Genomic DNA, 72089 nt, shown 5'->3' with positions numbered 1-72089 from the left:
TTAGGGGGGGGTCCTTTGTGCCTGGGATGTGGGAGGGCTTTTGTGTCACTGTTAGCAGTATTGACCACCGAAGGTGGTGTAACTGACAAACCCCCAGCCGCTTGGGACATGAGTTCTGGGGAAAACAAAAGATCTATAAGAAGGTCGTTGGTTATAGCTATCGGTGAGGGAGAGTTTTGTAGGAGTAATGGGATACCATTACTGTTAGTGGGAGAGACTTCATTGCCAACATTTACACAATCAGTAGAGGGTAGTGGAGACAGGGCCTGTTGTATGGGGCCCAATGAAGAGCGCTTGTTCTTTATTAATTCAATCGAACGACGTCTATTGGCCAGTCGTCCAGATAGGGTAATATTTGTCTCTATCGCCACTGAGCTCTTTTTAAAGTACTTATCCAGGGTCGCCTGTTTTTCACTACCACCCTCCATGCTAGGATTTGATTGAACAGGAGAGATCATTTCATCCACCTGATACACAAAATGCACTAACACAAACACAATGTATTTATAAATTGGTCACAATAGTCATTACCTGTGAGCGAATTTAACAACGAGGTGTAAGAAAAAGCCTTCTAAACATACAACACCGGGAGGGCTTAGATCGACTTTTGGGCACCCCAGTAACAGTTCCCAACACACACGAGAAAAAGGGGGGGGACCCGGGCCGGGCTCTTCTGGCCTCTGAGGACCTCAGAGGACCCGCCCTTTGCCCAGGCTTTGCCCCGGGCCGCGACCCAGCAGAGAATTGACCTACGCCAGGATTCTGTGACAGAAGGGATCTGTGTACAACTATGTTAGCCAGATTGCCCAATAGTCTGGTTCGGCATTTAGTACTGCGCTAGGAATTCTATTAGGTCCCGGCGCTCCACCTGATCGATAATGCTTTAAGGCAAATTTGTTGCTTTGTATGTTGATAAACCGGCCATATTCTACCTGCTCTCAGCTGTAATCAGTCATGGTTTCTTGCTTAGTGTCAGAAGTTTAAACGTTTGTATATTGATGAATAGTGCTGGTATCAAAAGACATTTTAAGAACACGCTGTTCCCATTCAACTGAGCTCACTCCATTTTCAATCTGTGGGTTATGGCAGTTATCCAATTTGTTAATGAAATTCTTGCTTTGCTCTTTTAGTTTGGATATTTAGAATACAATTTACCATTGATTTTCAGAGTATTTGAGTTTTTCCTCCTACAATATCTTCCTCTGTTCAGTTTGCAGTCTCTCTATTTGTAGGCCAATGGAAATATTTTGGTCCTTTTAATGGCAACTGGTATTTAATTTAGCGTAAACCATCTTTTCCTGTGTCCTCGAGTGTTGAAGATGATATGTGGATTTGAGTTATTATGGGACATTCTGTCCTGATGAGATTAAATCACTTTTGACCATATTGACAGTATGTGAGGCCCTGTAGTATTTTGAAGCAAATCCGTTAATTTCTGGTTTTCTAGGCTATGTTGCCATGATCTGAGCTTCTCAATGTTCAGTGCATTCTATTTTATTCTCTTAAGACTGCATAGAGCTTGTTATTTCCCTATTTATGGTAAATCTTCAGTGCAAGTTATTGGTAGACTCACTTTGATGTTTGCAGGATGGTCATCACTATTGAATCTTTCTATGATTGAGAAACCAGTGCACATGAAAAAGAGGAGAGCGGAGCTGGCTGTTGTCTGGGTTAAACAACCCTATCCCCCTCGATTTGAGAGGTTCCTTTCTATTATTTGCCTTTTTTCCTACCCGTCACAGCCAGGAAAAACCTGGAGGGGAGGGACACGAAAAAATTATATAATTCCCACGAACCCCCATTTCCCCTCCCCCCCCGAACCCTTATCCTGGGAGTTAGATTCTGCAAAACAAATGTAATCAAAACCAATGGCAGCAGTCCACCAAGCGTTTTTGTACATTGAAAGAACCACCATGACAGCATATAGAGATGACCACTGGCCCAGTAGTTATCTCTACAAAAGGGTCTGATTTAGAGTTTGGAGGATGGGTTACTCCCTAACAAATGTGACAGGTGTGCTGTCTACCTTATTACATGTGCATTACATCCTATGACACTTGTGATAAGACAGATAACACACTAGGGGCCATATTACCAAGATGTGCGTTAAAAAACGCACATCGCACATTTCCCTATCGCCGGATTTTATCGCCGTGTTAGCGCGTCATTATCAACGCGCAACATGTAGGCGATATTAAATCCGGCGATAGCCGGCGATAGGGAACATTATCACATGAAAACAAGCGTTGTTGTCACGCGCTAATGTGTGCCTTGATAATATGGGGGGGTGGATTCAGCTTTATGATCCACACCCCCATGTTATAAAGGCCTAACACCTGATCAGAGCAGGCATTGGGAGACCTGCGATAAACGAGTTTATCGCAGGTCTCCTTCTCCCAACGCCTGCCTTGGTAATAGGGTGTTACCAACTCCAACCACATTTTACATGTGGTTGGACGTGGGAACGCCTACTTTGCATGTCATTAGCGATGTTTCTCGCTGACATGCAAAGTGGGCTTGAGGCAGGCGTTAGCATGCCCTTGTTAATAGGGCGCTACAAGTATCGTCGCTTTCTCGGCACAATTCGCCGAAAAAGCGGCGATACTTCACCTTGGTAATATGGCCCTTGGTGTGGCTTTGAATGGCTTCTAAGAGCGAGAGTAAGGTATCGAAGCAAAAATCGCTGTGTTTACTCTGCGCAAGAGATGCGTTTCATGGGCGTTGCAGTGGGTGTTTCCATGCAACTCCTATGGTTGTTGACACATTCCTAGATTTACAAAGACTTGTAAACCTGGGAATGCGCCAAAAACATATGCCTCCCCGGAGGACGTGTAATGAGAAGAAATATGTTTATTTCTCCGTGTTTGTTCCTCTTTGTAAGTGGGCAGCATTCTGCAGCACACTTAGGAAGAGGAAAATGCCTCTCAGGATTGTTTTAGTGCATGAAAATGCCCCTTCCTCCACAAACACAATCCTGCCTACAACACAGGCACCCTAGTACAAGGGTGCCAGCGTTGGCGCTAGGCTACCAAAATGGCGCCAGCGCAGACGGGAATGGACAAGAATGCACCTTATTGGATAAATATGGCATATTCCTGTCCTCTCTTTTCCTGTGACACCGGCAGCACAGCAAGGAGACTTGCTGCGTTGCCCTGTGCACCAAAATTCGTAAATATGTCCCAGACTGTTGGAAAGTACATTGCGGTAAACCAGCGCTATTTTTCAGTGTATACCAAGCACGCAGCCGTCTGCTTAGAAGGCAGTGCAAGAATGTGAAATCTTTCAAAATATCCGAAAAGCCCTCCACCACTCTGTCGGTGATTCATGGCCAAATTTAATCTTTGGAGCAACATTCTTATTTGGAGAGAAGCATTCTTGGCCTGTTTAATCGAAATAAAGCTGATTTATATTTTAATTTACACGTTTTTTCGTTACACCTCGAACCATGAAACCTGTTTTTTTCTGTTTTTCCAGGGTGAGCCAGAATTTCCATGACTGTGGTACGGCTGCATTAGGAAAGCATTAGCCATCTCAGATATCAGAGGCGGCGACGTTGTCTTCTTGGAAGCCATTAATTCCATCGAGTATTTCAAAACCTTTCACATCCAAAGGGCAACCAGCTTCAGGTGTGTTTATGCGCTCTTGTCGACGAGATGTTGGATGGAATCAGGGATGTAAGGTGTTCTGAAACCAGCCTTTACTCATAAAATGCCCCTCCCTTTTCTCAATGGACCGTGTATTATGCACCATTGTATTATGGATGTCTCCTTTCATCCTGTAAAATAATGTTTGGTTGGGTATTCCCAGCTGTTTAACAGGTCCCCAAGTCATGTCGAGGATGTGTGAAGATGGAAACTTCAGGAAGTTTTTATCAAGTCTTCACAAGCTTTGCAACCTTTGTTCAAGAAATAAAATCCCTCTAAGGTAGGTTATGCTGTAAAAAAAAAAACTCAGCCAAGGCAGACCTTTAGTGAGAGAAAGAGAATTGGCTTCCAGTCTTGTTTTGCGAGAAAATCCTTCTGCATGGAACATTTTACAAAATTTACAAAATGTTGCAAATTTTACAAAGAGCCAAGGTTGCAAAGTTGATAAATTCGAAAGCCTTTGCAGGCAACATTTAACTTTTACCTACTTTTACTTAGGAGAGTGACATACAGGTCTTCTATATTTAGCCCAGCCCAAAAGAGGTTCTATGGATTTGGGGAATTGATTTCTACCTTGCTCAGTGCATTAGTTCAAAAGAACGTGAAACCTCACCCACCAACCTAGGTGGCATGCTTCACCAGTGGGTCGCACCTCATCCGGACTCCACTGCTGGTAGTACAAATGGGATTTGTCATCCTGGAGCCCTTTCAAAGGGACATGTTTATTTTTTCTGCACACATTTAACTATGAGATCCACTAGAAAGTGAAAATGACCTATAGGTCATCTAGGCTAGCTTTATTCTGATTCCCTAAGGTTATAGAAAAAGAAAAACGTCTAGACTTGTAGAGGATAGTCAATGATTCTTTATTCTTCTAATCAACATGTTTCAGCCTCTGTTAATATAGTCCAGATATCCTAAGAAAATCTCTGCAAAGAAACTCCAGGACGATGGAGCCCATCCGTACTACTAACAGCGTAGAGGTAATGGCCAGAGGGGATTGAAAATTACCATGGAGTAAGATGGACTTGCCCTCATGGCTCCAGTTAGCCAAACCCAAACGCCCACAACTGCAGCAATATCCAACAACTAATACCCTACACTGTATAGTTGCCCAATAAAATAAGATAATAAAATAAGATATGATCATACATCAAAATTTAGGGAAAGTACTCTCAGATGACTAACTATTTGTTAAAACAGGAATTGCAGGGGCGAATGGACACCACCAGCCCTATACAGCAATGTTTATATCATCATGGAATGCCATCTTTCAGTGCTGACAGATTCATTGACAAAGGACATAGCAATAAACCGGTATAAACTCCAGCAGCTCTGCCTTAGCCCAAACCTCCGCAGCGCTGGGACATCTTAGGGTAGCCATCGCGCTATATAAATTATCTTTTCATTTCATTCATTTCATTTCATTTCATTTCAGTTGCATTTTCAGGCGATGGTTCATTTGGGCTGTCAATAGCCTACAAGAGTGACTTGCTACACAGTGGCAGACAGGCTAGAAAGCAGGGCTGAGGTGCATGTCGTCCAATATCTGACTGTTGCTCTGGTTGTGTCTGAGCTAAACCTGGGGATGAGACTGAGGGGCACAGAACAAGGATAAGGGAATCTCCCTCACTTGCGGTGGGTTGTTTAGGAGGATGGTCCTTCTTGTGCAGGGTGTTGTACTTGCCAGTTTCCTCATAAGACTTTCCTTCCCCGTATATATGGCATGGTTACCAGCGGTAACTTTTCTTGATGATCTCTCATGCTTAATTGTATAGTCCTCAAAGTTACCCTTCGATTTTCTAGACTTGATTGTCCACTGATATAAATAATCCTCCTTTTCAAGTACAATTACTCCCCACAGTGGCTCCAAATGAATCTTCCCTTATTGAACTGTTGTTCTCTTGTGTGCCTCTTCACCGTATGCTCCCTAGTTGCTTCCGCAAGGTAAGTATGCATGTAGATTTAAATTAGATGAAAAAGGTGTGTGTTGAGGAGTGGGTTCTCTATAAGGGTTGAAGCCATAGAAGAGCACCTAGTAACCCTATACCTATTTTCTCCACACACCTTTTTTAAATCTTCCATCATCAATCTCGCATGTTACGTACGTCCTTTTCATCAGTCTTTTCTCAGTCCTTTTGCATGTACTTCATCCCGTCACCTGCCCTCTCTCTCACAAACACACACACTCACACTTTCCTCCTGTACACCTTTTCTTTTAGCGTGGAGTGATCTGCCGCTGCACATCAGAGCCTCATCCTCACTTCTTAAATTCTGCAGGAAGCTGAAGACCTGGCTTTTGTAGTCCTAGGTTTGGCTAGACTCACACCTGCTCAGCACCAGGATACCCCTCCGGGTGAAAGTGCACTCCTCATATCTGCATAACATAACTGGTGGATAGACAGGGTCCAGGAGGCATGCAACTCTGGAGCTGGCAGGAAGGAGAACAGGAGAACAGGAGGTGGGAGACATGCAGCACTGGGCTCCCAGGCTGGCAGACAAGGGTCTTAGGACATTTGGTGCAGAGGCTGGGGCAGAAGGCAGGCAGAACAGTCTTATAGGTGGATTACAAGTGAGAGGAAAGTAGTAACCGGTAAAGATAGGGGTGTAAATAAAGAATATGAAAGCAGCCATGCCGACAACTGGAGTGGGATTATTACTGCAGTGGGACAGGTATGAGCACAGTGATAGGTTTGAGGGTTAAGGACAAAAAAAGGGTGGGCAGGACAAAAAAAGGGTGGGCAAAAAGCCAATGATGGGAGATGTTAAGGGACAGCTGGGTGCTATGATAAAATGTTGAAGAGAAAAAAAAAGCATAAGAAGATAGAAGCATGTGGTAGGGGAGGTTCTGGTGATCACCCCCTTACAAGTTGCAGACATGAAAGAGTTAGCTGAAGGCATGAACTAAATATGAGCATGAGGGGTACAAGTCACAATAAAGACAGACTGATACAGCAGTCAGAGAACAGGGAAGTTCAGAAAGTACCAGCACAAGAGAAAAGACTAAAAGAGCCACAACCGTGGCACTGCTGAAGAAGGGTGAATGGTTTAATACTGAAAAAACCCTGCAGCACTAGACTGCAAACATCAAGTGACCTACCGCAATCAGAATAGGTTGATGATATTAGAACTGATGAATAAATAAATCATAAAAGCAACTAAGCTGTCAGAAACAAATAAGGCGATCCCAGCTGATAAAGGTTGCCTGGCTAGTCTGTAGATGACAATAAGGGTAAGTAAGGTTCATACAGCAACATTTTTTAAAGGATATACCCACCTTACCTGTAATCTGCAAAAAATGGTGGCACAGCAAACGGATGTGTGCAGTGCAAGTGTACTCTGGATGCATCCCTATTCACTATAAACATTGACCTATGCAAACCATAACAGTTAAAACCTTTATATCTGCATTACCAAAACTGACCTGACCAAGCTATGGCTTCAAGCTAGGAAATATATAGGAGTGGAGGTAGAATTATATGCCATCATTGTCAAAATCATGACACTCGATTTTGTTCATGTTGATGTAAAAGTGAAAACCTTGTAAATGCATGGCATTGTCAATGTAGTTAACCCGATGGTGACCACTCCTAGCTTCAACGTAAGGGCACGGACAATAGAAGTGACAAGGTTGCATATCATAGCATTATAGATGGGTACTACACAATGGTCACTGCAATGTGATCAGTCATCTGAAAACTCCCTTCAACAAAGTACCTAATGCCATATTAGCAACAAACTGCAATAAATATCGCAGAGCGTGCTTAGCGCAATTTTTTTTACCACCAGCTATCGCTGGAATATATCGCCACATTAACGCTGTATTAGCAACAATTAGCGCTATGGCGATATATATTCCAGCGATAGCGGGAAGGAAGGGCCAACATCACGACAAAACCAGCGATGTTGCATGGGGAAGGAGGAAAATCTTGCTGATACAACCCTGTGGTCATATCAGCATAATCCACCTCCCCATGACAGGTATGGTTAAGTCAGGAAAATAGCAGGTGTTAAAAAAACGACGATGACCCTGGTTAGCGTGACTTTTCACATCGCTAACCGGGGCCAGGGCCTCCTTGCTAAGAGGCGATAGGCCTGTTAGCGGCTGTTTACCAGGTCTGTTGTTCGGGAATGCCTACTTTGCATGTCATTAGTGATAAATATCGCTGAGATGCAAAGTGGCATCCACACCGTCGCTTTCGCCAGAAAGCTGTCGCTAACTGATGTTAGCGACAGCTTGCTGATAGGGCGATAGAATTATCGCCGATTTAGAAAGAAAAAGGTCCCGCTAAAGCGGTGATATTGCCCTTGCTAATATGCCCCCAGGTTTGTAAAGGTCTTGCATGAATGCCGAGTGTAACATAAATCATCCAATGCTCCGTATATGGGACTCTGGTGTTTGTGCTTCATTTCCTTTTGTTAGAGTAGAGCAGAGAGGTATAGCTGTAGGTGTATGTGTATTCATGCTAATGAGATAATATTGGCCTTGATCACTGTCCAAATGCCTCAACTTTAAAACTGTGTTCAATTACCTAAATTTAGTGCAGGACATAAGCAAAGTTGGAAAGGTTTGGAGAAATAAAAACATTTGTCCAAGCTAAACTCAGTTTTAAAGAGGCATTATTTTTTGGTGCAAGGACCTGTCCACAAAGTGTTAGTAGATAGGGCTTAGTGTCAAAAACCATGGACGATTGTTTGGAAACATTAATGTACCACCTACGGCAACCATGCCCCTTTGAAGCAAAGCAAAACAAAGCAATGCTAGCACCACTTGTGTTACTTTAAGGCTATTGCCCTGGAGAGTAAATCCCAAATCCACATTCTGTGTAAGTTTGCATCATGTTTGTGAAGCAAACTCAGCACAAACTCTTAGTAACTCTGCCCACAGAGTTTTTGAGAGATCTCATTTCCAAGTCTGTTCCATTTCCACCTACCCATTCTCTTTCACTCCCTTCATCAACAAACATTACTTTGAGCACACACTACTGTTTTTTCCCTTCCTCCCCTTAACAGCTCTCATCCCATTTCTTTTATACTATCCATTAAATAAGTTCCTTTCTATACAGTACTCATTTTTTTTGTAGCTAGGTTTGCACTATGTAAGTCACACACATACATATATTCATTGAAATCAATTTACCTCTGTGAGCCTTTTTGAATATGTGTTATTTGGCGTTGGGGGCGTGGCTTGGCCGAGGGTCATGGCGGACGTGTGAGCTGTGAATTCCACACCAGTCTGTCTTTTTTCCTCGGGGATAGCAAACCCGAGGCTGTGACACAAGACTTTGGTGGTCCCTGGGGGGTCCTGTGAGCTGCGGGGTGCCTTGTGGCGAAGTTTGGAGCTAGACGGAGTGGGAGATTGGCAAGCGATCCCACCGGCCACAAAAGTGCATAGATGCAGCCGGTGTCATGGCGGCCATGTGTGCCCCTGCTGCCCGGGTCGAGCAAGCGCTGGGGCCCCCATGACCTGGTATGAGGGGATTGCGGTGTGGAGGAGGACTTCTGGTGCCCGAGGTGAGAGAAGTACCAGGGGAGGTTGAGGCCCACTTGTCGAGAGACCGGGCAGCTGTAGTGCCATCGGTGGAGATCGGGGGACCATATACAGCACAGCCGGGTTGCGGAGTACGGCAGAGAGACTGGGTCATCGCCCGTGTTGGGAGCTTCTTGGCTGGTCCTGAGGTGTGCGACTCTAAGCTCCCAGGCGGCGACACCTGGTGCATCGTGGAAGGTGCATCAGCGCGCCTACCAGGCCGCACATTGGTGAACAGGCCTACACTGGAGGCTCACAGACATTCCCCTGAGGTATGTGGGGGGATTCTGTGATCTGCGGATCGGCACTGGAACGGACCTGCGCTGCAGGGGCTGCGGCTTCATCCTGCTGGTATTTGGCAGGCACGGCACCTTTGGATGTGGCGGACTGCAATGGGGAGCCTGTGTGGGACTGCTTTGCGGCTGCATGGATGTATATGGGCACAATACTGGCTCAGCTGGCGGCGATCCCCGGCTGTGGGACCCGAACTTGGAGGCTGCAGATCTGCCGGGGAGGCCTGGAGCGTGGGCCCCCACGGTTGAGCCATAGAGAGATCTTTTTGTGCCTGTAGTGGGTCCTGGCAATGGGGGTGACATAGAGGGGCACAACTGGTGGGTTCACAGGAGTGGGTGTAGCGGTGGCCCCCCGGTGCCCCATCTGCAACCTCGCCCTCTGCTGGAGCCTTGCATGCAGGGTGGGGAAACCTAGAAGGGAACAGCACTGCCACTGTGGGGTGGACTGGGGGAAAAGTTGGTGAAGTACCTGGATGGTCGGTGGGTGCTATCTGGTGACCCCTGAACTATTTGACATTCTGGACTGCAGCGCCTGTTCATTTACCAGCGCGTGCACAAGCTAACTATTCAGTGGTGGGCCAGTCACACAAGTGGGCCCCCCGCCGGAGTGTGATTGGACAGCTTAGACTTAGTAGGGCCGAGACCACTTGAGCGGCCAACTCCTTGTTTTATGAGCCCGATGGGTGAGTGATGGACTGGGCCCGAGACATGCGACACAAACCTTAGATAGCTTGGTGGTCTGGGATTGGTATACTCATGCAACGAGGTCTCGTCAGTGGCTCCTGGGAGAGGGGCAGTAGAGGGAATCAACCAGGTGGGCTGAGGTGGAAGCTTCCCTGCGGAGGGCAGCCCTTGCTGTCCCAGATGTCCATAATTGTTGACGGTGGGTAGCCCTGATCCTGCCTAGGGAGCTATTGCCATCATGAGCAAGCCTAGAGGTCGCCAGACTGGTGCTTTCCCAGTGATGGAGGACGGTGCACAGGAGCAGTTACAATCTGGCCCAGATGAGCCAGTTCAGCAACAACTCAATAAAATGTTAGAGGCCATAGCGGATATGAAAGCAACTCTCCACCAGGATATCAGTACTGTTGCGGTGGGACTTGGCTTGCTGAGGGAAGAACATAAAAAGTTAGCAGAGAGGGTCAAAGAGACTGAGTCCAATGTAGCAGAGCTGACACCGGCCCAAAAGGCTATGGAGTAGCAAATGGGGGCTCTTACGGACAGAGTGGACCAGCTGGAGTGTAGAGCAGAAGATGCCGAAGGGCGCAACAGGAACAACATCCGTGTCCTGGGCCTTCCAGAAGAGTGGGAAGGTAGAGACATGGTGTCCTTCTTGGAGAACTGGCTTCGGCCTGTACCGTCCCCGGAGGGACTTTCCTCCTTCTACACACTAGAGAGGGCCCATAGAGTGCCGGCCAGGTCTCTTACCCCTGGGAGATCCTCGCATCCAGTGGACGCCCGTCTGCTTCATTTCAGCTACAGAGATCTTCTTCTGAAAAAGGCGCGAGCAGATGGCCCCTTTGCTGTGGATAATAGTAAGGTTTCTCTCTTCCCAGACTATACACTGGAGGTGCAGAGGAAAGGGGCATCCAACTTAGAGGTCAAGAGGGTATTGAGAGATGAGGGGCTGCAATACTCTCTGATGTTCCCGGCCTGACTCAGTATCCTACTAGAGGGAACCACTCATTATTTTGATTGAAGACCTACAAAGGCGAGAATCCTGGGGCTGGGGGCTCTGGAGGAGCTGGATGGAGGCCTATGGAACTCGGAAAGCATCAGAGACAGCGCCCCATAGGTGGTCCTCAAAGAAACCGACCCCATCACAAACTGAAAAGGAGAAGGCTTAGGCGCTGCAGGCAATGGCGGAACTAATGCGGACTCAGAACTCGGCTCCGGAGGTAGTGGCCAGTTGCACCAGAGAGACAGATGGCATAGAAACAGACACTTCCCACAGTGGCAGCGTGAAGTTGCCCGTGGTGATGCCTAACGCCACGGACGATATCATTTGAAGTGACTGGTAAGCTTGGGTGGCTGGGCTACTCCGAGGTCCGCTCTCTGAAAGTTGCTTATTTCTGGCCCCGTGCTGCCTTTACATATGAGGGGCTGGTGCACTCTCTTTGGTAAGAGCGTTCCCCATATCTTTCTTTTGTCTTTTCATGCCTTGCCAACCCCCTTTGAGCTCCGAACTGGGTTAAGGCCTCACTTGGTACACACTGTTTCACAGGATGTTTGGGCGGCTGACCGTTGTTGGACTGCCCTGGGGTCGGGGAGTTGACCACCTTATGAGTCTTTTGATTATTGTTTTTATGACCTGGTATGTTTGCAGAGGGGTGGGACATTATGTGCAAAGTGAAGGTGTGGGGGTGGGCCTGCTTTCAGGAATGTTACATGGTATGATTCGACAGATATGGCAGGGACTCAGAGTGTCATACAGTTCCTAACATGGAACGTTAGGGGAATGGAGTCCATGGCAAAACGTCACAACATTTATTCATACTTGCGGTGTAGGGACATTCGTATAGCGTATTTGCAGGAAATGCACTTAAACAGTGAAGAAGCTGGGAAACTGAAACGTCGCTGGAGGGGCCAGGTCTTTGCAACCACTTATTCATCCTTTGCCAAGGGGGTGTTGATCTGGGTGAAGCCAGGGGGTTCTTTTGCAGTTGACTGATTGTGGCTAGATGAGGGGGGTTTATATGCTCTAGTTGTGGGGAGCCTGGCGGGGCGCGCTGGTTCCCGTGGTAATATTTATGCTCCCAACCAGGACTAGTATGGCCTTCTGGATTCATTCTCGGCTGTAATAGTGTGTGGCCTGCGGGGCGATCTGGTCCTTGGGGGAGACTTCAATTGTGTTGTGGATGTAGTGGAAGATCGGTCACACACCCCCTCATGGGATCCCTGACGTGTCAAACTACTTTTGGGGTTCCGCGCTTGGATAGCACATTGGGGAGTCGAAGACATATGGAGACTGCAACAAGATAGCTTCAGGGAATTCACCTTCTTTTCCCCGGTACACCAGGTCCATATGTGTCTTGATATGTTCCTGTGTTCCCCTGCCTTTACTAGCACCATAGTACATACAGAGTACCTGGTCCATTCATTATCCGATCATAGCCCGTTAATAATGACTTATCAACCCTTGGCACGGCATCCCCCAGTCCCCATCTGGAGGCTTAATCCGGCAATGCTGGATGATGACCCGTTTTGTACTTCGCTATATACACTTTTAGACACATTTTCCTATTAATGCCAATTGTGCTTCCTCGGTTCAGGTGGAATGGTGGTGGTGCGGGGCCACTGCCTGGGACAGGCGTCTAGTGTTTACAGGGAACTTCGTGGGGAAATACTTGATCTAGAAGGGAGCATCCACAGATTAGATAACATCCAGGGTATGGGAATCGTGGCTCATGTGGTGTTACAGGAGGCGCGAGCAAAGTATAATGAGGCCCTTGGGCGTTTGTGTTGTTATAACTATAATGAGTATCTTCATAAAGTACAGAGAGAGGAAGGGAATGCGGGCCGTCTTTTTGCTAGGATATTTAAGCTCAACTGGGAGGCTCCCCCATCACTCAAATTGGATTGGATACCGGTGAGGTATTGTATAGTCCGGAGGCCATTAACGATTCCTTTTGAACATTAAATGAACACCTATATGCGGCCCGACTGTGGCTACTTGTTCAGCGGTGAGGGAGGTTTTGGAACCGCTGCCACTCCGGGTGTTGGAAGATGAGAATCAGGAGGACCCTATCACCCTCAAAGAAATTAAGGCCGCCATCCATGTGTTGGCTCCTTGTAAGACGCTGGGGACGGATGGTCTCCCAGCTGAGTTTTACCACCGTTTCTTGGGCCTACTCCCACCACATTTGATCTGGTTATACGCCGATGCCTATGAGGCTGGGTTATTGCCGGGCACAACTCGGAGCGCTTTAGTAATTCCCCTCCCAAAAACTAAGTCGCCAAGGGCGGGGGTTAGGGATTACAGGCCCCTATCCATGCTTAATTTGGATTTCAAGATCCTGAGTAAGGTGCTGGCTGGTAGGTTGGTCCCGCACATGAAGGCATTAATACACCCAGAACAGAATTGGTTCATCCCCACCCGTAACACCCCATACAATCTTCGTAGGCTTTACTCCATTCTTTATCACGCTGAGACTCGGCTTTGTCTCCAGGCCGTGGTGCTCTGCGTCGACCAGGAGAAGGCCTTTGATACGGTGGGGTGGGGATACCTGGTTGAGGTGATGCCGCGTATGAGGTTGGGGGACGAATGGGTTCGTTGGGTGCAGCTATTATATGCGACGCCCACTGCCAGGGTCCGAACAGGTAGAATAATATCCAGAGAGTACGGGGTGTTTAGGGGGACTTGGCAGGGGTGCCCTATTTCCTCCCTGCTCTTCGCCTTGGTGATTGAACCCCTTGCTGATCGACTCCGTTGGGGCAGCGATGGGATTAGACTGGACTCTGGGGGGCGGACACATCATGTCTCCTTCTATGCGGACGACCTTTTGTTGTTCCTGTCGGACACTGTAGTAGGCACACAGATGACATTGCAAATATTGGACGAAACTACAGGTTTATCGGGTCTGTTTCCGGTGGCGGGTCCCCTCCCTAGACCAGCCGCTTTGATGGCTGATATCGTATGGTCCCAGAATATGTTCAAGTACCTGGGTATACATATTTTTCATTTGCATGGTGATTTGAAAGAAGGGAACCTTGATAGAGCGATGCACACGTTACGTGCATGTGTTCAATTTTGGCACCTGCTGCAATTGCCGATAATGTCCCGGGTCTCCTTAACTAAAATGGTCATGCTCCCACGCTTGTTGTACTTCTTTATCAATCTTCCGGTCCTTATGCCTAGCGGTTGGTTTCGCCCATTGAATGCTCTGTTGCGGGATCTGGTGTGGGGCGATGGACTCCCCAGGGTATTCCTTACAACGTTACAGCGTCCTGTTGCTGAGGGCGGGTTAGGAGTGCCGAATTTCAAAAATTATATGTTGGCGGGCAAACTGCAGTGGTTGGCGCAATGCGTAGAGGAAGTGAATGCAGATGGTACGTTATTGTCGCTCCCAGAATCTCGCCCTTGACTCATAATGGCAAAATTACTGGCTGATACCAAGAACGCCTCTGTTTCTTGTTCCAGCGGATAGCTTTTCAAACCTGGCAGAGATGCCAGAGTAAGAGACGACAGGTCGCTAGCTACACACCTCTATTACCTCTTGTGTGTTTGCCACATGGCAACCGCCAATCTGTTTTCAAAGCTGAGCAGCTGGCCACCTGGTTGGATGCAGGGCTGGATACTATTGTTGACTGTTTTTTAGACAAATCACTAATCTCATCTGACAATCTTATGGAGGATTGCGGTCTGCACCCAGATCAATTCCTACATTATGAGGCCCTGACTCGTACTTTCACGCAGTTATGGAGAGCTGGTAGAAACAAACCGGAGACACGCCTGGTGCTCCATGCCTTGTACACGCTTGGGACAGCGGGTCATTTAGTGAAGTGGTTTTATGTGGCCCTTCAGGAGGCCTTGGTTCAGCTGTGTGCTAAATGGGATGAGATTGGTGGTAGTGTTTTCACTCAAGTGGAATGGCGGAGGGTCCCACACTACCCCAAGAAAATCTCCCGCATTTCACAGCTTAAATATATACAGTTTAACTACACATATGGCGTACATGACTCCACATTGTCTCAATGTGACGTATGGAGGGAGGTCCATTCCTGTCCCCGATGTTCCCATCCGGATGCGGACTTCGGCCATATGGTTTGGTATTGTGGAGCTCTGAGGCCTTTCTGGGAGGGGTTGCTTGGTAAACTAGCAGCAGTATTAGGCAGAGATTTCTGTCTTACAATACAGACATGCATTTTGGGTCTTTTTCCCAGCCCGTCGAAGCACAAGGTAAGGAATAGGCTTACAGACCTGGCGTTGGGATTCGCAAAACGCTGCATTGCCATGGAATGGAAATCTAATAGGGGACCGCAAATTGAGACGTGGCATAGAGATGTCATTGTGTGGGCTGGGGCGGAAGGTAGAGCACTCAGCTGGGAGGAATCTAAAGGTATGAGGAAGCTCCCTATTGCCATACAGTGGAGAGAAGTACTGGCAACATGGGAGAATTCTGAGGGGCAGGGGACGGGTGAGACGGGTTCAGACTCAGGACCCGGGCAACATCCAGAGGGGTTTTAGAGTGCACCTCCTATTGCCCCTTTGGCGAGTTCGGGTAATGGGTATCTCCTTTTGACACAATTCACACGAATAGCATATGGGGGATTATTTGCTGGCTGCTAGTGGCTAACACAAGACTGCTTTATCTGCAAGCTGTGGACTTCCTCCCCGTGCTGTATTGCTTGCCTACTCCTGTGCCACTTCATTATATAGTACACACTCCACACGCTTGTACGGATGCCTTCGATATATTTCCCCCGTCTGCACAAGGCCCTCTTTTTCTTTTGATTCTTCCTTTCTTTTCTTCTTTATGTTTAAACTGGGTTAATTGGTTTCTTGTTTGTACATTTTGTTGGAAATGGTATTAAACAATTGAAGTAGCGTAATGTATATCGTCAAACAGAATTTCTTCTTTGAACACTATTATGGATGCTGAAAGATGTATTACAGTATTGTATTGTTGCTGCCATTGGATTATTCATATGAAAGATTACTAGCTTCCATGTCTGAACAATGATATAAAAAATGCAAAATGCCAATAAAGATACTTTAAAAAAAAGTGTCATTTGGAGCAGTGATGCTGACAGGGTGGAGTGGGGATTAGGGGGTTGGCCAGTGTCTTGGCACCAAATAATGGGCAGAAAAAATTATTGACCTCAGAATGGGGAATAACAGGCAGATCTGATAATGCAAAGTGCTTTTCTGCATGTGTTTCCCGAATCCAGGTCCAAATATAAGCCCTTACTGCTTCTATTTACCACCTTCTCTAAGCAGGTGGAAAAATTGCAGTGAGGGAGTGCTGTGCGTCATCGCCCTGAGGTGGAGCCTGGGGGGAAATGGGAGGGCTCAACAGGGCAAGGCAATGCTGGGGTAGTAGCATTATCTTCTTTTCCTATAATGCTGGAAGTGGTGGAAGGGACCAGACAATGTCTCTGCTGCGAGAGACCCTGAGTGGAGTGATCCAAATTTTACTGGACGTGCATTGCAACTAATGAAACGGGTTTTGGTGTTCCCGATCTGGGATTACCGCATCTGGACACACCAGTCCACTTGTAGTTGGCTGGAGCAGAGTTACTGGCTCTGGCGAAGTCACCGGGCCCTATGTTGGCAATTGTATTTCTTTTTCTATTTCAATTTAACTGAAACCTAAAAAGACACTAAATGCAAATGTGTTAAAGCTCAATTGTTGCTATTTACACTATTTCTCCAAATAGGGTCCTAACTCAGGAGATCTGACTCTAGCATTTCATTCTCCATAGCTGACAAGCTCAAGACTACTAGTGGCTGTTGGCCCGAATGCAGTCATGACTCCATCAGACTGTAGACGACGAAGTGCAAAAATGGAATAAAAAAATAAGGCAGCAGCCCTTCTAAATCTATGCACCCAGGATCTGGAACAACATCCCTAAATCCATCAGACCACACTGACTCCTGCTCCAATTTAGGAAAGAGCTGAGGACACACCTCCGTAAAGAAGATTACATCCTGAAGAAATAATCAACAAGCTCCACTCCCAGATGCCATCTTCCCTCCAATCTCTCAATGAATGTGTCCTTGTCTTAGATCCTCTCTAGTGCTTGGCTGCCTTTAGGTAGATTCATACCATACAAATAAGTGGATGCATACATTAAACATAATTAAACTAAATATTAGTATCACCTATCATCAACGGCGCTAAAATATGTCACATTAGAACATTGGATTGTTGAGCGCTCCATTGAAGACGCCTGGAGCAGCAACAATCCAATGTTTTTTCATTTGACACTTGTTTCTGTGAACAAAGGCCCTTCGGAACCAGAAGGGATTTAAACCCAGCAGACTCTTTGAAGCCTTTGTTTTACTAATTAGGACATTCTGCCCTCTAGGGTCCTTGTTAAAAGACCCCGTCTTCGGCTCGGGCCTTTAACGCTGGAGCGGGCCTTTAACGGCCGGTATAGCCCGCTACAGCGGGCTTTAAGGCTGTAATAGCAAGCACAATATACAAAATAAAACATTCTTATTATAAGTATTATTTATTATCATTGTTATTATTTTCATTCCTTTCAATATTACTAGGATAACTTAACATTGAATAGGTTAACGGTTAAGGCCTAATTAAAAAAGAGTTCACAACCTGCTAAAGTAGTGGACATACAAAAATGGGATTTTGAATTCTGAGATGATAAATCATAATATTGCACATATGTGGGTTGCAAACAGGAAGGACGTCCTCCTCTGCAATGTTGCCACATGGTGAATTGCAGTCCTAAAAGCATTTTTGGCATAACAGAACATGAAGAGTTAATGAGAAGAATGCAAAAACTTACAGGAAAGTTACACAATCTAGGTGTGTAAACATATCTATAATTTATATCACTGCATTCCAGGGCATCTGCTTGCTCTCCAACGAGCAACTCCAGGCAGAGGGAATATATGACTTGGACAAATTATTGAGATGAAAATTCAAAATTTAAAAAAACGTAATTTGTGAATTCAGCATGAACATGAAAGGTCTGTGTTCGACCTCATGGTCACAGGTTCAAATGCCAGTGGGTCCACTAAGCCTTCCATCCATCTGAGGTCGATAAAATGGGTATCATTGAGTTGGGTAACAATAAACATCTGCTATTCAGCGCCAAGATACCCTGTTTGGGGTGAAAATGCGCTTTACAAATACACGTTATGTTATGAGCAATGTGCATGATGGGCTAATTTTTCTTAGTTATACTGGTGTTCACATTGTGGGCAATGCAATTTGTCTTACTGCAAACAGCAGGACAGTGTCTGTGTGGGGCATCAATTAAATCAAGGGTTACCCTTTAATATTTTAATTTAAGAATTACCCCTTATAAAGCAGTGAAACATATTTTGAAAAGGTGAACAAGCCAGAGAATTCCTGGGGAGAGACAAGCTAGTGGTTTGAATCCAAGATCCGGTGTACGAGCAGAGGTATCAAATCAATAGTCACAATTAAGTTATGCTAAATATGTAATTTAAAATATGTCAAGACTATGTATGTTATTAGCAATTGAATTAAACCCACAATGCTGCTTAATGAAGGCTTTATGTTTCGTTTCCACCTCTCAAATATTCTAATACATGTAACAAAACAAACCACTCATTGAATTTCAATTTGATTTCTAGACCTACTGTAGCTGGCATCTGCGCACAGGCAGAGACTAGGGGTAAACAAGTATCCTCATCCCCCATACCTATCCACATCCTGTAGCACATCACCCATTCACCTACTTCTCAGCTGCCACCCTGAGGCAAAGACAATATCTTTCACATGCACATGTGAGTGAATGCACACACACACACATGGAGGCCCCCCTCCGAACTCATTAAGGAGATCTCCAGGCAGAGTACTGTGGTGGGGGGGGGGGCCTGGAACTGAGGACCTCCCGGACAGCGGGAGATGCAGGGGCCTGTGTTATGCCACGCACACACACACACATAGCATCCTACTATCCAACCACCACCAGCATTGCTAGTGCACTGCCTTAAGGATCACAATAACCACTGATGTTCTTCATCATCTGCTTTCCAAAATGTATGCTGATCATAAACTTTTTGCATGCATTCAGGGATGGTTTTAATGCCGGTGGCGCCCAGTGCAATAACCACTGCTGTTATCCTCCCCAACACCCTCCGTCTTCACAGATTTTCCACCACCAACCTCCAACATCCCCAATCCCCACATATATTTAATTTGCCCCATAGCACCGCTTATACCAGTGTAGGGTGTCAGAGTACCACATTTAACACACTACATAAAGAGGATGAATCACACGTGCAAAACAATGCACAGGAAATGCTACACAAAACAAAGAGTTCCACAAGGTGTAGGAGCCACATGCCTTCCGTACTGGTAAAGAGTACATTTGAAGAGTGGTTGGTCTGGAGAAACTCAAGTTAAGGATCTAAAATGTAACACAGCAGCTGTGGTTGGCCCCATCACCACCCAATTAAACTCCCGCACAGCAACTTCAGATTAGTGAAATATCAGGGGGGAAAATAACATTCCAACATATACCTTGCATTTTGCATGCAGCACCCTCATAACAGCTCACTGTGCTACACTATCATTTCAATGTAGCTATAATTGCAAGAGCAAAAGTATTGCACTGACAAAATCAGTAATTTACTCAGCCATCTATATAAAACGAGAACTCTGTGATCTGCCCGGTACACGTGCCTTGCAGCTGGCATATTAACCCTCTGCACTACGTCATAATGAATCAAAAATACCACTAGACAAATCTCTGATTATCCTCCAGCAGGTTACATTAATCACCAGAGCTATCTTGACATTTTTTATGGTTGCCTGAAAATTGCTGGACTCATAGGGAACTCTACAGCAGGTGCTTTAAACCCATTATATATTTCAAAACACACCTTCCTTATTGTGAGAAATTGGGGTGTTGGTGGAGGGGGGCTAAACCCAAAACATGCAACAGCCACAATCCTTGTCAGGGTGAACCACAAAAAGTCACTAAACTGACCTGTGCTTAACCTTCTGGTAGCTTGGTACAAAAGGAGAGAGGCTTAACTGATGTGTAAAGTATTTATGCAGGACACAAACAGCAATAAAGTGAAATTACAACACAAGAAAAATCCTAAACCATTTAGAAAAATAGAATACATATTAATAGATAAAGTGTTAGAAGAACAACAAATATCTCATCAGTAAAATCACAAACGCCCCAGGCTGTTATCGTCTCATTTGAGACAGGGTGAAAGTCACAATTTCAGGATGATCATGATGGAGAACAGGCTGGATAAAGGAACCAGATTAGTCCCACCGAAAAAAGCTACCATTTAATGTCCAGCACAAAGAGTTTCGCTCGTAGTGGAGACGTCCACGAGAAGCAGGGAGAGCCTCACGGATTGTCATTGCTGGAGCATGTAGAGCAGGCTAGGCATTTTAGAAGTTCGTCGCAGTAGCACAGCGATCCTGTTAGTCATCGCAGATGGTCGTTGCTGGAGATTCACATTGGCAATCACTGCGGGCTGTTGATGCTGCCGTGCAAAGTGCAGATCTTGTGTTACCAGTCAAAGTGCCAGCTTCAGCATAGCTTCCAGTTGCCAATCTGCGCAGGCGTGATCGGAAAGAGCCCAGAACTTCAGGATCTCTCCTTTTCTTGAGGGAGTAGCTCAATTGTTGCCACACCAAGGGTCTAGGGCCCGAGTGGCCCTCTCTTGGGGATCAGGAAGTCACTCCAGCAGAGGCCAGCAGGGCTCGGGCAGGTCCTCTTGGGCAGTTGCAGGGAGTACTCTCTTGCTGTGTTCCTGTTTCTCAGAACAGAAAATGTCAGCTTTCTAAAAGTGCCATTTTCAGAGTTGTGACTTAAACTCTGACTTTACCATCAAAGAGGGGTTTACATTACAATTCGTCAGACACCAAAGATGATGTTTCCACTTGCATCCAAACCAAACTTATCACTCATTACAACTAATAAAGTAATCCAACGTTATCCAATGAGAGAAGTTTTGTAATGGCCAAAAGCTAATTTGATAGTTTTACACTATCAGGACAAGTAAAACTTAAAAGTACATGTCCAACTTTGTAATAACAACATACCCTGCCCTATGGGCTGCTTAGGGCCTAACTGAGGGTGATTTATATGTATTAAAATGAAAGGTTTAGGCCTTATGAAAGTTGTATTTTGCCAGGCCGAAATGGCAGTTTTAAACGGCACACACAGACAAAGGCTATTTAAGTGGTGGCGCAATCAGTGCTGCAGGTCCCCTATTAGCATTTAATTTACCCATAGTACCACTTTACTAAGCACTTACAAGCAAATTAAATGTGCCAATTAGCTGTTGACCAATTGTACCATGTTATAGGGAGAGAGCACAAGCAGGTTAGCACTGGTTAGCATTGGTAACGTGCACAGAATCCTAAGGCTAACCTAAACAAATTCAGCAAAACAGGCGGAGTGAAGGCATATGGTTTGGAGGAAGACCTTCCTAAGGCTGACAAGTCTATCACTTATAATGAGCCTCTAATTATCTTTCAAGTGTGTTGTTGTCAGTAATTCTTAACAAAGTCAAGATGGGTCAAGTACAACTGGATTTGTGCATTTTGTAAGAGAAATGTGAGGATCTCAATCAAACGATGCTCTAGTTTGTGGGTATGAAATGTAGTTCACCAAGACAAACCATTTTTGTTCCAACTTAGGGATTACAGTTAGGTTTTATGAAACAATGTCATGACCAGTAGTGGCCCGTCCCCTTCCAAAGGGGGGGTGGCTGGAGGAGGGATCTGGGGATGACTTACCTGATCGCCGCCGCCTCACTCAGCATCACACTTTTCCGTCTTCTGGGCACAGGCTCCGAGAATGCACTGCAGCCAATCCTGACACTGCATGAAAGCAAGCGTCAGGATTGGCCTGAGTGCGCGGACTTGCGCACCAAGGCAGACTGGGAGCCTTTGTCTGCTTTCTCCAGCTCCAGCAACGTAGCTGAGGCTGGAGAAAGCTTCACCACGCATGAGGGTTTGGCTGGCCTGAAACGGCTGGCCAAACCCTCATGCACACAGAGAAGGGAGCGCATCACCACTTCCACACCACAGTGTAATCCCCCTGGTCCTGCCCCCAAGACTTTTTAGAGCCCTGGGGGATTAAAACCTGTTTTATTATTGTTTTATTTGCAGGTGGGGGCATGGGGGTGGCATTCTTTCGCCCTAATGGAGGGGCTGCCCCTAGTTAAGACTCTGCCATTTCTGGTCAAAGAGGAATTACACTACTTTGTTTCTCAAAGCTTAAACTTTTCTAAAGTCATACTGAAAAGGTGTATGCAGATGAATTAAGAACAAATTCTGTGGTTTATTTGTGCCAGAAGAGAATGCTTTTCTGCCTCCTTATTTTCTTCCTATCCCAACACTGCCAATTAAACGTTGACCACATTTTTTAGCTCCATTTGTGATAACCCATCTGATCAATCCTGTGGATTTTGTTGAAGTTGTCTTGGATAATTTTGTCTTGCATTCATCCCACCTGAAGCCATATGTTCCTGATCCTCTTGTCAGTGTCTGTGTCGTCCTCTGCCAGTTACAATACAAAGGCAACCAGGATATAAATTTTACTTGGGAGATTATCCCTCTAGTGAACATTCTTGGGAAGCTATAACAGTATACACAGGCCATCCTGTTTTAGATTTAAACCTATAATAACTTATAAATCCCCACTGAATGAGAAACAACCCTCAAATATATAAACGCTGGTAGTTACTTGCAGAATCACAAATGAAATGCCGTTCAAAGGATGGAAAGTGAGTGAGAATGAGTCATTTTAACTTCTTTCAGGAGGGATCAAGACAATGCAACTTTGTTATATAAAGTAGCAACAAGAAAGACTGGTGTAAGATTATTCTGCTTGAGTTTTGTTGTTTGGGATGTCACAAAAATATTGTTTCTTCTTCCTTTTGTTTCCTCAAATTGTGTGAGTTTCACTTGAAGTTGCAGAGTTTACCAATGTGTTTTAGGTCTGATCTAATTATCTTATATGCTGTAAAGAATTCAGGAATAATAAATCATATATGGTCATTTGGCAGTATTTAATTATTTTAATGATTAGTGAAATGACTGTCTCATAAGAATGTTTGCCAAAATGTACTATCATATAAACCCACAGACACAGAAAGGTTAAAACCCATTGATACATCAGACCCCTTTTCTAGCAACTCAGTATTTATAGCAAGTCACCTGCCAAATACCCCTGGCTTGAAATATTATATGCAAGGTATAGCAATAGGTACCTGTGAGTAGAGTGCTTCCACCTTCCACATGCGAGAGTGGTGAAAACATGACACATACCAACAAAATTCATAGCTGCAAGGTGTCCCCTTGTTATGTATGACACCTTCAGCTAATTCTGACCTTTTACCCAACTGCACAGCAACATTTAAAGTCCCATAATACAATGTAATGATTTTTAAAACATCAGAACTTAAAGTGAGACGTCTGCAATGGGTATACTTAACAGCTATGAATGTCCACACAAATGCAGCAGCACCATAATGTAGTCATGCTAAGAGTGCAGAAAAGCAGTGGAAAGCATGCTTTAAGCAGTAAGTGTCAGGTGCCTTGGAATGCAGGGCTTCAAATTAATCTGGTGTGATTCAACATTCTAAATGTTTCACAAGGTACCCAAGCCCTCATCAGTAGCAGACTGGACTACGGCAACTCACTCTACGCCGGGATCAACAAGAACCTCACCTGCAAACTCCAGAACATCCAGAACACTGCAGCCAGAGTAGTTCTCAACCTACCACCCCACTGCCACATCACCCAACACCTGCAAACTCTACATTGCCTCCCTGTCGAGAAAATAATCACCTTCAAACTTCTCACCCATGCCACAAAGCCCTCCACAACACCAGCCCTGCCTACATGAACCACCGCCTCTTGTTCCACAGATCCCAAAGATCCCCCCGTTCAGCCAGGTTCTCCCTTGCCACGGTATCATGAATCAAGAAGATCAGAACAGGAGGTTGTTCCTGCTCCTTCCTCCCAGCAAAGGCATTGAACATCCTCCCTCTCCAACTTCGCCAGACTCCTACCCTCTCCAAGTTCCTGAAAGTCCTCAAGACTTGGCTCTTCGACAAATCACAGTGAACACCTGGCACTGCACGTGCCCCGACGACACCCTAGGAATGCCAGGAGCTGCGCCCAACCCCTTCCTCCAGCACCTTGAGAACTCTTTTGGGTGAGTAGCTGCACTTAACAAACCTATGATTGATTAATTGATTGATGCTATTGGCAGGGCTGACTACATGTCAGTCCCACCCACCATCCAAATTACTGGGTCTACCTGTTATACACCCTCCTGGAATTACTGCTACTGGGGTACCCTGTAATTTGGATGGTGGGTAGGAATTACATGTATTATAAGATTTTGGAGAATTTCATGCAGGAATGAAAATCAGGAGCGGTTGCTCCAGGGAAGCAGCAGTGGGGCGGGGAGGGGGAAAGAGGGGAAGGAGGGGGGATTAAAAAAAATAAAAACCCACTTACCTGTTGGCCGGTTGCCACCGCACCTCCTGCGTCCTCTTCCTGGCTTCTTCTCTGCAAAGGAAGTAGGAAGCATCCGGCTCCCAACCTCCCGTTAGCCAATAACAATGCTGGAGCGTTGTGATTGGTCGGGGCGCCGTGGTTTGGCGCTTAGCCAGGGAATTGGAGCTGGGCATGTTCTCAATGCATGCAGTAATGCAGCCTGCATAGAGAATATGCAAAGTGCCCAGGAATGTTTGGCCAGACCCACAAGGCTTGTTAAACATTCATGAGCACTTACATAGTGACGACCACTCCTCCCCTGCCCTGCCCTGCCCCACCCCACATGCTGAGATGCAGCGGCAGGAAAAATAAAATGATAATAGCAGAGCTATTATCATTTTATTTTTCCTTTTTTTTCACTGCAAAAAGCAGTGGGGCGACGCACCTCTGCCTTAGCAGAGGAGCCACCACTGATCTAAATTACCATGTTCATTCCTGTATGTATTCCCTGGCATTTCACTCAGAGCCTTCGCTTGCTTGCAGTATGTGAAGTTTCTGGGCAAAATTAGCGCAATGTGGGTATTCTCACTTAACTCATAATTCCAATGGGGTTGGCAAAATAAATTATTGGCTACTCGGAATGAGAACCGTATGTGTTTATGTTAAAACATATTTCATTCATTCATTCACCAATGGGGTACGAATGTTGGTGATTCAGTCAACACTCCCTTAATTGATACCATGTCTAGGCTTAAATTATGACTGTCATAATATATACTTATAAATGCTTTGCCTTGTGAGTGGACAGTTTAATTTGTAACTTAAATGGTTTAATTGTAACTTATATTTTAGTTATATCTCCAGTGAGAAGGATTGTTCCGAGAAGCATTATAATGTCCAAATGAAATAACAAATACTACTAAATAAATAAGATTTTGCAAGCAATCTGCATCCTTTTCCCTAGATGTTACAAGAGTATTTAAGTAGTGTGTGCATAAAGCTACATTTTGATCAAAGATGGTGGCGAACTGATCTGAATTATGAGACAGTTTTACCAATTATTATGAGGTTTTAGCAGGCTTTTTCATGATGTACTGGTTCAAGACTAGACATGCAAAGAATGTAATGAGGTGGAAACTATGAAGATAATGAGCATGCACTTTCTATATATATATTTACAGGACATTGGAAATGTAATTAAAGTTATTGCAGTCTATGCTTGTTGTATTCATCTATAAGGAATGCAATTGAGTTATCATATTTGATTCACTGGAAAATGGACAAGTCTGAAATACGCATAAGTTATGATATACCTGGAGGAGGAAAATAATGTAGGCTTCGCAATGTAAATAAAATGTCAACAAACATCGACTGGCATACCTAAGGCCATCTCAGGTTCATTTAACTTCCTAGAGAGAATGTGATAGTATCCTATGTTAACACCTGATTACATAACTTTATCTGCCAGCTATACAACAAACAACCGCCCATGCTGGTCTGAGCACAATAAAGTGCTAAAGGATAATAGCTATCTCACTACTTTTAGATAATTGTTTTAGCTTCAGTGTACATCCGGTGATGGCTCAGACCTTAAGTACGTGGGCCTGCTCCTGGCTTTGCCATACAAGCCTAAAGAATTAGAGATAGGGGAACATTGTGAGGGGAAATGCCCCTTTTCCGAGAAACCATTTTGAAACAACATGTAAGTAGAGGATTTACAAAGTCATCATTTTTGTTAAAGTTATACAAGGTACCAGAGGAGAGGCCCGTTAGTAAGGGGTCATGCTGCAGTGCTGAATTACGACTGCTGACAGAACAAGGTAACTTGGCATAATTAAAGCTTTCTAGACCTATACAGCCATAATTGTTAGATGACTTACAACATTTAGATGCAATAAGTAGAAAACGAACTAAAAAGATAGGGATGTAAGGTGAAATATGATTGAGGTTGATATAACATTCGCCCTGATTTGCATATTATCTCTTGAGTTGTTGACAATTACTGTTATCATTATGATATTCTGATGATTTGTAGAGAAATACTGCATAATAAATCATCATACAACTGTACAATACTACACATTCTGCGAGGATACTGATGTAGGGGTACAAGGTTGGGGATCTGTTTTGTCATCCTCTGCAAATAAAAGATTCTCATAGGTTTGCCTGCCCCCCAATGCTTCACTGTTTACCAGAGCATAAGTCCCAGAGAGGATATGAGAGAGACACCTGTCTGAAAATAATTTTCTGAAATGGGCACAAATCTTTTTGGGGTTAATGAGATCTAATAGGTGTGACTCCAATAATATTGGGGTGAACACAACAGCATATCAGTCCATCAGGTTACAAAGACTTTAATAATGGCACAGTCTACAAACAGTAATGGTATCCTAGAGAGTTTAAATGCTCATTCAAAAATCTCTTGGTCTCCTAGCAGCGTCCCTGTTTTTAGAAATTGCACAGGCTCAGATTTCAATCAGCGAAACTACCCTATGGTACACAGATCTTCCGGAGTTGAGCTTCAGAGAACAAAGTGAACCCCAAGGTTAAAAATATATGCTTATGCATCTGACAGAAAAGAAACACAGATATTACAGGCACAGGCCTTAAAGAAAACCACTATTGTTCATGTTGTAGATGCATTATGGACTTACCAGGAGGCAGTTCCAATGTTAAACAAATCTTATATACCTGAGAATATGACAGTAGAGCTATCCTTCAAGTTTCACAAAGCCTACAATCTCAGGATACCTCAGCAGATGTATACATTAGGTTATAGAATCTTTAAAGGCTCATACATCTGAATTGAAGTATCTGTCAGGCACACCAACATAGTATGCAAGGTCCGAGTAGGAGAGAATTCATCATGGGTACCAATCTAGGCAGATGAATATAGACATTATGTACATTAATTGTGCCTTACACATAGCGATTCAATACATTTATATTTTGAATACTGGCTACACATATTTGATATTGAATGCAGATTTAAGGAATGTTCTACACTTACAAAATGGAGGCCAAAATGGTGTGTCTGGGGTATTTCTCCTAAACTGAGATGGCATCGACATAGAATCACATCCCAAATGAGAACAAACATGAACTAGAATGTGGCAGCGATCTTTAAACCCAAAATCTATCAAGGCGCTAAGGGGCATATTTACAAAACACAACACAACATTTGGCAGCACCACACTCCAACATTTTTAAATGCAGGACAGCGCCATATTCACAAGAATATGGTGCACCCCTGTGTTTCCAGTAGCCCTGGTGCAAAAAGGCTGCCTAGCGTCAGCGCAGGCTCCTTGCATCCATGTTGCAAGGGTACCTGCACAGCCCGGGATGATTATGTGCAGGAAGGGACACCTTCCTGTATATAAAAAATCAATAATGGTGATTTGCTCTTCCTACACATGGAAAGGGCAAAATACGAAGAGAAATGAATATTTCTCTTTGTATCACCATTCTAACACCTGGTATTCCATGGCGTTATTTTTTTGGAGCTGCCTCAGCCTTATAAAACTGGGTCAGTGTAAAAAACGCAATGGGTGTTGTGGTGGAATGCCAACAGCAACACCCATTGCACACCCCTTTGTTACAGAGGACTGCAGCGAAAAGGGTATATTTACAAGGTGGTGTTAAGCCACACTAAGTGGCTTAGTGCCATTTAGTTAATATGGAAAATGGCGCTACTCCGGTGGCGATAGGGCTTGTAAATATGCCCCTTAGTCTCAAAATTCCTGCTTTTCAATGGACATTTTAAGTCTGCTTGTGTATTTCTCAATTTGAAGACTGAATTATGCTACCATGCCCTTTACAAAATTCTGTTTGCTTCTTCAGCAGAATTTTTTCCACTGACTTTTTGTTGCTGGAGTGCCACCATCTGTGCTTGTATAGACTTGGAAATGTTTCCTTATTGATTCTATTAAACCAAAGTTAGGTTTTTTGGTTGCAAAGTCTTCAAAAGACTTTGAACCACATTCTTGATTTGGTGTTGCATACTGCAATTAACATTATTCCAGGGAACTGAGGAGTTATGTTCTGCATGCATACCAGGCCCGGACTGGCCATAGCGGGCACCGGGCAATCCCCCGGTGCGCCGCAAGGGTGGGGGCCGGTTTTGAGCCCCTGGAGGCGGATTTTGTTACATGGCCGTTTGTGCAAAAAAATCGGCCCTGCAACAAAATCGGCCGAAAACTGGCCCCGGCAAAAAGCTCGGCGGCACCTCCAACCCCCCCCCCCCGAGTGGGGAGGGGAGGGGGGGGCCGGCCGAGCACTTTGCCATGGCCGGTTTTGGTTCCCAGTCCGGCCCTGATGCATACAACATCAAACCACAGAAGAATTAGACCTTATACTGACATTTCCTATTGTATATTGCAGGCGAACCATTTGTGTTCCTAAGCACATGTAGCCACAGAGTGTATCCCAACTCTAAAAGGTATAGCCTACACAGTGTTTAAGATTGATTAGTTTAAAAGACTATGAAGTACATTTTATTTGTTTGTTTTCTTCAGGACTAGAGCACATGAAATTAATCCATACTTGGTCCATGAGTATCTTTCCATATCCCCATTTCTCCTGTGTTCTTGTGTTCTTGGGAGTGGCTTCTTAGCCTCCTCAGATTACAAGGTGGGTGCGAATGATCAACATCAAAGTCCAGACATTCCTGCAGTGGAACTGTTTGCCTGACACTTTCTGACCCACGTTATAGAGATATTACAGGCTCGAGTTACTGATAGTAGTGCTTTCCCTGCAATCACACAATTTACAGGTGTTGTAGCTGGTCACCTAACAGAAACACAATCCCATTGGTCATGCAGAACATAAAGGTCGAGACCAAACACAGTATGCTATCTTTGAATTTAGGTTAAAATCTGTTTATTCGTTAACAAACTAATACCACCTACATCTGAAGGTCGGTGGTTGTGTCAGAAGAACAAAGCCCTCCATAGCCTGGGAACACTCCCCCTCCTCCCCAAGTGAATCCCCGCACACCACCGTCCTGTCACAGACAAAATGATCATCTAAACTGCGAGATTAAATATCGTATTGATGCATGGTGTGTGTCTTTCCTAAGCCATTTCTCATGATAAAGTGTTGCTCCATGTCATGCAGCAGGGGAGTCTACGTCTGTGAGGCTAAGTACTTGTAAGTACATGGGGTATGTATGTTCCCGTATTCTTGCTTAAGGAAAGTGATACATAGGCCCCAGGTTTTCTCAATGATAATTTCCTTAACCCTTTGCATTGCTGTATTCCTTCCATCCCCAGTATATACCAAAAGCGGTGGAGCCATGCATTATATCCGGGAGCAGTATCTTTGCCCCACAGGGCTAGGATAGGCGGGTTTGCTGCCGCTAGAGCCATGTCCTTCCTGCGGTCTGAACGTAAGACAAATGTTGACATATTGGGTAGGCCCAGGACAGTGTAGGCTGGAAGTTTTTGTATGTCTGTGTGGAATATGTCATTAATGCTACGTAGACGGCTGTCCATTAGCTCTGCTGTTTGGGACAGTGCCAGAGGAGATGAACAAGGTTTCCCCTTCAACACTCAGAAAGTCTGTTCGGAGCGCAAGAGCCCAGGTACATATGTGGCAGGTGTATAGTACCAGTAATGTGTGATTTTGTTCACGGCATCCCTACCAGCGTTAGAGGTTACTGTGGTGTGTGTACAGTGGACTATCTCCTCCCAATCCTTATCTGTAATTGCACGTCTTACCAGAATTTTTGCACTGTTGAGCGCATTGGGGAAAAAGTTCTCTGGAGCATCTTACATATGTCTGAGACCATGCATTTATCATTATATTTGGTAATAAGTAATTTGTCACATTTTGTCAACGGGCATGATTCAAAGTTTCGTACTGTGAGTTGAGACACCCAGTGGCAGACTTATGCATACATCATGTGTTCTTTTTCTGGTAGGCGATAGTCCCGCCTTAGTTGCCCCAAGGACTGTAACTCCTCGTGGTCATAGAAGTCTTCTTCTATACATTTACAGTTCGCATGTTGCCAGGCTGTCAAGTTCTCATTGTCTCTAGCTTGTGGGAACTCAGAGTTGCCTATTATTGGTGTCACTAGGGATGGTGAGGATGTCAGACATAGCGGGAGCACAATGCTGTCCCAGGAAGGTAATGTAGCCTGCCTGGCCAGATAGCTATATACCCCTCATAGCCTATGTTTCTTTGGTAGCCAAGGGCTTTTCCACATATGGAGGCCTGCGACCAATTGGTCCATGAAGCCCCAAGGTTTTTCAGAAGATGTACGGTGCCAATCTACAAAGTACTGTTGTTGGACAGTTGTATAGTAGTGCCTATGCCAACATACTCCTAACCCCCCCCCTCCGAAGGGGCACATTGCTTTGTTTAGTCTGTGTGACTTTTACCTCTTCCTTACAAAATTCTCTTTCAGGAATTGTAAGGCTGGAAGCATGCCCAAGGTGGTCTGAGAGGGAAGATTTGTGTGATATATAATATTTGTGGGCGTAGGGTCATCTTTACAGCTGCTATACGACCCAGCTACAAGATCTGCCAACTCTTAAGCCAATTATGGGCTTTGCAGAGTATTTATGTATAGTTCCGTTCAGCTGTGCCTTCTACCGTTGTGCATAGTTTAACCTCTAGGTATGTGATATGGTGTTGTGCCCAAGAGAAAGGGGATTGTGCTTGGATGATGGCTTGCTAGACCCTAGGGACACCAGGGCCAGAATCTACACTTTGTGCGTGTGTGAGCCAAATTCCTCTGGCTTTCAGAGCAGGGTTGGAAAGGTGTCCAATCGAATTGTCAGTGTCAAAAGCACATTGCCCCCACAAAGTGCAATTTTATGTTCTATCCTGCCAAACATCACTCCCGTAGTGTGGGGGTTCCTGCGTAATACCTACGCCAGGGCTTCCATATATAGAGCAAACAGGCAGGGAGAGAAGGGGTATCCCTGACGTGTTCCCCACTGTATGAGGATAGGGCCAGAGGTTGTGCTATTCACTCGTATCCTCGCTGCAGGTTTCTGGTACCAGCTAAATACCCATTTCTGGAATTTGGGTTCTACTCCACTCTTATCAAGGACTGCTCAGATGTAGGGCCATTGAACTCTATCAAATGCCTTCTCTGCATCTATAGATAGTAAGAAGAATGGGATTTGAGCTTGTACAATTTTGTCCATAATGAGAAGTATGTGTTTTGTTTTATCACGGCACTACTTCTCCGAAATTAATTCTGTTTGGTTCATGCCCACTAGATCTTGCATATAAGGAGCTAAGCGTTGAGCTAGGATGCTTGTAAAGATCTATGCAAACATGTTTAGGAGAGAGATGGGATGGTAGGGTGTGCAGGCCTTGGCTCTTTACCTGGCTTGAGTATGACACTAATTACTGTTGCTTGCATCGAGGGAGTAAGTGCTGCAGTGTCAGTGAAAGAGTTAGGGAGATTTGTCAGTATGTGGCCTAAGTGTGGGCAGAAAGTCTTATAGAAGAGCGAGGTAAGTCCATCGGTCCAGGTGCTTTCCTGATTCATAAGTAAGATAGCTTGTTATGACTTACTGCACTGTTATATCTTTTTCTTGAATGTTGCAGTGTATAATGCGGGAAAGGATTGAATCTAGATAGCACTGGGTTGCACCAGTGAGTGACAAGTCTAGAGTGTATAATGTAGAGTACTAAAGTCGAAACGTCTCGCTATCCCTTCCATGGTGCATGCAGAGTCTCCTGTAGGGGTAGCGATTGATGCTATGTTGTCTCTGTACGGTTTATCCTGAGTTTGCATGCCAGTATTTTGCCTGCCTTGTTCACCCCAGTTCAATATCTATGTTCCGTGTGAAGCAGAGCATATTCCATAGACTCCCAGTCTATTGCTTTCAGCTGTTGTCTGGCTGTTGCGAGTTGACACAATACTTTAAGGGAGCCTGAGTGTTTGTGTTGGTTTTCGCGGTCACTCACCCTCCACTCAAACTCCCAGCGCTTCACCATCCTTTCTGCATCAATTTTAACCACGGTAGCTATAAGTTCCCCCTCTCGCGACCACCTTAAGAGCATCCCAGAGTGTGGCCACTTGGGACACTAACCCTGGTTCTCTGTCAGGTAATTGGTAAAACAGTTGCGTATGGACTCTACCACTTCTTGTCTTTTAAGGAGATCATCTTTGAATCGCCAATGTTTCTGTTTGGGGAGCATTGGTATCTCAGAGTGTAGGAATACATGAAAATGGTCTGAGAGGGATATAACTTCAATGTCAACCAGATCTACCTTTGTTGTGAGATGGGATGTGCCCAGGTAATACTTCAGTCTGGTGTACATCTTATGTGACACTGAGGCCCGGTACGCTTGGCTAAGGAGTGGTTTATTGTGTTGTGAGTGGTGCCCCCATTCGCTTTGCTCTGTGGTGCGGGCTTGATCACCTTTAAGCGCCAGGCGGGGGAACGGGGCCCTTGGAGGAAAGGCCGGGCACAGAACTCAGGAGTAACGTTTGTTATCTTGGCCACCCCCTAAACTTGAATGTAAAGAGATCTTACAGGCTCATGTTTTCGCCAGCATGGCATCCCACAGATTTCAGAGATCTAACAAAAGAAGGCACCTTACACAATAGTTAATTTTATTATTTATATAGTGCACTTGAACCTCATCAATATTAAGGCACTTTACTGAGATACTACATATTCTGACTTAAGATAGGCGAATTATCCTTCAGGTCACAAAGATCAGAATTATCCATCAGTTTACAAAGAAGTAGCGGTTCTGATTTGGCCAACCAAGTGGTCCCTTTATATTCCACATATTGCTCAGTAACAGGAATCATATAGCAAAGCTGACGATCAGGTTACACAGATTGTGCAGGCTGGGGTCTCTTACTGCAGACCAGCTCTCAGATTAAACAGATCTTAAAGCTTCAGACAATTGACAAATCCAATCCATAAAATACACAGGCATTTCTGTCTCGTTCCTGGCATTCAACATATCACTTGGATAAGATAGACTATTACGTCTTTACAGGGTAGTGGCGGGCACACTAACTTGTGGTGGTGGAGTCCTATATCTTTCTAGTGGTTAATTGAGGGTATTTTTCTACATAAGATGAGAAATCTTTACAAGTCATCAACTTTAATAATGATTTCCAATGTTTTTCTCATGTTCGCTGGATATCTAGGAAGACAGCTGAGGTACAGCTCTCATTGCATGCTTACACTGCTCCTCATTTGGCTGACTGAGGACAGTGCAAGCACCTGCCAAGAACTCAACCATTCCTCTCTCTTCTGGTGGGTAACAGAGGAAGATGAGCAGGACACGTGGAAACTGTCAATCACAACAGTTTGTCTCTGCTGATACACAAATCCTGCTATTACCGGACTCAGTATGGAGCTAGAGGAGGAGCAGGTTACTGGGGAACACCTTACAGGCAAGTCAAGACCCAGTGGGTAATAAACTGCATGTGTGTGTGTATGCATGTTTACATGTATGCTTGTGAGAATATGAGTATGTAAAAAGATATGACAGCGTGCACGTTTGTACTCGAGGGTCCATCCTCTACCAGGCCTATTCTTGCTATCCCTCACATAATAGAGGCCATTCCTTAGCAATGCTGGACTTTCTTGGTGACATTTTGTATATCCTTGACATCACAGAGGCACATAGTCATATGCTAAATGTTGGACCTGGCCCTTTATACAAGATCTCCCCCAGATATGTCTCTTCTTGGCTGAACCCATTTTTGTTGGCATTAGGTCTGTGCACTTTGTCCCTGTTAACCAGTGGTAAAGTGCGTGTGCTCTGTCCTTAAATCATAGTCCAATTGGCTTACACCTGATTGGTGCACTCAATCTACCTTTAAGCCACCAGCATGTGTAGTATATCGAGGTCCTGTAAAGAAAGTGCTACTAGTGAGCATGCAGCACTCATTATGCCACCTACTAAAGTAGCCTTTTAAAACACATCTCAGGCCAGCCACTGCAGCCTGTAGTGCAATTTTAAACTGCCATTTCGACCTGGCAAAATAAACCTTTTGCCAGGCCTATACCTTCCTTTTTATTAATAATTATAAATCACTAATAAGGTAGGCCATAAAGGATACTAGGGCAGGGTCTTTTAGTATTTTTAAAGGTATTGGGAGGGAATATATGTTGGCACTTTGTATTTTCTAGACTGCTCGCTCTTGAGATTACACAGAAGGTTGAGTTAGTGCTCTAGTCTCTAGAAGACAGATTATATACAAGACTCCATTTTAAAATATAAAAAGAGAACAGGAGAGCAGCGTGCAGCACATTCTGAATTCTTTTACTAAGTGGGTCACGAAGGCTCATTTCACATATGCATCTGCCCTACAAATTCATGATTTTTTTTTTTTTACATAGTGTGTTTTTTTAGTGTCTTTCAACATGTTTAACTACTTTGAGATGGAGTATTGGCACTTTGAAGACCGCCTAGTCTCTGGTATAGAGACAGAGCATGTGTAACGGCTCCATTTTAAAATATGAAAAGAGGATAGGAGCACAGCTACGCAGGATATTCTGAATCATTTTACTCTGTTGGCTACAAAAGCTAATTTGATGAATGAATTTGCCTTTTTTACATTTTACGTTATTATAGAATATGGGGCTTATTTACCAAACCCATGCACCGCTGGTAAGTCACTTTTTCCCATTTTAAAAGTAGTGCTCCGGTGTCACAAGGGGCTTCTAAGTAAGCCCTTATGTTTTTTAATATTTTTTGGAAGGGGGTATTTGTTGCTACTATGCACTTTCTTGAGTTAGGGCTCTATTATTTGCTATACAGTCAAAGCATGTGTAAGTGTGCAATGTTACAAAAGTCATGGGAGCGTGTCCGTACACAGCGGGCAAGCAGTTGAGGTGTGAAAGGCAATCTCACTCAGTGACCAATGCCAGCAATGCCACCCGTTTACACCCAGACCAGGTCTAGATTTCCTACACTAAGCAAGAGTTGATTGCTCTGAACCATGGCACTGGGAAAGGGATACAAGGATCCTATTTTAATTGTGTCCTAATGAGTGTAAGATCCTTCCCTACCCAAGCACTGTCTAGAGGTTTATAATGCGATTAGTGATTATGGATTCGATTTTTGACTGTTTCGGAAAATTGGCTTCAAGATGCTGCAAAACCTGATATGGTTTTAACCATCCCACTTGGATTCAAAATTAATAGGGCGGATAGAACCACTGGAAGTGGCGAATGAGTATTGGTAATGTTTATAAAGAGGCTTAAGTTTCGCACTATATCGTGGGAGGAGTTTGGTGCAACCAACATTCTGGGGATTAATACTTTATTATCCTTCCTACTTCAGTGAGGCGTTTCTTGAATTCATATTTAATCATGCCATAGAAAATTTGAATTTACTGGTAACAGGGCACTTTAACCTATCGGCACTGCCCATTGCAGGAGGAAGAAAGATACCTTAGGAAAATGGTTGTGCCTCCAGATTGGGCCAACTGGTTCATTGTGGTACGTATGAGAAGAGACATGAATTGGACTGGATTTTATCATCACATACGAATATTCAGGATAACACATTGTTCCTGATAGAATTATTCAATTGGTATTTTGTTTCTTTAGAAATTGATTCATCAATGAAAATAAAAATGTATATAAAAAAAGAAATTGATTCATCAAGCCCAATCTATGGAAGGTGCTTCTCTCAAACCAAGGATTTCATGAGACTGGCACAAAGTCAAGCAAGATACTTTACCCCAGGCTTAAGAGAAGACAGTCTGCTTTCACTTTGGCAGGAGGCAAAATAGAAGATATGGATCCTGTTGGAAAATGTTGGATTGGTTCCACCTTAGACTTAATAGCCCCTGGTGAACATCCTAAACGTCAACAAACTAGAGTTGGCACTTTGGAGAAAGTGTGCAAAAAGTTTGAAAGAAAATTGTGAAAGAATGATGCTGGTATGAACAGAGAGAAGTATGCACTGTATCCTAAATTGTATAGAAAACAGGCTACATCAGCCAAATAAAACATTTTTCTCTTCCCATGTTTTAAGGGCTGAAAATTCCAAGGAAATATTTAGAATTGTTCACCAACTTATAGGCCTCACCTGTCTATCCTTGGATATTTTGGACCCCTTGAAAGGAGTAATCCTCTTACGAAAAAATGAATAGGATGAGCAGAATGTGTAATTAAGCCATCAGTTGAGATATTGGCTGGGCACAAACAAGTAGGAATAAGCATTTGACCTAACCCTGTGTTGTTTGAGGAGTTTGGCGACCTTTCAACTGAATTGGCCAGAGAGCTATTATCATCTGGTAAATCTGGCTCTCCGTTGGAGCCTTTTTCTGCAAAAACTCTTTAGATGGTTTTGTATAAATTGATCTCTGCCCTTGCTTCGCTGCGTAATATAAGGACAGCATTTTTACTTCAGAGCTGGAAATTCACCAAAGTAATACCCACCATGAAAAGGCACACAGAAGACCCAGAAATCCTGGCAAATGTTTGCCCTGTCTAATTATTGCTGGCTCTGGTGAAAATTCTTGAAAGAAGATTGTAAATTAAAATATGATTCATTTTTATAGTCTCCCAGTTGGTACTGGGCTTTCACAATTAGGAATTCGACCCAGACACAGCACAGAATTTGTGCTGGTTGACATAGAGGAGGAACTGATTTGGTCTTTGGGTGCGGGGGCTTTGCCACTTTGAATTTTCTGAGCCTGTATGCAGCCTTCGACACATCTAGCACAATATTCTATTAAATAGATTGGGGAAGATTGGCATTGGAGACCTTGCTCTGCAATCCATAGCTTCCTATCTTTTGAATCATCACTAGAAAGTAAAAATGGACATGCACTGTCTGAAGAATTCCCAAATAAATCTGGAGTGTCACAGGGCTCATCTTTGTTCCCTGCACGTTTTAATATTTATGTAACTCTGCTGGCAAACTCATAAATTCCTTTGGATTCACCTTATAATGTATGATGATGCTACCCAGCTGGTTATTTGACTGGGCCAGAATTGTGCTACTTTCAAAATGTGCGTGCAGGAGACAGCCAAATTGATGAGGACACAAACTCAACACAGACAAGATGGAGGTGATGGACTTGGGACCAGAGAAACAGACTCGGCCAGACACATGGTGGCCCTCAAATGTAGGCCCTACTCCAATCCAAAAATAGTGAAAATAGACCTGGAGATTTACCAGGACAATACATTTTAACTTCAAAATCAAATAAATAACTTAATCTCCACCTGTATGTTTCATCTTGGGCAGACAACAAAAACAAACCCTTTTCCTCCCATGGAAGGGAGGAAGTTGGCAGCACGGGCTATTATTTAATCTCTATTCTGGAGTAAATAAAATGGAGATTAAGTGGTTGTAATAATCCTAAATTTGGCTGGTCAAGATGCCAAAACAGCTGCACGTCTTGTTCTACTGGAAGACACTCCAGGCCTCATTTATGAGGTTTTGCCTTAGGGCCGCACAGCAGGCCTTCCCTACGACAAAAGAAAAGGGCAGGAATGCGCTGTATCTATGAAATACGGCGCATTCCTGTCCTTTTCTCTTGCGCCAACGCAGGCACCTTTGCACCATGGTGCAAGGGTGCCCATGTTGCGGGTATGATTAGTTTTGTACAGGAAGGGAAACCTTTCTGTACAAAAATAATAACAAGAGGCGTTTTCCTATTTCTATGTGTGCTGCAAAATGCAGCACACATAGAAAAAGGAAAAACAAGGAGAAATAAAGATATTTCTCCTCGTTGCGCCTCCCTTAGGCGTAAGCTCTTGGCACTGCCTCAAATTTACAATTTCTCGTAAATCTGGGGCAGTGTCAAAAGGCCATTGCACGCCCCTTTAATGCAGAGCACTGCATTAAAGGGACTGATATTTATCAGACATCATTAAGCCAAAAAAAGTGGTATAGTGCTGCCTGATAAATATCACGCAGGGTTCTACACCACTGAACATCACAAAAAGTGATGTTCCGGAGGCGCAAGGAGTGTCATAAATGAGGCCCTTCATTCTCTCCCAGTGGACAAAACAATGTAGTTTATGGTTCTATTCTTGGTTTATCAGACAACTGAGAAAACAAGCCTTTTGTATCTCTAAATAGAGAGCTCAGGAATATTTTGGCTTGCTCTCGTTGGTCAGCATCAGACAATATCTTAAGAATACCTTGCTAAAAACTGATTCGTTATGGAGGCAACTCTTTCAGGTATCTTGTATGGATAGTGTCATATTTCACCTTCAAAAATTCTTTAAAAAACACTGTGTTTAAATGACCCAATAAGAAGTGAGTACGACAGAATGCTTTAGTGCCATACACCCTTTTCGGGCAACCGTTATAAAACATTTCAACATACTTGAAATTATTGGTGCTATTCGGGCAAACCCTGGCACAGAGGTGGCCAAACAAGATTTCCATGTCCAGTGGCTCTCAGCACAGCTGCAGACAGGATACCATGGGATGAACGAAAAGTAGTGCAAAAAGAAGAAGAAAAACGAGCTGGAACAACATCTTCCAATTCATAAGGATCACTCAAATTCTGCTTTAAATTAGGAAGAGCTGAATGCATACCTGTTTAAGAACACCACAACATGATAAAGTAACAGTCCACTTGAGCTCACACAACCTAGCTACATCTCCAATTACTCACTCACTGCACTTCTGCCTTGTTCCCAGCACAGCGCTCCACTGCCTTTTTGCTAAATCTGCGCTGTGCAAATATCATATACATATCCACATCCATAGGAAGATAGTGGTGGAACTGCCTGCCATAGGCTGGACATCCCTGATGTAAGAAATTGGAGTATGTTTGAGGGGGGTGGAAACCCACCTTAAGTAATAGTCACAATCCTTGTCAAGGTGTATCACTAAAGTCTCCAAATAAACTTGTGCTCAGCCTTCAGGTAGCCTGGCCAAAGAAGTCAGGCAGTCCTTAGAGACAATGTGTAAAGTATTTATGCAGCACTTAAACAGTAATAAAATGAAAACACAATACAAGAAAAATCCCATACCAATTTTAAAGAATAGTGTACATTTTATTAAAATGATAACAAAACAACAGAAATCCAGCACGTGGAACCAGTTATATGAATCTTTAAAGTTTGAATTAGAAAATAGCACCCAAAAGCATAAAATGTCAAGTGCAGTTATCTAGCCGTACTCCCCGGGTCAAAGTTAAGGCCAACCATGAAGGAGTGCAGGTCAGTTTCAGGGACCAGATTACTCCCAGTGGAAAGTTTACCTTGGGACTTAGAAACTTCTATGGAGAAAAAGTGGTCGTCGATGAGTCATTGGCAGGTCAAGCTACTAGCCGGAAACAAAGCAGGGATTGATAATGGTGGGTAGCTGAATAGTGGGGTCCTGGTGCAGTATCGATGAAGACAGGAAAGTTCCAAGCAGGCGAAGTCCAAAGTCACTGCCTAGGAAGTACTTGATGTTGACAGGTTGCTGTTTGGCATTGGTCCCGATCAAACCCTATGTTTGGACGTAGAGATTTTTATGGATGTAAGATCTTCTCCCACGGGGCAGGCCAGCTGGCTACTCATTGGCTGAGCTTCGATCCCGGTCTGCATGGATTCTCCAGGCAGAAAGTTGACAAAAGGCACCAGCCTTTGCAGTGTGTACAGCATAAGTACATTTTAATACCAGCCTTGAATCCAGGTGTTGGGGGGCACCAGTTGAGGCTTAGGAGTCACTCCAACAGAGTTCAGCAGAAGGGTCCAGGGCGGGTCCAGTTGGAACTGGTCAGCTAGGCAGTTGCAGGGAGAAATATCTCTGGAAGCTTGTTGTGTCCCGGTAGCTCAAACAGGAGGCCAGTCAACTGGCCCTTGGACTCACTTCTACAGTCGTGGGTCCTAGGCAAGCAGGCCAAGTCTTCCTTCAGGTTGTTCATAAAGCATGGGAATCCTTTTTCTAATTCTTGACAGGTCCAGAAATGTTCTCAGAAGCATACTGGGTATGGCACTTTTATGGTCTGTGCCAGCCTGTGAGTGGGGGAAACCCCTGACTACTCACTAGTCAATGGGCTAAAGGTTCCGAGGAGTGTCCTACCCATTTTTGCAGTTTTTTTCTGCAGGCTATCTCACATTGCCGCTCTCTACTTATATCCAACATGGAAAAACCTTCTTACCCCTGGTCAGAGCTCCCTGTGAACACAGAGGTGTGGCTCTGCTAATGGGCACACCCTCTCTTGTGGTCTCTACAAACGAGTTCTGGAGCAGCTCCCCCCTCCCACTGGGTTTGGAGACAAGCTGACTAGCAAGACAAAAGAGAGGCAGGCCTAGGTGTGAGCTACATATGCCAGTAACAGGGTAGGCATGCTTTGGAGCTTAGGAAAGGACTGCACAGAACCCCCAGGCCATCCTGCTCAAGGAACCAAAAAGCATCTTTCCACACCCAAGCCCCTTGTACACTGTCTGGGAGCAATCCGCATCACACCACAGAGGAGCCACTGCGATCCCTTCAGGCCCACCCCTTCCAGCGTCCTTTTCCCGCATTTCCCACCTCGCAGCTGCCTACCCCCCCGCAGCACTACTTAATGGCAGCCGTACCAAAGGCAAGCCTGTCTGCACCCGTCTGTGCATGGACCGCTCCCAGCGCTAATGACCCTGTCTCTCAGATCCCCCCACTGCTACGACGCCAGGACCTTTACCTTCAACCCCATACGGCATGCAGCCTGCCACCTAGCATCACCAAAGAGGACTCTTGCATCATTCGCCTGATGGAACTGCTCCGCACCTTCAGCCACAACTTCACGCCAGATCCACCTGCCTCCCAGCCATCTGACAGCGAACCTGTCCACCTCAACTGCATCCTCCTCAACGTGTGGTCCCTCCACAAATATGCCACGGAAATCTCAGACCTCCTCGGCCCACCGCTCCTGACATCACCTTCTTCACAGAAACCTGGACCACCCCCTCCTCCGGACCAGACATCGCCATCCCGGATGGCTTCAAAGTCACCTGCAAGGACAGTCCCTACCGCGCGGGAGGTGGCATCGCCATTGTCCACAAAAGCACGCTCCACCTAACAACGCACCCAAAAACCCTTTGACAAACATGTAACACCTTCACTTCCAGATCCAGACCACACCCCACACCACCCTCTGCTGCACTGTCGTCAACAGGCCCCGTGGCCCCTGATCTTCCTTCACCAACTCCATCGTAGACCTCATCAAAACCATGAATACATCCTACTGAGAGACTTCAACTTCCACCTGGACAACCCCGACGACCACAACACCGCCTCCCTCCTGGAGAACATTGCCAACATCGAAATGAAGCAGCTAGTCACTGCACTGACCCACACAACCGGACACACGCTTAACCCGTCTTCTCCACCAGCAGGAACATCAGCTACAGCCACACAACCCAACTCTCACTGCATACACCTCGCCTTCAACACGCCCACCGTTGAACACCGTCTTCATCGCTCCCCGCCACAGCTGGATCAAGGCAACTAAAGAAATCCTCATCAACTCCTTCAGCACAACCACTCAGCCAATGTCCACAGACACCGAACACCGCAACACTCAACCTCCACCCATGGACCTCTAACTGCGCCAACACACTGGCACCCCTCAAGAGAAGACCTGGCGAACAATGATCCAGCTAGTTCACCCCCACCCTCCACGAGTTCAGACACACCTGCAGACGTCTCCAGAAGAAATGGAGGAGCAACAAAAGCCCAAAAGCTGACGCAACCTTCAAGTTCGCCGTCAACGGCCACCACCTCCTCCTCAAAACCACGAAGAAAACAGCCATCCAATATAGAATTAGCGCCAGTGAACACAACAGCAAAGTACTCAGCTTCATCATGTTCGCCAGACACAACAGCTAGACCGCAGACAATCCCCCCTCCCCAGACCCCTGCAACAAACTTTCCACTTTCTTCCACCACAAGATCAGAAAGATCTGCAACAGCTTTGTCATGCTATACCTGCCCGCCACACCCACCACCATTCCAGACAACCAAGCTGCCTCTCAACAGACCATGCTCTGTCAGACCCCACTCACCACAGAGGACAGGCTCAAGACCATGAGGAGCATCCACTTAGGAGCCCTAATGAACCCATCCCGTATCACATCTTCCACAGAGCAGCCACCGTCATACCCCCAGCTCCACAATACCATCAACTGTTCCATCAAAACCGCCACCTTCTCGGACGACTCGAAACATGCTAAGATAAACCCCCTACTAAAGAACCCATCCTCAGACCCGACGGACCTCAAGAACCTCAGACCAATCACCCTCCTCCCCTTCCCAGCTAAGGTCATAGTGAAGGCCATCAACACCCAGCTCTCCATGTTCATCGAAGCAAACCACGTCTAGGACATCTCCGAATCCGGCTTCCAAAGCAACCACAGCGTTGAGACTGCATTCCATGCGGCCACAGATGTCATCCGCTCCCTCCTCAACAGGGGCGAGACACCAGCCTTCATCCTGCTAGACCTCTCGACCACCTTCGACACCCTCTCTCACTGCACCCTATTCATCGGACTCCACAATGCCAGCATCCCCGACAGGGCTCTGGACTGGATCCACTCCATCCTCACCCGCCGGACCCAACGAGTCAGACTACCACTGTTCATCTCAGAACCCACATAGATCAGCGTTGGAGTCCCCCAGGGCTCCTCCCTGAACCCCACTCTCTTCAACATCTACATGGCCCCCCTTGCAGCCATAGTCAGAAGCCACGGACTCAACATTGTCTCCTACGATGACGACACCCCGCTGATACTCTCCCTCACCAATGAACCCTCAACTGCCAGAACCAGCTTCCACAGTGGAATGAAGGCATTCGCGACATGGGTGAAAGACAGCTGCCTCACGCTCAACTCGGACAAGAACGAAGTTCTCATCTTGGGAACCACGGCGTCAGCCAGGAACAACTGCTGGTGGCCAGCAGCTCTGGGTGCCCCTCCACACCCAGACGGACCATGCATGCAACCTTGGCATCATACTTGAATCTTCGCTTACGATGGACGCCAAATTAACTCAGCTTCTTCAGTCTGCTTCCACATACTCAGCCTGCTCCGAAAGACTTTCAGATGGATCCCCACAGAATCCAGAAGGACGGTTCCCCACACAGTCATCACCAGCAGAGTCGACTACAGCTATGCACTCTACGATGGCGTCACCCAGAAACATCTCCAGAAACTACAGTATGTCCAAAACGCTACCGCCAGACTGGTCCTCGACATCCATCGCCACAGCCACATCACTCAGCACCTCTAACAATTCCACTGGCTCCCAGTCAACAGGAGAATCACTTTCAAGCTCCTCAATCACGCCTACAAAGCCCTGCACAATGAAGAACCAGCGTAACTGAACCACCGCCTCACCATCCTCCTACTCACCAGACAACTCCAATCCCAACTTGCATCACCTCAATCCCCAGAATCCACAAGACCAGAACCGGAGGGAGATCTTTCTCTTACCTCGCCGCCAGGAACTCCCTGCCCCTGCACCTTAAGCAATCAGCCTCTCTGACCCAGTTCAAGAAGGACTTCAAGACCTTGCTCTTTGAATGATCCTCCAGCCAGTCCAATGAGCAGTACCCTTCCCCCGCACTCCCAGCGCCTTGAGGCCCTCACGGGTGAGTAACTGCACTTTACAAGCCCCTGATTGATTGAGCAGTAAAGCCAAAGCCGAAACTCTATTCTGGCACATCCATAAGAGCCAAAGCACCAGCAAAACTCTTAAAATATATCTAATGTAAATTGTGCAACAAACAAAGTGTAGGAAGATGACTCAAAAATGTTAAATAGTGTTTCTTTAACATATGTACATATTTCAATTTAATACAGTAGATCACATCAATGTACTGGCATTTATTTGAACTGAAAGTTTCTAAGTGTGAACTTAGAAACAGTTATGAGCTAACCAAGTGAAATTGTCAGGTCTCTCTTACATAACGGCAAAATTTCCTTTTAAGATTGTTGGGAAGTGGATTATTGGTAGGGGCAAATGTAGGTCTGCCACTGGCAATAAGGCCACTAACACAGTAAGGGCTCAGAATAGGTCTTAGAAAATTATTCCTATGCTCAAACCTTGGTAACGTGGCTGCGAGCAGGCAGGCTTAACTTCAAAGACAGGTATGTAAAGCATTTAAAAACACCAATTCAGTAAATAATTAAGACACAACACAAAACAAAAGCTCAACACCAATTTATAGAAATAGGAAATATTTTTATATTTTAAATGACACCAAAATGATAAAATTCCACTGTAGGGAACCAGAGATATAGAGTTTTAAAGAGTGGTCACTTTGTAGTGCTTAGAAACCAACAGTGTCCCTTTTAGTCATTTTCATTGCCTCTGACAGGGGACACATTCACCTTTAGCAATTGTTCTGGAGGATCTCTCACCAGTCTTGTGCACCCCCTCAAGGAGGCTGTGTCTAGTTAGAACTCCTTTCTGAAGTTCTTCTTGCTGGTCCCAAAGTATTCAACACACAATCCAAGGTTCTGGAATCTCCAAGAGAGTCCTTGAAAGTGTGAGACTTCAATTCCCACAATCCACTTGAACAAAACCCTTTCAAATCCACTGGTAGTACTCCAGGCTGAGGATTCTTTGTGGTGATGTCCAGGTGAGCTCTGTTAACCTATAGCTTGCGGAGAGTCCACTCTTTAGTCCTTTTACAGCAAAGTAATCCACAGGTTGTAGTTGCAGATGGTGCAGAAGGCGCAGTCCTTTGGAAATGCACATCAAACGTCCAGCATGGCCCATCTTGCTTTCTTAAGTTTCAAGAAGCAGATCTGCTCTTCTCAGATACTTTGTTGAGTTTTTAGAGCTTTCCAGCTTCAGACACGAAGTGCTAAGTGGGTATGTTTCATTTGGATTTCCCTACAATAGAACGTGTATTTAATTTGGAAAAAGTGTTTTAAGCTCTCCAGGCAGTGAGTCGTTAGGTGAATAAAAAGGATTTTCAAAGTTGAAAGACATAGCACGTGAATTCAGTTTGTGGCCCGCTTGCCATGACTTTCGGTGTGATAAGGGAGGAATTCCCAAGTAGGGGGATAATTCAGCAGGGGGACTCAGAGCAAAGCAGCCGACAAGAGTAGGTGGGGCTATGGAGCTCCTCGCATAGACAGGCAGAGATGCACAGCACAGAGCCACTCTCATGAAGGGGAGAGTGCCAGCAAAAGAATGTTAATTAGATGCAGATTAAAAGAACAACGCAGGAGCTAAAAGATTTGGTTCATACATTTTGTGAAAGTGTGTATTTAGAGTTTCCACAACACTGTGGGATAGGATGTCCTGGATGGTACAGAAAGGGTTTGCTCAGGGACATTGCAGGAGATTAAAAAACAAAGAGTTAAAATGTGTATGTACATTTTAGAGAGGTGCAGTAGGAGACAGCTGTAGCTTTATTTTCAGAAATGTCAATTTGCAAATATCCCTCTGATTTTATTGCTTTTATTACTGCTGTTTCTATTCCTGCAGTGACGTTCAGGCTGTTCTGGTTGTTGCTGTCAGAGGACAGATGAGAGAGTGAAGGTGCTATTTAGATTTTAGTGGACAGGATTTGTGTCTTAAAAGAGGAATTTGATTGTTTATTTGCCGATTTGTTTTCATTGTGTTTTTGCAATAGTGCCTTGGTTGTAGATATTGGGAAGTGATTGGTTTGCATTGTTTCCCTCTGTTATGTATTAAAAACAGTACAATTCAATGCGTGTATTGGTGGGTGTTTCAGACGCATTAGTTTAGCACATGTTTGGGGCTCTCTTGCTACAATCATTGGTCTTTTTTATTGTGAATTTTTCATTTCTGTTGAGGCCTAGTTGTGGTGAGCATGTGATAAGTTTAGTAGTGTTTGTTTTCCCTTGAGTTTTTGCGGATGTGCCACCCATTTTGTGGGCAACAGGTGATGTAGAGCTGGGATTCCTGCAGATTTCATGAGCCTTGTTGTGTATGATTCCGGATTTGGTTGAGGAAGGTGTTGGTGAGGAGAAGGCTGGTACATTATAATAGTCCCACTATTTCGATTTTGTTCAAAATCTGTGACTGACCTGTGCGCAGTTCAAAGGAAAAATACAAATGGGGCCCTCCAGTTGTCTGCTGCTCTGGCTATTTTTATGCTTCTTCTGCTGCTCAATGTTTTTCTGTTGCTGATCTAAAGCGCATTCTTTGGCAGTATTCCCTATAGAATATATAATAGGTCTTTGTTTGGAATAACATTGGCTGGTAAGAGATATAGGCTCTGCTGCTCCTTTTAGGACCATGCAGAAAGACAGGGCATCCATACAAAGTTTAAATATACAAGGTAGTTACTTGCTCATTGCTTTACACACAGTAAAGTTGCAGGGCAGTACAGTTGCATGGTGTTAGACATGGCATCCTTGGGGTGGTTCACCCTGACCTTTTTACCTCTACCTCCTATGTTTTGATTCTGTGCTGGTTTTCGTTTTTGCTAGCTTAGATGCTTTGGGTATTTAACCACTGTAGATCAATGTCACAGTGCGAGTACTTTCATCTAAATTGATACTGTGCTAGGTTCCCCCTAATTGGCATAGTGGTTTTATTAGTAGATCCCTAGTGAAGTGCACAGATGGTGCCAGAGCTGATAAATAAATAGCTACTAGTAGGCTTGCAGCGTTGATTGTGCCACCCACATGGGAAGCCTGGAAAAGATGCCACAGGCCTGTGGAGTTTGTACATCGGACACATCTATGATATGCCCAGGGTACACCCTTATGCAGAGTGCAGTGTTTGTACAACGCTGATGTGTGCTGGTGTGTGTGGCGTGTCCTGGTGGTGAAATGCTGCTATTTTTCCTTTTTTACCATTAATGGGCTGTCCTGCTGATAGGCCGGAATGGGGAATTTTTTTTAACAATTAATGAGTATATCCTTTATAGGGGTAAGATGGAGCATAGGAATGAGCTCAGAATTTGATAATACATCTTTAAGTTAGTATGTTTTTTAAGGTCTGTGTTTGAACACAGCACTTTTAGAATGCACATATTTTCTAGTCCAACATTTTGGTGTATTCGCTGTGTTACTGTGAGTATTGGTACAAGTACTTTATACAATGCCTTTGGGATCAGTCTGTCTGCTCATGCCCAGCTACAAAAGGAGTACGTTTTGTCGACAGGAGGTCACCTACTTAGATCACCTACTGTCAAAGGGGGGTAGGAGATTAGTTTCATGGGTAACTAACATATTAAATGGGATGCATGGGGTGTATGAAATGGGATGCATGGGGTGCATGAGCCTTAACTCTGAATGCCTAACACTTGAAACTGTGTTTTTCTTCTTTGGCTCCTGTGCTTGGTACATACATTGCTGTATGCTGTGTTTGTGTTGTAAGTGCACAAGACAGCTAATTGTATGCTTGATGTCTTTTGAGCCCACCCGAGCTGTCTAGGAATGGTCATGCTGGTGGCCATTTCCAATAGACAATCGGTTGGACTCGCATTAGTCACTCATTTCACAGGATGCTGTGAACATGCCCTTGAATAAACAGAGACACAACACCTCACCAGTGCATGCCTAATTGGCTATAAAACAACACTATTCCCAAAAATTGTCATTATTAGAAAAATGTCACCTTGAAGTCGGCCATGTTACTGCCCCTCCCTTCTGTAAATTGATAGAATAGGAATTGAAGTGGAGCTGAAAGGACGGGTAGACTAGACTGATGCTCGCTTATCTGACTTTTAAGGGGAACTATATGTTGGTGGCTTTGGTTTCAATGCCCAGGTGGCACCACCATCATTGTTCATGTTACCGCAACACTCTGTACAGTTGTAGAGATATCACAAGTCCTTTATTAGTTAGCCTGAGTATCTGGGTTGCAAAAGATGATATGGGATAGAATAATGCATATGCAGAAAACGATTAAAATGAAATAAAAGAATGTTTGTAGTAGACCCTGCTGGGTGGGGACTGAAGTCAAGATGTCTAAGTTGTCAGGATTAGACATTGCTCAGCCCGTGTACTGTATGGTGCACATGATGTACAATACTATGAAGGGTGCCTGTATGCCCCCGGTAATTGTGCAGCACACATTTTAGTGGTTTACAGTTTGAAGAGCACCTAGCCCTACAGGAGCTTGTTTGGAATAACAAGTTTTGCTGGATTTGATTGATTTGATTTTTCTATTTGTATAGCGCGCGAATGCCCAAGGGCGTCTTGGCGCTGAGATGTACCACTGGATCTTGACGAGGTTGATTAGAGCTGTGCCGAGAAAAGCCAGGTTTTAACTTCCTTTCTAAAGGATTTCAAGGATGGGCTGGTTTTTATGTCTAGTGGAAGTTGATTCCAGATTCTTGCTGCGTGTACCAGGAAGCTTCTTCCGCCCCAGTTAGCCCTCTTGAATCTAGGGACCCTGATGAGTTTCATTTGGCCGGACCTGAGAGGTCTGTTTGGTTCATATTGTTGTAAATGGGATTTTAGATATTGTGATCCGGTTCCATTGATTGCTTTGTATGCTAGGCATAGTGATTTGAATTGTATCCTGTTTACAATTGGTAGCCAGTGCAAGTTTTTTAGTTTGTGGCTAACTGTCTCAAACTTTGGTATTCCGAGTATCAGCCTGGCTGCCGCGTTCTGCAGGCGTTGTAGCTTGAGTAAGATTTTCTTCCTGGCTCCGGCATATAGGCCGTTCCCGTAGTCCAGTCTGGACAAGGTCAGTGCTGTCACCACTGTCTTGCGCGAATCGTAAGGTAAGTAAGGTAGGATTTTTTTGATCATTTTTAGGATGTACCATAGTGATGATGCTAGTTTATTGGCTTGAGCGTCGAATGAAAGGTTAGTGTCTAGCGTGATTCCTAGGTTTTTCACCTTTTCTGATGACTCGGGACATCTTCCCAGATCTTTTGGCCACCATAAGGGGGACCATATATTTGTGTCCCCTCCTAATATCATGACCTCACTCTTGTCCCCGTTCAGTTTTAGGCAGTTCATTCTCATCCATTGGCTGATTTGTGCCATGCAGAGTTGAAATTTTTCTGCTGTGTCCTGTACATCCTTACTCATTGACACCACAATTTGGGTGTCGTCGGCGTATGATATTGGGGTGAAGCCACAGTTCCTTATTATTTGTGCAAGGGGAGCTACATATAGATTAAAAAGAGTGGGGCTCATCGAAGAGCCCTGTGGGACTCCGCATGGCAGGTTGAAGAGGTTGGATTTCGCTTCTCCTGATTCTACTGAGAAGGTTCTATTCTCTAAGTAGGATGCTATAAGGGCGCATGCTGAGTCATGTATGTGTGCTGTTTTAGGCGCGTTATAAGGATCTCGTGGCTGACTGTATCGAAGGCCGCCGATAGGTCGAGTAGTATCAAGGCGGCCTTCGATCCATTGTCCAGTATTTGCCTAAGTTCCTCCACTGCTGTAATCAGGGCCGTCTCTGTTCCATGTCCCACACGGAAACCGAACTGGGAGTGATCCAGCCAATTGCCGTCCATCAGATATTGGGATAACTGTTTGTTTAACAGTTTCTCCAAGACCTTTGCTGCAAAAGGGATCCTGGCTATGGGTCTGTAATTATTGGGAGTTTCGCAATCTAAGTTCGTTTTTTTTAGCAGTGGCCTGATTGATATCATTTTCCAGTCATCAGGGAAGATGTTAGTACTGATAATTTGGGAGAATAATTTTTGTAGCACTAGGCTCAGCTGTTGGGAACAGATGTGCATTATTTTGGGTGGACAGGGGTCCATTGGGCTGCCTGAGTTAATGGTGTGAACCTCTTTCTGGATCTGTTCAGCTGTAGGGGGTGAGAAGACGAACGATGTGGTTTGGATTGGTTGTATCTCTAGGTTTGTTAAGTGTAAAATATCCTTTTCTACCGTCTCCATGCTCTGATTTTTAAAAGAGTCATAGACTGATGATACTTTGCTAACAAAGAAATCACCTAGTATGTTGCAGAAGTCTGATGTCAGTGCTTCTGTGTTGTTGTTCTCAAATTTTGATAATTTCTTAACAGTGTCGAAAAGGGTTTTACTGGAGTTTTTACACTCATTGATTTTCTGGATAAAGTATTTACTTTTTTCTGTTATTATTAATTTCTTGTAGCTGGCTAAGGTGGCTTTATATTCTTGTCTAAGGTGGGTGTCGTAGTTGGTTCTCCGTTTTTTCTCTGCTCTTCTGCACGTCTGTTTTTGTGCTTTTAGTGCTTCCGAGAACCATGGTTGTAAGGGGGTTTTTCTTTTCAGAGTGGCCTTTTTCCGTGGGACTGTCAGTTTTAATGCATTATCCAACCACTCGTTGAATTGTTTGCAGGCTATATTACAGTTTTCGTCGAATGTGGGATGAGATGGTTGGAGTGTTTCTATAAATGCCTGGTTGTCAATTTTAGACCATTCGAGGTAGGTTACTTGTTTAATAAGTTCCACAGGTCTCCCAGTGTCCTCTTTAATTTCCAGAGTGAATTGGACTAGTTTGTGGTCTGACCATGGGATTGGGAGAGTGTCAATTTTATTTAGGCTCTGGCATTAGGTGAAGATACCGTCCAGTGTGTGGCCAGCATTATGGGTATTTAAATGTACCTTTTGTTCCAAACCAAAGTTTGCCATTGCATCGATAAATGCGGCTATCTTCAGGTCTGATTTTTTCTTTAGATGTAGATTACAATCTCCTAGGATTGTATAGTCTGGATTTGTCACACTGGATTCGAGAAATGGACTTAGTAGCTCAATTAGGGACATTTTTGCACTGGGTGGTCTATAAATTAGAAGTCCATTAAACGTATATTTGTCTGTAATTTTTATTTGGAAGGTCATGGTTTCACAGTCTGGTGTGCTTCCTTTGTCTGAGATTTTAATTTTATACTCTTCTTTTGCTATGATTGCCAATCCTCCCCCCCGTTTTATTTTTCTATCAGCTCTAGAGAAGGAGTATCCCTCCGGAATGGCTAAGGTCAGGTCGATATCTGATGCTTCATCTGCCCATGTTTCGGTAACAAATAGTATGTCAATATTTTGGTTATCTATAAGTTCCACTGTCTGTATATTGTGTTTGACTAAGGACCTGACAATAATTAGGCCGGTTTTAATGTTGGTGTTTCTATATTTTGGTCTCCTGTATTTAGTCAGGTTCTTAATGGGAGAGAAGTCAAAAGCATGTGAGCAGGACGGACACTTTTTACCTTCTTTGTGTGGCTCTATCCGGGTACATGTAATATCTGGTCTCAGCTCTCGGAGCTCTAGGCTGGAGTATTTCCGTAGTCTTTTATCCGGGTCACTTTGGACAGGGGGTATGGCCCTGGGCCCGGTCTTGGCGCGGACGGGCGCAGACGGGCTTGCCTTTGGCGCGCCTTCGGCGCGCAGGCGGCGCGCCCGCTGCGCGCGTCTGCTGTGCGTCTGTGGAGGGCACATTTTCTAGTGAAGTGGGAGGGGGCGTGGCCTGCGTCGGTGGGCGTGGCTTGTGCTCGCTCCAGTTATGGCGGCAAGAACTTCGACCCGTCGCAGCCCTGAAATCGGCAGCGCGGGGTTCTCAACAGGTGAGGTGGGGGGAGTGCTCTGGGGTATCGTGCTACAGTTTTTAAGTACAATTTTCAGTCAAAGTCTTAAAAAAAAAACAGTGTGCAACAATTTACCAAAATACAGCTTTAAAAGCAATTCTTTAAAATCAAGTGATCGGTAAATTAATAAAAAAGTGTTCCGTCTCCCGGCTATCTCGCCTCAGGAGTGATTAGTCTCTGTTAGTAGCTTGTGATCAGCTCGCTTTTAAGGTTTTTGCGGAGGGGGCGTAGCCTGCGTCAGTGGGCGTGGCTTGTGCTCGCTCCAGTTATGGCGGCAAGTACTTCGACCCGTCGCAGTCCTGAAATCGGCAGCGCGGGGTTCTCAACAGGTGAGGTGGGGGGAGTGCTCTGGGGTATCGTGCTACAGTTTTTAAGTACAATTTTCAGTCAAAGTCTTAAAAAAAAAACAGCGTGCAACAATTTACCAAAATACAGTTTTAAAAGCAATTCTTTAAAATCAAGTGATCGGTAAATTAATAAAAAAGTGTTCCGTCTCCCGGCTATCTCGCCTCAGGAGTGATTAGTCTCTGTTAGTAGCTTGTGATCAGCTCGCTTTTAAGGTTTTTGCGGAGGGGGCGTGGCCTGCGTCGGTGGGCGTGGCTTGTGCTCGCTCCAGTTATGGCGGCAAGAACTTCGACCCGTCGCAGCCCTGAAATCGGCAGCACGGGGTTCTCAACAGGTGAGGTGGGGGGAGTGCTCTGGGGTATCGTGCTACAGTTTTTAAGTACAATTTTCAGTCAAAGTCTTAAAAAAAAAACAGCGTGCAACAATTGACCAAAATACAGTTTTAAAAGCAATTCTTTAAAATCAAGTGATCGGTAAATTAATAAAAAAGTGTTCCGTCTCCCGGCTATCTCGCCTCAGGAGTGATTAGTCTCTGTTAGTAGCTTGTGATCAGCTCGCTTTTAAGGTTTTTGCTGAGGGGGCATGGCCTGCGTCGGTGGGCGTGGCTTGTGCTCGCTCCAGTTATGGCGGCAAGAACTTCGACCCGTCGCAGCCCTGAAATCGGCAGCGCGGGGTTCTCAACAGGTGAGGTGGGGGTAGTGCTCTGGGGTATCGTGCTACAGTTTTTAAGTACAATTTTCAGTCAGTCTTAAAAAAAACAGCGTGCAACAATTTACCAAAATACAGTTTTAAAAGCAATTCTTTAAAATCAAGTGATCGGTAAATTAATAAAAAAGTGTTCCGTCTCCCGGCTATCTCGCCTCAGGAGTGATTAGTCTTTGTTAGTAGCTTGTGATCAGCTCGCTTTTAAGGTTTTTGCGGAGGGGGCGTGGCCTGCGTCGGTGGGCGTGGCTTGTGCTCGCTCCAGTTATGGCGGCAAGAACTTCGACCCGTCGCAGCCCTGAAATCGGCAGCACGGGGTTCTCAACAGGTGAGGTGGGGGGAGTGCTCTGGGGTATCGTGCTACAGTTTTTAAGTGCAATTTTCAGTCAAAGTTTTTAAAAAAACAGCGTGCAACAATTTACCAAAATACAGTTTTAAAAGCAATTCTTTAAAATCAAGTGATCGGTAAATTAATAAAAAAGTGTTCCGTCTCCCGGCTATCTCGCCTCAGGAGTGATTAGTCTCTGTTAGTAGCTTGTGATCAGCTCGCTTTTAAGGTTTTTGCGGAGGGGGCGTGGCCTGCGTCGGTGGGCGTGGCTTGTGCTCGCTCCAGTTATGGCGGCAAGAACTTCGACCTGTCGCAGCCCTGAAATCGGCAGCGCGGGGTTCTCAACAGGTGAGGTGGGGGAGTGCTCTGGGGTATCGTGCTACAGTTTTTAAGTACAATTTTCAGTCAAAGTCTTAAAAAAAAACAGCGTGCAACAATTTACCAAAATACAGTTTTAAAAGCAATTCTTTAAAATCAAGTGATCGGTAAATTAATAAAAAAGTGTTCCGTCTCCCGGCTATCTCGCCTCAGGAGTGATTAGTCTCACCAGTGCATGCCTAATTGGCTATAAAACAACACTATTCCCAAAAATTGTCATGATTAGAAAAATGTCACCTTGAAGTCGGCCATGTTACTGCCCCTCCCTTCTGTAAATTGATAGAATAGAAATTGAAGTGGAGCTGAAAGGACGGGTAGACTAGACTTATGCTCGCTTATCTGACTTTTAAGGGGAACTATATGTTGGTGGCTTTGGTTTCAATGCCCAGGCGGCACCACCATCATTGTTCATGTTACCGCAACACTCTGTACAGTTGTAGATATATCACAAGTCCTTTATTAGTTAGCCTGAGTATCTGGGTTGTAAAAGATGATATGGGATAGAATAATGCATATGCAGAAAACGTTTCAAATGAAATAAAAGAATGTTTGTAGTAGACCCTGCTGGGTGGGGACTGAAGTCAAGATGTCTAAGTTGTCAGGATTAGACATTGCTCAGCCCGTGTACTGTATGGTGCACATGATGTACAATACTATGAAGGGTGCCTGTATGCCCCCGGTAATTGCGCACCACACATTTTAGTGGTTTACAGTTTGAAGAGCACCTAGCCCTACAGGCGCTTGTTTGGAATAACAAGTTTTGCTGGAGAATTCATGTAATTGCTACATTATGCTTAATTTATCAGTTATATAATTAGCAATTCTAAATTTTCCTGCCACAACTATAACATGAGAGCATGATCACAAAATGCAATACTTATGTTTGCAAATTCTAGAGGTGTCTGCAGTCCTGCACAGCAGCGAAGGTTCACAAAGTAGAAGCTGTGTCCTGATCGCTATGACTTATTGAACACAAGCTTGCTAAGACAAAAAAACACAAAAGAGCCATTGCTTTGAAATTCCCTTTCTGAGGTTCTTCAGATGAATAATATAGGAATATACAGATGCAATGATTCAGAGTATGTTCATATTGGTTTTCTTTTTCCCCTCAGAGCTTAGTAAATTAATTAAGGCTTACCCGGCTGCTTGGGATTGGGAGAGAAAAATTAATTGTGTAACGTTTTACTCTTGCTAGTTCACTAAAAGTTCATTTTATACTCGCTAATAGGTCCGAGACGCTCTTCATTCACAGGGAGAGATAGAGGCGTAGAATGTGCCTGACTGCTTTTTATGGAACATCCATGAATATGATTGGGGCAGTGCTGCTGAGCAAAGGAGTGCTGGATGACACAGTACCACCGAAAAAGAACACAGAGAGAGGAGAGATAAAGGAGCCCCAGCCTGTTGGTCCACCTGTACTTGAGTCCTATCCAATTGAGCCCAGCCTGTGGGCTCACCTGTGTTTGAGTCTCTGCCCCCTGGTCCCCTTGAGTCTGACCCCAATTCTTCTTGACCCCCCTTAAGCCCGGAGTATTGAAGCACCATTTGTGCCCTGACGGAAGGACAGTGCACCAGAGGGAAAGTTGTATTTGTCGGGGGTGGACTTCATGGATAAATAATAGGGTGCAGGTACGCTGTCTAAGGTACCAGCAGTAGAGTAGAAGAAAGAGATTGGTGCACTGGCATGAACACTGGACAGGATTAGTTGAGGGTGTCCTCCAAGGACGGAAGGTGCCCTATACTGTGTGAAGAGGATTTTTCCGGAAAGAGCTAGACGTGTAGCTCCACCGCCGATGCTCAGCAGAGCCTACGCCACATGAACAATTGGAGCCTACCAGTGATGGCTCTCTAAAAGACACTGGAAAGAAGAGTTTTGCCCATCCTGTTCCTTGGTCACCATTTCCATTGTGTTACATTTCTCTCCCAGTAAACATGTATCCGTTTGGTCACCCAATTGAAGTGCAAGTTGCATCCCTAGTTGTTATTGTGTTAATAATAGTGTTAGGAACATCCTACTCCCTGAATGAGAAGTATCCTGTGCACTCTCAGGTTCATGCAGCACCTGCTTCTTTACTTTACTATTTGTTACTTTGGCTCCTCGCACAGAGGGGCACAGGAGGACATAAATGATGATATAAGTGTCTAGATTGGTGTACCTTTGATAGAGTTCTCCAGTCCTCAATAATGCATTTAGTGATTCTTGTTCTACAAAAGAATGTGTATCTTAGGCAGAGACCTTCCATGATAGTCAGTATGACATTTTGTTTTTGTATCCCCACTGTATTTGCTGCCTCATCTACGAATTGTACCCATCCGCAGTTATAATATAAAACATGTGACATGACAAATAGACCCTTGTATACACTAGGCCTGGGCATAGTTTGTGTAGTAGTCTGCGTAATGTAGCTGATGACACTGTGTACTTGTCTACACTGTAAAAAAATTGCAAAATAATTGCAAATGGCATCCTGCACAGTGCCAGTTATGATAAAAATAAGTATCTCTATCCTTATATGCTATAGTGCATATTGTACTTTCACAAACGTGAAACTGAAAAATTAGCAAGCAGTGAGAGAGGTGATGATTTTGGGATCCTCCCTAACCTAGGGGGAGTACCAAACAGATGCCTTGAAAACAAAAAAGCACATCTTATTGAAAGATTTGGTGGTGGGCCCATCCTCTTAGGACCACCTCAAGCACAGTTATTGGCAAAAAAAAATCCCAACCAAAGGCCCTGCAAAGCATTATGGGATGAGATTAGCAGTGGGCAGTGAATATTATATAGTATCCAATATCAAAATAATTCTACAAAGAGCTGCAGTTCAACTGGTGGTTACTTGATGTCCCTCACGAGTCAAATGCAAATGCTTGATGAAAGGGTTTCAATGGTTTTGCATTTGACTCGTGAGGGACATCTAGTAACGACTAGTGGAACTGCAGCTTGAAGTAAGAATAATTTCAATGCTTTGCATTTGACTCGTGAGGGACATCTAGTAACGACTAGGTGACCTGCAGCTCTTTGTAGAATTATTTTGATATTGGATACTATAATATTCACTGTCCACTGCTAATCTTGTCCCATAATGCTTTGCAGGGCCTTTGGTTGGAATTGTCTTTTTGCCAATAACTCTGCTTGGGGTGGTCCTTAGAGGATGGGACCACCACTGAAGTTCAACAAAATGTGCTGTTTGTTTATGCTCTTTGTGTTCAAGGCATCTGCTTGGTCCTCCCCCTAGGTTAGGGGGGACCTCAAAATCTTCAGCTGTCTCATTGCCTAATGTTTTCATTGTATACATTCACTTTTGTGAATTGGTTATATGCTAATAACCATGTAAAATTGCTTTTTCAAAGCATCTGAGGATGTTGTTGATTTAGCTGCTACACTAAGCACAGTTTGGTACTGTACTGTGCAATTTGCGAAGTGTGAATTAGTACAAATTTTGCATGTTCTGTTAGCGTAGCATAGTATTATGTCCAGGGTTAGTATACACTGTCTCCCAGTTTGTTGCATTTACTGCGTAAGTACATTAGCTGCTTAGTAAATGGGTTGATGTAGGTACTTTTGTTTAGGCCAACATGTCTCTTATAGTTTTCCTGCTTAATAACAAGCATTTGAGCATTCCTGAGTATGAATACATTGATCATGTGAATAGAGATTTCCCATCCTGATTAGAATTGTAAAGACCCTTACTTGATGGCAAATAAAGCTCCTTAGCATATAATGCTAAAAGGAGGGTCTGTTAGTCTAAAAATACCCTAGCTGTGTTATTCTTGCACTGTGCTATATTAGGTTAGCATTATAAGGCTAAGTTTGCAGCCGCTGCCACATTTGTAGGTAACCCACTGAGCTGTCCTAATAGAATGCAGTCTTAAGTTAGCGCCTGTGGCTCCATTTTGTATTTCACAATCCATATTAGACTGTGACTGAATGTGAATGTACTGCTTGATTCAGCAGAAAGCTACTGGGGTGCATTTTCTCTTAAAGTTGGGCCTCGCTGTACTAGTGGATATATTGTTTATACTTCTGCATACCTTTCCCATGAGACGTAGCCTGCTTCCACTGGCTCAGCTCCAGGCACAGATTGCTAGAAAGAGATAGTATGTCCCTGACCTCAGACTCTTAGATCATCCTTGTGTGCCCCTCTTTGTCTCTTGCTGCCTTCTGTGGAAAGTTACTGGGTTGGTGAGGCTTGTGCTCCTGCTGAAATGTATAATTGTCATTTCCATGCCTGGTAAAGGCAGTCCCTTGGCAGACATCCTAGGGTACAGGTCTTAATGGACTCCTCTGCAGAGTATAGCTAATAAAATGCCTATTGGTATACTCTACTGTCTGACCGACTCTTCATTTGGGAAGGCATAGCAGGTGGTTGTATATAACCTGCGTGGCCCTAGAGGACCCCACCCTTCAGTAGGTCATGCCAATCACAGGGGTACCCCAAGCTAGTGGCAGTCTCCTGTGGCATCAGTGCACCTGGTCGTCAGAAAGCCTAAAACTAAGGACACATGCTGTCCGTTAAAACATCAATAACTGACAACGAACCTCAGGGTTCATTTACAGACAGTCACCGTCATTGTAATTTATGGGCTGGTGGTCACCCTAGAGTGTGTTTTAAAATCCTATTGAAATCCCACCAATGTTACCTTTCCAAAATGATTTAAACAGCGGAAAACAACCATCACAACGCAACTCTCACAACGCACTACCATTACAACAAAACTTTTACCACGCAATATCCATTACAACGCATGCTATTACAACGCAGATGCTATTCCAACGCATGCCATTACAACGTAAGTATGGGTAAGTATGTTATCAAAATAATATTATTTTAATTTGAAGAAGTTAGAATAGTAATTTAAACGCCTACTCTATCCAACACTTACCCTACTATTAAGTATGTTATTTAAATAATATTAATTTAATTTTAATATGTTAGAATAGTAATTTAAACCCCTACTCTAACCAACACTTACAATACTATTACACCCCCCTGGAGTTAGAATAGTAATTTAAACCCCTACTCTATCCAACACTTACCCTACTATTACAAACCCCATGGAGTTAGAATAGTAATTTTAACCTCTACTCTATCCTACACTTACCCTACTATTACACCCCCAGGAGTTAGAATAGTATTTTTAACCCCTACACTATCCTACACTTACCCTACTATTATACCCCCTTGGAGTTAGAATAGTAATTTAAAACCCCAACTCTATCCTACACGTACCCTACTATTACACCCCCCTGGAGTAAGAATAGTATTTTTAACCCCTAGACTATCCTACACTTACCCTACTATTACACCCCCTGGAGTTAGAATAGTAATTTTAAACCCCTGCTCTATCCTACTATAACAAACCCCATGGAGTTAGAATAGTAATTTTAACCCCTAGTCTATCCTACACTTACCCTACTATTACACCCCCCTGGAGTTAGAATAGTAATTGTAACTCCTACACTATCCAACCCTTACCCTACTATTACACCCCCAGATGTTAGATTAGTATTTTTAACCCCTACACTATCCCACACTTACCCTACTATTACACCCCCATGGAGTTAGAATAGTATTTGTAACCCCTAAACTATCCCACACTTACCATAGTATTACACACTTCAGGAGTTAGTAGTGCAATTTTTACCTCTACACTATCCTACACTTAACCTTATATTACACACTCTTGGAGTAAGAAAAGTAATTTTAACCCCTACACTATCCCACACTTACCCTAGTAGTACACCCTCTTGGAGTAAGAATGGTAATTTCGAACCCCTAGACTTACCCAAACTTACCCTAGTATTACACCCCCTTTGGAGAAAGAATAGTTATTTTAACCCCTACACTATCCAAGACTTAATACATTTTCCACCTACACTATTCTAAACTTACACTAAAATTACACTCCTACTAGAGTATGAATAGTAATTCTAAATTAAGTATTTTAATTTATTTAAACAAATAATATAATTATTTAAAAAATAAATTAAAACACTGTTTAAATTTATTTGAAAGAGATATTTTTTTTAATATGTTTTTAAAAAAATATCTGTAAATAGCTAATAATATAAAAAAAAATTTTTTTTAAAAGTTGCCCCACTTTTACATTGATTTCAATGTAAAGAAATGTCCTGCGTTTATTTCCATAGATGTCTAGGTGATTGCCACGTCTATCTTATCTGTAGTCATTTTAAGAGCAACACAGGAGGGAGAAGAAGCTAAATGGAGCATTCTAAAGGCAAGATTGTTTTTGAAAACTTTAATACATATATTAAATATAAATAGTACATTTTAAATATAATATTAAAAAAAGAAGAATTACAATGCGAGAATGTTTAATATCTTTTATTTAAAAAAATATTTTATTTAAATTTTTTATAATTACAATTAATTGTAAAATAATGTATTAACATATCGGTAACGTTTATTTATATATAGCAGTTTTAAATAAAATAAATTAATATAAAAAAGAAATTGGACATAAATTGTCCTTTTTCTTTTATCGTCGCTCTTGATGACGCATACGTGTATACGTGAATCACGTAGGTAGCCATTTTGAAGAACGTCGAAGGACAGAGCAGAAGCAAGGAGACCTGCACTCAGTTAAGAAACTTTAAAAACATATATACTGTTGTGAATGATAGTGTGAGTGACATTTATTGCAAGGAGAGAAGAGGGAGGTTAAGATAAGTTAATTACATTTATTGTTGGTATGTTTTTTGCATGTCCCTGATCTTGTTGACAGTGTATGCCCATGTCAGGTCACGTGTTAACTGATCTGTAAAAATAGTGAGTGTAAATTATTAATAACTAAGTTTAATTCACTGTAAATAATGTATTTTGAGTGAAAAAAAGCAAAAAGATTTTGTTTTAGAAAGACCGGAGAAGTTGAAGATCGATTTTAGAAGAATGGGTTTTTTCATTGGAAACCAGATTAATTTTTGGGGTTTTTTGGATTCGATGAAGACATCAATGGTATTGGCTTTTTTTAATGAACTGTGGATTTCGAAGGTTTGGATTGATTTTCGAAGAAAGAAGATGGATCGATATATCTTTTTTGGGAATCACGATAATTTGGATATGGAGAAGACATATTTTTGGGAATGTTTTTTTTTAAATCGATCTTTTTAAAAAGGATTTATGTTTGGAATGGAGTGCCAAATCACTGGAATGATTATCTTTTTGGAAATTGAGTTTTAAAAAGAAAGATTTTCTGAATGGGAATTTGTTTTGTGGATTTAATTTTGGATTTAAAAAAAACATGGAAAACATGGTTATGGATTGGATTAATAAAGAAAAATAAAGAAAAATGAAGACATCTAAGGTAAGGTGACCCAACTTTAATTTTGAAAAATGCCAATTTAAAATTGTATTTATATATTTTAGGTCAAAACAGGAAAGTAATAGTGTAGGTTGAGTTAGTAATGTAGAATGTGTGCAACATTATCCAGGTAGTCTGAAGCCACACACAACGAAAATTGTTGTAATGCACCCAATAGTCTTTCAGACATTTCTTTTGATCTTTTAGAAATGTGTGGGTTTAGACTACCTGTTAATGCTTGTGACATTCTCATTTCTTGGAAATTTTTCTCCTTCCTTAAAGTTTCCAAAAAATGAAATAAGTTGGGGTGAGGTTTGCCAATTGTGTTGTTGAAGGGGTTGTGCCATCCCTCTATGGCATTGTTTGTCTTTGCTCCTCCCTCTAAGCAGCTTGAGTAGCAGTTCCACCACTCCACATGGAAACGTGGCTTCCTCCTGCGAGCCGACCTGCTTAGATGCCCAATCCATGTGTCTTCAAAATAATTTAGTAAGGGAGCCAATTTTTCTTCGTTTGATGTTTAAAAGTCTGATTCTGTAATTGCAGTGTAGTACTCGTCTACACCTTCAGGAGGAACAAAGCAAAGTGCAGTTCGTTTTTTTAATTCGAATTGCAGTTTGCTATCTGATACGTAATCCACAACTAAGGATGTTATTTGTATCTTACGCCAAAATGCCTGGGAAAAACATTTATCATTGCAAATTCAAAATCAATAATTATTTTCCTAGGTCTTTTGTTTGATGTTTTGGATTTTAACACTGTTAAAAGTTCAGTGTAAGTTGTGGATTATTTATCAGGTAGCAACCTGTATACTAAAGGGACTACTGTATTGTTTATTTTAGCATGAATAGTGTATATTTGGGTGAATGGATGGAGCGTGCTTTTAAAAATCCCATCCATCATCCAAACATCACTATTCTCTAACTTTGCTAAATTACGGGGTGTGCTAAAGATAAGTATTCGTTTTTGAGGGTTTTGTTATCATGCAGTAAGGAAGGTTCGGTAGATATAGAAACTGAGAGTTCAGGAGGAATAATTATAGCATGTTTGAGGGGTAACTCTTTGTGGGTTACATGCCTGTTTTTTACGTTGTATAATTCATCTCAGATTGGGTATGATGGGCATACTGCTAGCAACATGACTAGGGACATTCTGGGCAACCTCCCTCAAAATGGAACCAAAGGAGTCATTGGAGGTACTTGCAATATCTTTTATTTCATTAATTGTTACTCTTACCTCAGTCTCCATTGCAGAGGCAGAGTGGTTATACTCTGTTGTTTTAACAACTGTGTCACCCAGAGTAACCGCTCTGCCTGTGCAATGGGTTGAGTAGTATTGCACACATCTTTAATGTCTCCTTGGTTCTGTTATTCTCTCCTTGCAATAAACGTACCCTGCATGTTTCAGAAGTCGGTTTCCTTTACTTGAGGTAATATAATGGGCTGTCTTATTCATTGACATTATCTGAAAAGATAGGAAATACAAGAATATAATGTCACAATTATTAGTGTATGATTTGTTATCATTTTTCTGGTTCTGCTTCTTTGTGTACAGTTGTTTCAAAAAACATATATGCAACGTTATCTGATTGCTTGGTTTATTTTCTAATTTTTTAATTTTTGCCAGTTGTTTTAAATATACCTTGTAAAATATGGAAAAGTATTTTTCCCCTTTTATGTTGGCTGCTGGTTCGTTACGATGGATTAGGTTGAACTGCTTGTTGGTTCGTTGACTTTTCAATTTGTTGTGCTGAAAGATAATTAGAAAATTTGGGGTTACATTTATTGTGTTGTTTTGCTATGTTGTTCTATCTGGAGAAAAAGCAGTTACATTATTTTTCTTCTCTTTTATGAAATCTATTTACCTTCAGTGTTTTTTTAGGATGTTTGAAGATGCTTTAGAAGGTTTTCTGAAGCTGGTGTTTTTCCTTTGTTGCTTGATCTCAGATGTAAATGATGTAAATTATGATATCTGTAGTAGGATATAATATATATAGACTATTTATTTTCAATTTATTATATCCCTATTTATAGGAATAAAATATTGCATTATTACAAGGAAACAAGGTTATTACAGTTTCTTCAAAAATTGAAATTTTGACAGCAAACATTTTACAAACTTTTTTCTAAAAACTATATAGATTACAGTTCAGAAACAGTTCCAGAAATGTTCATGATTTAATTTCTAATTTGTATTTTAATTGCTACATTATTTGAAAAATGTATTGACTTTATTATTAATTTATTTACCTTGGACAGAGATGTCATTCTTTGTAATTGGTGTTGTTTATTGAATACATTTTAAATTGATATGTTTAGAAATATTTTCTGTATTTTCCCTAGAAATAAGTAAAAGTGATAGGAATTAGCATTTTTTTTTTTTAAAAGAGGTCTTTAAAAACAAAATAATCATGCCATTCATAATATTTAATTTCATTGTATACAGAACTTTTCTTTGTGAAAATCATATATTACTACAGCATTATTCAACAGTCTTACCTATTTTTAAAAAACAATCAATTGAGTAAAGTTACACGTTTTGTAATTTATAATCCTATCTAGTTTTACATGTGAATGTAACAAAAACATTTATTGTTTTTTTCGTGAAATGTTTTACATTTTTGCAGCATTATTGCATTTTAATAAAACCCATTGGAAGACATATATAAAAATTACAATTACAATAGGTTGAGCGCATTTCATACACTGGCTTATTTTTTTTGAGTAAATTTTAAAGATGGTTCATTTTTAGGTAAATTAATAGGAAAAACGATTTTAAATTACCATCCAACTGTGATTCATTTTCAAAGTTAAAATGAAAACTTTCCTTCATTTTGGGAACGAAAAGTCACTTTTTCAGTTAAACAACTCTATATTTTATTTAATTAATTCACTTACCTACAATTTTATTAATTAGTTTCCAATATTCGGCAAGTTGGATAAATGTCTGTCAAGTTTGCAAAAAACTGAAAAATAATATATATTCATTATAATAATTTTTTTATGATTTATTAATTAAAGATAATATTTTACTAGAAATGTATTATACTTACTTGCTTTTTGAGAATGGTTGAAATGCTATTCCACTGTGTTAGTTTCTGTGGGAGCGTGAGAGGTAGTGTTAAAAGTGTCTGTTCTCGCTGGTAGTCTGTTGACCACTGATTTCAAAATGCGGTACAAGCCTTATTTATACTTTTTTTGGTGTCTCGCCATTATTTTTTGAAAAAATATTCAATTTTATTCTCGTTTTTTTGGGAATTTGCTTGATGTGAGAACTTATATTTTAATTTATCTTTAATAAAGTGACTGTTTAATGGGTTCATCAGTTTTTACTCCTCCATTTTGTTTGCTGTAGGTTCTATTTCTTGTCATGAAAACTGTTGTAGGACTTGTGGTTGAGCAATCTCATAAAATGGTCGATCGTTTTTAGCTACTTCGATTCTTTTCTTTGTAGTCCAAGTTTTACATCGATTTCTAAATGGATTTTTATATTAATAAATTAGTTTATGTTTTCGTTTTTGAAAATGTTGCTTTTTTGAAAATATTTTAAGTTACTTGATTAATACTCAAGTATTAAATGTAATACACGAGTATTCATTTTTTTTTTAAATGCCCGTTTTTTTTTTTAATTATGCATTCAGTTGCGTGCCACATTTTAATACACTTACCCATCCAAAACCCCTATTTTCCCTGCATGCCGTGCCAGGAATTATTTTACAAAATGTAGTTAAAATATATTTTTTTAGCGTTGTAATGGTATGCGTAGTATTGTTTTGCGTTGTGATGGCACTATTAATGCATTCTTTTTATGTTGCGTTGTAATGGTATGCGTTGTTAAACATTTGTTGTAATAGTTTTTGCGTTGTGAAAAATGCATTGTAATGGCATGCGTCGTAAAAGCATGCGTTGTATCATCATACATTCCCCTTGAGTGTGTTTTAAAATCCTATTAAAATCTCACCAATGTTACCTTTCCAAAATGATTTAAACACAGAGGGGCATATTCGCAAGGAGTAATTGCTGAGTTAATTGCACTTTATTGCAGCCAAAGTGGCGATAAATTTATCGCCCCATTCACAAGCTAGTGCTAACAGCCCATATCACCAGCTTACCTGCAATAGCAGCCGCAAACAAATCGCCACAGATGACCCCCACAACAATCGCTAATGAGATGCAGAGAAGACGTTCCCATGCAAAACCCGCAACAAAACTACTCGGCAACATTCTCAACGGCCAGCCAGATCGGCGATAAGATCACAAAACATGCGATAAGGCGCGTTAGCAGTAGGAAATTAACACCTGCTCTGACCTGGTGTAAAGTCAGACGACAGGCTGCACCAGACAAGGGAGCCCAGTCCAGAGCCACACCTGTAGACAAACAGAAGCCATGGAGCCACTGATCATGCAACTGAGAGCCCCAACAGGCCCACAACACCCACCCCCACCACCGCCTAGGCCCACCTCTCCCCCCTCCGCCCCCTCCTCCCCCGGACCACCACAGAGGCAGTGCAGACACAGACCGCGGACCTTCAAAAAATGCACCAGCCTCACAGACTTAACACCAGAGTATGTCATTGCCCACTACAGGCTCAAAAGGACATCCATCCTCCGCATCCGGAACATCGTTGCCCACAGGCTGATGGTACCAACACAGCGGACAACCAACATCCCTACGCAGACAAAGCTGCTGGCTGTGCTGCACTTGTTGGCCTCTGGTACCTTCCAACCAACAACTGCTAGAGTCGGAGGAGTCTCACAGCCAGCCCTATCAAAGTTCCTCAAACCTGTCCTTCATGCCATTATCAGCTTGGTACCCCAGTACCTATACTTCCCCCACACTGTGCAGGAACAGCTGGAGACCAAGCAAGGCTTCTACACCAAAGCTGGCTTCCCGCACGTGTTGGGGGCAATTGACTGCACACACGTCCTACTTGTGCCCCCTGCCGACACTGCACACAATTACCACAACAGAAAGCACACACATTCCATCAATGTGCAGGCAATTGTAGACCACCGGGGACTCTTTACCAATGTCATCACCAACTACCCAGGCAGTGTGCATGATTCATACATCTTCCGACAGTCCATCATCAACCAGCGCTTCCAGGCTGGCACTACAGAAATGCGCTGCTCGTTGGTTAGTACCAAATGCACACACCACACACCTTAAGGACACAATAATAAAATTCACAACTCTGGGAATGCACACATCAGAAACTCAAATATAACATGCCAAACAACATGCCCTCCCACCAGACACGACAGCACAACTTACTGTGGGAACCTGGGCCAGCCATGTACATAAGTCATCAACGGCATGACACCTCAGCCACGCATTAGCAGGATGTGGGGAGAGGTGGGAACCAGGCATGTGCGAAGGAGGCAAGTGACCCATGAATGAGACTGCACACAATGCCAAGTGTGGCATGGATGTGCTGGACAGGCTACGGAATGCAGACCACACACATATCCAAGTCCACATACACTGCTGGTGGTGTTAGTGTTGTGGACTGTGGACGCAACCATGTCACCCCAGCCAGTGGATGAGATCACGGAAATTCAGCTTGTTATGTCTCACCTGTAAGCGTATGCGGAGTGGCCTGGCCTGGCGTATGCCAGGCTAGCATAGGGGTGTGAATAAAAAGCATGTAGCTCTGGGCATGGTTCTCTTCTGGAATGGCCAATGTCCCTACCAGGGTGGCGCCTCTCACCCTACCACAAGGCCAACGCTGTGAGTGTTGGTGCCTGCGAACCTGTGCGCCTGCTGCACCCCGGGCATCTGGTCCCCGAAGCCATCATGCCCGCCCCTGCGCATCCAGGCATCACTGCTCACCTGCCGACACCGGGGTGTGCCAAAGACGGCCCACCACGTGCCACTGCAAGCTCCAAGCCCGAGGCCCCAACCTTGGCAGCCTCCTCAGACCATCACGGCCTCCGCGACACAGTCCCACAGTACTCCTTTCTCATTTACGTACCCCCGGCTGACACAGCAGACTAGTAGGTCACACATTTGGAAGTGAGTCTTGATTACACTATAGCAGAGTACTAATTATATGGCAGAGTTCATATCACAATACACCCTCGATGTGGTGCCACCAACTCAGTGCATATTGTTTACAGAACATAAGGGTACCCAAAGGTGCAGTAAGCTAGGGACCTTGGGTGCTTATATATTAACCAAAACAATGTCCCTAGGTCAGAGAACGATAAATCCAATAAATATAGACTAGATAGTTCTATATCAAATGTCCAGCCAGACAGTTTAATTTCAGGATGTATAAAGTGCGTAAAAGTTAGGTGTGACACAAGTGGGACACCAGCCGGTGCCCGACTAACACAACCAGGGAAGGAACAAACAGGGAATAATAGGCAATTTATGGCAGTCTGAATATCATAAATTATACACAGACATTCCAAAATACACATATGCAAATAATAATATCAGTGGATTAAAAAAGCATTTAGTGTATGAAGGTCGACGACGTTTCGAACCCTAATCTAATACAAGGTTCATCTTCAGGACAACACACGATTGCCTAACAGTTATATATACAGAATGCCCACACCGGGAGTACCGGAGTTGGCTCAATGGATCGTGCAATACTATTCGGGTGGCCACTCCCGGTAGCCGCAAATGCAGGGCAAGGATAAACAGGCAAGTCGATAGATAAAGGAATACGGGTCCTCAATGGGGGTCCTCGTGATGCGTCAGTGCATAGCATTCAAACTGTTGTGTAGCATTTTAGGACCCTAGTGTAATTTTCCCGATTCATGCCTTTATATAGTTATAACTCACCAAGTACTTATATAGGCATAGAAATCATAACCATATTTAGACATAGCTCATGCAGTCCAAATACAGTATGGCTACTTCCACTAGTTCCGAAAATACACACCGATTTCTTGGAAAACTCGGCTTCAGCAGTTAGGGACTTTCCCTTGCTTGAAATTGATTTGTCCAAGAACTCATGGAGTTTGCAAAGAACTAAGACTCTTTGATGACGTTACTATGTATATGAAGGCAAGAAAGTGCACAAAAACATGTAGAAGTGCACAAGTGAGAATAGTGATAAGAAAAACAGTGAGTAAATCTGGACAGTACTGTAAAATGATGTGTACATACAAAACCCCAAGACAACCAAACAAACAAATAAATAAAACCTGGCGAGGTCTTGCTGGCTTTTTCTCTTTTATTCTGGTGCTGCAAAACCTCCCATTTAAAAATGGTTAATTATATACCATACTTCTTTATTTTCAATTTTCATGTTGTTGTGCACTTTCTTGTCTTCACATAGAGAGAGTGACCAATGATGAGAAGTGGGTATACCGGGTATTGCTAGCCGGCAACCCCCTCGGGTATAACAACCGTGAGGCACTCTCTCTACTCTCTACACTTTTCTGTTTCCAGTAAGTGTTGGCCTGTGTTTTTACATTGTTTGACTTTGTGTTTATTAACCTAGACATCCTGACCTGAGGAATAGTGTTATTATACACATCCAGGGTATAGAGACTGATAGCGAGATCTTTTACCCCTTATATTGGTCTAGTAGTTGGATGTTTGTTGGATGAGGTAGGGCTATATTGTGACAAATTAAGCACAGCCTACCTATAGTTGACAGAGTTTTCTGATGTACCCACGAGCAGGCCCTCACTCTGGGCAATTACTCGGTGCCACAGTTTGTAGAGGAGGTCATCCCCTGCTGAGCCTTATCCTGCAGCCACGTAGTCTGAAATCAAGTTGTGCCGATGTTCCTGCGAGCTGCTTGCGTTGGAATGAAAGCTAATTATGCCTCACATGTGACTCAACACATAACACTGCCTAGAAAAGTTTTCGCAAATCCGGATTGATGACACAAAACGTGGTAGTACCATTCGCACGTGAAGTAGGGGCACGTTTTGTGGTTCCATCAATCCATTCAAGCCCAGATTCACTGTGCTTATTCGTATAGTATACAGTGTATACCGACGTAAAACACAACTAGCAATGCACGCTTTTAATATTTTGCATATACCTTTTGACCCTGTTTGCGGCGATTACTATGATGACATCAATTAAAGGTTTCACTTCTTGCAAGCATTGACTCGCAGGTGCATTCTATTCAAGGCTACGTGAAAAGGCATAGCTTTCTGTGAGGATACAGCATGCTTTATTAGATTGAAATGCATTTTGAATGCGTGTCATACTTTGCCAAGCAGAGATCCAAAGAGACGCATCTATTAGGCTAAAATTTTTTCTCCAGTGTTTTCAAATGTTTCTCATTTCTTTTTGACCAGTAATAATCAATTCAGTAGTCACACACAACATATTCTTAATATCTTAACGAGACAGAGTGAGCGTGCTACTCGCCGAAAAAGCACTCCGACCCTTCGACGCCATCAGGGGTAGTGCGCTATATAATAAATCCAATTAGAATTACAATAATCCGTACTGCCTCACAAGCATGAAGTGAACTGAGCTCACGGGTGGCATCTAGCGGCAATTTGCAGAGCGCATATTTCGAGCGATCACTGCTAATGCCTGTCTCTGAATGTTCGGCATATTAAAGGGCCCATTTAACGTAGAGAAAAAAAAACACACGCAGTTCCCTTTATCCACTCCAGCATCTCTAGCAATCACCATAAATAGATATTGCAGAACGTTCCTTTGTTTCGCGATGACCGCGCGGATTTTGCGAGCTATTGTGCCATCATTCTCCAACCCTTCATCGAGATTTAGAAGATGCTCTTTCACCCCCTCCAGCTCTCACGCCCTGTTTATTGCTAGATGACTAATAATGTTGGCAAACTCACACGGCACGCGGGGCTGCTTTTTATTAATGCTCAGAGGTAGGTGCTCTGCCTGCATAGGTAGCAGTCACACATACATCTCACGCACACATCCGATGATGACAGCTTGCGATCGTTGCAGATTCTAGAATAAGGGATGAATAACCCCTCTTTCAAAAGCAATACAGCAAAAAGGCTTTCATTTTATGCAAATTCTAATGGGAATGGAATATTCATTGTAGTCTAAAAGGAACCTGATTTTGCACGTGGCCTTGTCTCTTTCAGACAGTGTTTTGATGCGCCATGACCTGCCATTTTGGATCAGTCTCATATGAATCTAACGGCTCATTGACAAAAGCGACCGCATACACTGCACATGCTCACCCTTAAACCATCAAACACCTTTATATATATTGTTTATATCAAAGTCAAAAGTCAAAAGTCAAAAAGGCTTTATTTCGATAAAAGTTATCATAAAAGCTGCACAATAAAAACACACCAATTCATTTGAATAAAATACAGCAAATTAATTACATTCAACTATAAAAGTCTGGGTTTTCCGTGAAAAAGGAAAACATATTAAAAAGTTTTAGTTAAAAGAGAATTAAATGATTGCTTTAAGCCTTTTGCTTCTAATACACCAGGACCACGATAAAAATTTTGAGAGGGTACAAGCGTACAGTGGTCGTGAGTCTGCCATTAAAATACGTAGTGCCTCAACATGATGCCTGGTCCCCAGCAAGCGGCACAATTGCTTAAGCCATTTTCTTCTCGGTCTGGCATATTCCTGACACTCAAATATAAAGTGTGCCACAGACTCCTGTTTGTGTGGGCACGAGGGTCAAAACTCTGTGGTCTGAGCTGGCGATTTCCACCGTGATGTAAAGGTGTGCAGGGGAAGAGTTCCAGATCTAAATTTAAAGTAAAGGGACCTATCAAGTGGTTTCTCAATAATGTCTAAGTAAAGTTCCCAAAGTGGTAGGTCCTTAAATCTCAGGAAGTCCTCCGTCAGTCTGCCCAATGTACACTTTGTACTCCCTTTGTACTACTTTCATCCTGGACTCCTCCCTCTCCATGACCAGACAAGTCAACGCCGTCTCCTCGTCATGCTTCAACATCCTACGCATGCTACGGAAGATCTTCTGGTGGATCCCCACCGAGACCAGGAAGACTGTCACCCAGGCCCTCGTCACTAGCCGACTGGACTACGGCAACGCCCTCTACGCCGGAACCACCGCCAAGCTCCAGAAGAGACTCCAGCGGATCCAGAACGCCTCAGCCAGACTCATCCTCGACATCCCACGAAACAGCCACATCTCCGGACATCTGAGAGACCTGCACTGGCTCCCCGTCAACAAAAGAATCACCTTCCGTCTCCTCACCCACGCACACAAAGCCCTACACGACAAAGGCCCGAGCTACCTCAACAACCGAATCAACTTCTACGCTCCCAAGCGCCACCTCAGATCCACCAGCCACGCCCTCGCCGCCGTCCCCCGCATCCGAAGAGCGACAACAGGAGGAAGGTCCTTCTCCTACCTGGCCGCCAAGACCTGGAACTCCCTCCCGACCGACCTGCGCCTGACCCAAGACCACCTCGCCTTCAGGAAGAAGCTCAAGACCTGGTTGTTCGAGCAGTAACGGCACCCCCCCCTCCTAGCGCCTTGAGACCCTACGGGTGAGTAGTGCGCTCTATAAATGTCTTGATTGATTGATTGATTGATTTTAGTCAGAATCCAGTTCCAGTACAAACTCTTGAGTGTTGCCTTTGGTGGAGATGTGAGAGAAACAAGGACCCCCTGGGTAGTAAATATGAAGAACTCCTAGGGCAGGGAAGAACAAATGTGTGCAAAAGTCCTAGGCAGTCTAAATCATAGACAACAAGAAATGGAAACCACTCATGATTAGGGGCAGGCGTGCAAAAAAATACATAATCATACGTAAAGTACAGGCATGTTTTTAATGACCACACTAAAAAAATTCATATATAAAAGAGACTAACATAGTGCAAATCACATAACAATACAAATTTAAAAGTATTATATACACTTGTTGTACATAATAACAACCAATTAAAAACTGACACCACAATTGATAGTTGCTGGGTGTCCAAAATCAATAGAAGAAGAATAACTCGACGCGCGTTTCGGCGAAAACGCCTTCTTCAGGAGTCACAGATAACCATCTGCAATTACACATTTGAAAAATAATTATTATTACATATATTCAAATTTATTTAAAA

The sequence above is a fragment of the Lissotriton helveticus genome, chromosome 1_1 (assembly GCF_964261635.1).
Source record: "Lissotriton helveticus chromosome 1_1, aLisHel1.1, whole genome shotgun sequence".
Lineage (NCBI taxonomy): Eukaryota > Metazoa > Chordata > Amphibia > Caudata > Salamandridae > Lissotriton > Lissotriton helveticus.
Note: the sequence above shows the minus strand (reverse complement) of the source record.